Here is a 69,738-nt window from a genome sequence, read left to right on the forward strand (position 1 = left end):
TGAGATCAAACCATGCCTTGCCTTTTCTTATAATTTTCGTGGTTTAATATGTCTTGTGTTTATCTCATAATTTCGAACTTAGGACATGCGATATTTGAGATCGAACCATGCCTTAGGCCATGCGATATTTAAGATCGAACCATGCCTTCAATCAATAGGACATGCGATATTTGAGATCGAACCATGCCTTAGGCAATAGGACATGCGATATTTGAGATCGAACCATGCCTTGCCTTTTCTTATAATTTTCGTGGTTTAATATGTCTTGTGTTTATCTCATAATTTCGAACTTAGGACATGCGATATTTGAGATCGAACCATGCCCTATCTTTGCTTATATTTTCGTAGTTTAATCTATGCACACAAGACAACAAAACTAAATAGCATGCAATAGTTTCCTTTTCTTAGATAATCTAGAAATTTTCCTTTTTCTTAACCTTTCCTTTTCCAATTAGGAATTTAAACAAATTTTATGGAACTAGACTTTTTCTAGATCCCGATTTTAATTTAGGATTTTAGGGATCTTATGCAACCTAAATTTACAGGAAAATTCTATGCCAAAATCGATTAATAATACCCTATACCAAATTCGATTTCTAGTATGCATGCAATTTCAAGTTTTAAACATCCTAGAACAATCAGATTAATATCTCTCTTATGATATTCGAATTTAACAGTTTAGTCCTAGGTTCTTATGCAACAATCAATCAAGCAATAATAAGCAATCAATCAACCGGATTTAAGCTTGATATATCTTTGGTGCAATTCACAAACAATCTAACAATCCTATGTGACCGGTTTTAGAGTTTTATAGGATTAGATCTCTTAAGATTTGTTTGTTGTGTACTTGGATGTTTTAGGGTTCAATAGTTTTAGATCCAAGTTCGATTATGGTTCTAAGAGAGTTTTAATCTTGTTTACCTTTCACCAATTAGGGTCTGACTGGTTTTGATCTGGGAGCTAAAGACCTCAGATTTACCTTGATCACGAACCACGAACCTCGGACCTCGATCTACTATCGACCTGATTCTCGTCCCGCTCGCGTACTGCTCTCGTCCGGAATCTCGTACCGCTATCGTCCGGATTTTCGTACCGCTCTCGTCCGGATACGTCTAGGAACCGCAAACCTCGACCGAAACTCGAACAAAACTTGATCATCGAACAGAAACCGGATCGCGAACGAGGAATAATCGCCGAGAGTTTTGGATTATCGTCGAGGAATATGGACTATCGTCGAGAGTTCTTCGAGGCAAGGGGATAAATCTCGAAGAAGAAGAAGAAAGGCGGTTTAGGGTTTTGGAATCGGCGGCGGCTCTAGGGTTTTTAGGGCTAGAGACTATCGTGCTGATAACGTGTTATGAATAGAGAGTTTAGGGATAAAGCTCTTGTGATTCTTATTGATTATTCCCAAAGTTACATACATATATATAGTAGGGTTACAAGTCTTAACTTAAACCGACCTAAGTACTAATGGGCCGAGTAAGGTTTCGGCTAATGGGCCGAAACTGTATGGACTGAGTAAAGCCTATGGACCGAGACTCCATAGCTGATAGATGGGCCGGTCTAGTGAGTCCACTAAGTGTTTCATAACATCAACAACATTTTTGATAATCATTGAATTGGGTTGACTTGTGAGATGTTAAGATTATTCCAAAAAAATAAATAAAAATATGAAAATAATATATTAGGGGTTTGAAGTTCACAGGCTGGATTGGATGGACGTTGAATCGATTCCACCTCTTTTGCTCATCTTTAAAAAAAAAAAAAAAAAAAAATCTTTCAATCAAAACTATAATTAAAAAAGAAATCAGAAATCATTCCTTTTTTTCTGCATTTTGCTTCTTCTGTTTTCGACTTGTGCTCTGCTGTGAAACCCAAATCCCATAATAAAGTTTTCTCCTTTCTCCATAGGAAAGAAGAAAGCTTTATCAAAACCCTCATCCACAAAATCCTCTTCTTTGAGAGAGAGGGTTCTGTTTTTTTGTTGCTTCGTTACTACGGTTACATTGTTCTCTTCGCCCCCCCCCCCTTTCAGTTTCAAAAAGGTACGATCTTTCCTTAATTGCGTTTGGATTGTGTCCCCAAATCCTGGGTTTTGATCAATCCTCGACTCCCTTTACTCGCCGATCTCGTAACGAAAGTTTTAAACTTTAGTGAATCTCCAAGTTGGGTTTTCGTGTTTTAGGGTTCTTGGTTCGATTTTGCACAGATCCGTCTTGGCTCTTTGTAGAGGTTTGTGATTGTACCCAAAGATCCCTTCTTTTTTTTTTTGTATTTGCTTTGCTCATAGTTTTGAAGGAGTTTGCTGTTTTGCAGAAATGGCGGATTTGATACCGTTTTATCTGAACATTGTGGCGTTTCTATGTACTGTTGGAGCCATTGCTTTGGCAATATTTCATATCTACAGGCATCTTTTGAATTACACGGAACCAACTTATCAGAGATATATCGTACGAATCATCTTTATGGTCCCGGTTAGTATAGTATCCTCATCTATAAGCTGAACTGTGTCTACTACTCCTTGACATGCTGAATTCTGTTTTCCCTTATACGTTTTGCTTCTCATTGCCAGGTTTATGCCTTGATGTCATTCTTGTCTCTTGTGCTACCTAAAAGCTCGATATATTTTGATTCCATACGAGAAGTGTGAGTATTCCTAAATTTCCTATTGGAATTGTACATGTGTTTTCTCTAACAATTAAAACAATTTCTCTCTGACCCTTGGAAACTTGAGTGTTGAGTGGAGATAATGTAAGAGTAGTTTCTTCTTTTTCTTAGAGTTGGCCCTGAAAGTTTTCTGTTACTGTTCAAAGTCAATGGCCTAATGGCATTCATGTCTCTAATGATCTTTTTTTTTTTTGTGTGTGTGTTCCAGATATGAAGCATGGGTTATTTACAATTTCCTGTCGCTGTGTTTGGCATGGGTTGGGGGACCAGGATCAGTAGTGCTTAGTTTGAGCGGCCGCTCTCTAAAGCCATCGTGGTCTCTCATGACATGTTGCTTTCCACCTTTAACATTGGACGGGTAAGTTTGAACCAAACTCTTTGTACTTATCAACAAAGGCTGTGTTTACATAGTCTTTCCCTGTATTTTTTAACATTTCTCCTGCAGTACTGTTTTCTGTGCAAGTCATACAACATGTGCAAATTTATAGATTCTGTGTCTTCACGTTAATATTCTTTACGTGTGCTTTGTCATCAGAGATGATCATATGGTTGCACACAGTGTACGTATCATCAGAGACATTGAATGTTCTGTTTGCGTGTCTTGGTTTTTTGATGATTTTTCTATTTATCTTGCGTATGTTGACGTCCTCTTAAATGACATCTATTGAACACATGCATGATCTTTTCAATGCAGGCGTTTTATTCGACGATGCAAGCAAGGTTGTCTGCAATTTGTTATCCTGAAGCCTGTCCTAGTTGCTGTCACACTTGTGCTTTATGCGAAAGGGAAGTACAAGGATGGGAATTTCAACCCTGATCAAGCATATCTCTATCTTACCATCATCTATACCATATCCTACACAGTGGCTTTGTACGCACTTGTGCTGTTTTATATGGCATGCAGAGATCTACTTCAGCCATTCAATCCAGTCCCAAAATTTGTGATCATAAAGTCTGTGGTCTTTCTAACTTATTGGCAGGTAAAATGAGCTTACTAACTCAGAGTTTTGAAATCCACTCTTACCTTTTGCTATCCTTCACACATTGTTGCTTTTTTTCTGATTGTGTTCTATAACCCTCTTCTTTGCACAGGGTGTTCTAGTTTTTCTTGCTGCAAAATCTGGATTCATAAAGACTGCAGAGGAAGCGGCTCATTTTCAAAATTTTATAATATGTGTCGAGATGCTTATTGCTGCAGCATGCCATTTCTATGCTTTTCCATACAAGGAGTATGCCGGTGCCAATGTTGGTGGATCTGGCAGTTTTTCAGGGAGCCTATCACATGCTGTAAAACTAAATGACTTTTACCATGACACTGTTCACCAGGTAACTGGTTTCTTTTAAAAATCATCGATATTTCAAATCATAATTGTTTCATATTGGTGTCCTGATGATTGTTTATTACAGTTTGCTCCTACATATCATGATTATGTGCTCTATAACCATCAAGATGGTGGTGACGAGGGGACAAAGAAGTACCGGTCGAGAACTTTTGTTCCAACTGGCCAAGAGATGGATGCAATGAGAAAGAACAAACCTGTGTATGCAAACAAGATTGATGGTGTTTCGGTGTCAAGTAGTCTATCTTCAGAGGCAAGCTCACCAAAAAGCTCTAGCGTAACTTCTGATCCTGCACGTTCTGATGCTGCAAAATCTTCCTTGCTTGTGGATGCCTCTGATTCTCTTGATACAATGTATAATATGTCCCTCATTGACATCGATCTATCTAGTTTCCCGAGCAATGTCCCCTCTGCAAGTGAAAGTGGGCCTAGATAGGGGCAGACAAGAAAGATGTAGAAAGAAACCATTAACAAGGTACAAAACATGCTCCTAATAGTTGGATTCAGATGAATATGTCTCAGGTGTGTTCTTAGTTGAAATATGTTGTTAGTAGGAGACTTGGAAGATAAATGAAAAAGCTTCTAAAACCCGTTTGCCTTTATAGCTTTACAAGTCTTCTACTAGCATTTTCTATTGCACCCTGTTTCTCGTTCCTGCCTACTTTGTAGATACAATAGGGTTTGATATGGATATGGAACTTTTCAGTTGATTACTTCTCAAGCTTGTGAATCTCTCGTAGTGAATTAGGAACATTCTTTTCTTTATACATGTAACATGATGAGTTTCGGAAACAAAGCCCTTCAAACTCATAAAAGGCTAAGGCTAAGGGTCAAATGGTGATCCTGTTTGCCCAACATTATATTTGTTTTATTTTTCTAATGGAAGTAATAGAGTTGCATGTAATAAGATTGTGATATGAAAAGTAAACTTTGTTCAAATACTTCTGTGGTGACATTTGCATAGCAGTTCTTGTTCTAATGGGTAATCGTGTTAGGTTTTGACCAAAGCAAGCAAAGTTAAAAATGCATAGGACTATAGGACTTGGTTTATCCTTCTCTTTAATGCTAATGTCACATCTTCATTCTTCACACACCTACCACACTTTACTAGTTTATGTCCACCAAGCAAAAACTATTTATTTAGGTGTCTCTCATATTCTTCTGTGACCACAAATGGGACCAAATAAATAAAGGCCGGCACTACAAGATTTGTATAGAAGTAGTGATTGCAACAATACTCTTTTAAGTTTTATAATAAGATTAGAACTTTTAAAAATAAAAATATACTAACAATTCACTTTAAATTCTTTGAACTAATTTGTCTTGGATGATACGTAAATTTCACGATTATTTCTGCATCGAAAATGGCTTATATGATTCAATGTATATGCCACTTTTAATTAAAACAAAACAAGTTCTCTTCATTTTCAAAACAAAATTGACCTCATAATAACGAGTTAACTAGGTAACAACCCACACATAGTACGGTATAAAATAATTAGTTAATGTTTTTACTGTAATTTTTATTTACAAAAACTATTATATTTATGGGTAATTGAAATATTTAAAATTTGATTGTATAGTATATATCTATAAAAAATTGTAATTAAAATTTAACCCGTAAGAGTTATTATAATATCAATTTTATATTATTATATCATATTAACAAAGAGTTCTTAAAATTCATTTTAAAAATTTTATGAAAATATAATTAAGTTAGAAAGATAATATAAAAAATTAATTTTTGGTGTTAATTGTATTTTGGAAAAATACAATGGTAAATAAATGTAAATATTTTTAAAAGCTGATGACAAATAAAGGAAATAGTGTCATGAGCTCTATAATGCTGATATCTCAGCTTTTTTGCCAAAATGTTCCTCTATTAATATATAGGGGATATATTATTTTCATTTGAAAAAAAAAACACACACATTCACTTAATTAATTACATTAACTCTAATTAGTAGAATGTTGTTGCTTATTGGGAATAGGTTAAAAATATTAAAGTATTGACTTGAGAGAGATGAGAGAGAAAGAGCCAATAAGATTATAAAGAAGAAACACAACACAAGTACACACAACAGTGCCTAAAACATAAACTAAAAAGATCTACTGTACTATATAATAAAAGTGCTTAGCAAGAGAGAACAGAGAAAGAGAGAGAGAGTTCAACGCACGCCTCTAACTAAGCTCTTCCCTATTACGTAACTACAACGGCGTCGGCGGCGGTGGTGGCTTTTTCTGGCGGCGACTTTTTACTTTAGCCCTTTTAATTTCTCAGCCTTTTTACTATTTTTTTCAGATTACGAAGATGAGTGAGAAGCTTGTGTTGAGAAGCAGTAGTAGTGGTACTTGTGACTACTACCACAACTACGGTACTTATGGAGCACCACCGTACGGAGAGTATTTGGAGAAGAGACAGTTGTTTCTAAGAAGCTACCAGTTTTCAAGAAAACAGAGTTTCACTGAGAAAGTATCAAGATCTGTTAAGAGAGTGAAGCGAGTTGTACTGAGGAGACTGAGATCAGCTCGAAGGTTGAAGTTGAAACGCGTCGTTTGGTGGTCTCGTTTCAGATCGGCGTTTTACTACCGCCGGAGACGTTTTTTTAGGCTTCTTCACTTACATGAACCTTGTTATTGTTTCTAAAAATGTTTTATATTTTTGTCTTTAATTGTGTTATGCTCAAAATGAATCAGATTAATAACGTTTAATTGAATGAAGATTGGATTATCATTAAACTTGGTACTTATTGAAAAGTCAAAGAGAGTGTTTTATTTTGTGTGTGGACGGTAGAAGAAAACGTGAACTTTGCTTCTCGAGTTACACACAGTTGAAAGACGTGAAAGTGGTGAATGAGGGAGAGAGTAAAGTTTCCTCTTTTTGCGTGTACCTTCGTCACCAAGTCAAAGATGCGTTTTCGTCTTCTTTTTCTACTTGTAATGGGTCTTAAATGGGCCTTAGTCCATAGAAAACAAAGGACCCAAATAATTGTAACTTTTGGAATCGTCGTCGCTTGACTTGGCTTAATTTGGTTTAGTACAGTTTGCTGCTTAATTATGCCAATATATATATATATATATATTTTTTTTTTGTATCGCTAATTTTTGTTATACATGAAATGCGTCTGCCGTTTTCTTTATAACCATCAATTTAAAACTACAAGTGAGAATGTAAGATAGAATAAGCTGGCTAATGATAAACAATTGTAGGTGTCAACACCTCTCTCATGCCTCATGGCTAGTAATTAAGCACATGTTTACTTTCCACAAACATTGATAGTTCACGTTAGTTTATACTACTGACTTAGTACTGAATATTGTCGAGGGCAACAGTTTCCTAGATTCTTCAGTTCCGAGTATTTTCGTAAGCATAGAATTGTAGCAAATATTATTTTCAGTGTGATTTAATTCTCTTAAAATCTTTGATTTTGCAGTTCTTGTTGTTTATCAAAATTAATTCAATTAAAATCGTAAAACCGTTCTTTGATTCATAATGTATTCATGTTAAGTTATTTTGATTTTACAATTCTCTTAATATTTTATCGTTGTTCTATATCTACCAAATTTTAAATCTGCTAATACATAGTAAAGCAAACATTAAAGTAAAACATAAGTAAATTTTCAATATTTCTGTTTTTTTAGTCACTCAACATTTCTAAGTTGCAGTTATTTAATTATATAATTTGCATTTTTTTGTGGGTATTGTCACAATTATGAGATATATAACTTTAAAAATAAAATAAACTACTAATTGTTGTAGAACATAGTTTGTTCTACATTGACATTGTTTTTACAACGGTGAAGCCTTGGCAGTCAGACTTCTGAAATTCATGTCATATATGGAATATGTGACTTCTAATTTGCATACTCTCATGCTCATTAATGAATACTATAATTTGATATGTGCATATTTACATGCTCATTGATGCATATTATACAATAATTTAAGAACAAAAGACTTGTTAGAGATTAGTATGAAATATGTTTTGATATTGAATATCACATTGTGCTTAAAATGTTCATGATCTCGAGTTGCAAATTCTTGAATTATCTAAATTTCTTCTTTAAAAAATTATATAATCCATAAAGTATGAACGATGAATTAACTTATTCTTATATGAAATACATTTGATCTTTGTGAACATTCTGAAAGGCTTCGTATTTGCTTGATTATTAACAAAGGAGATTACAGAGTATATAAAGACTTTACAAGGTAAGTATGATCTCCCAACTATATCGCAGAGTATCTCTAACAAATATTGAAACTACTATTGACCGAGTTTTGAGGAAGACTCATGTTCGTTCACCCTCCCGCAGTTAAATCGTTGGGACACCAAACGGTTAAGCTGGACCTGAACTCGTTAAAGAGTTTTGTCGGTAGTCCTTTTGTAAAAATGTCAGCAAACTGCAGAGAAGATGGAACATGAAGAACCTTCACCTGACCAAGTGCGACCTTCTCACGGACAAAATGGAGGTGGATCTCTATATGTTTAGTTCTCTGATGTTGAACCGGATTGTTGGATAGATATACAGCACTTACATTGTCACAGTAAACAAGAGTTGCTGTCCGTATTGGTATATGCATTTCCAGAAGGAGATTTCTTATCCAACATGTCTCAGCCACTACATTTGCTACACCTTTGTACTCTGATTCTGCACTTGAGCGAGACACTGTTTGTTGGTGTTTGGAGGACCAAGAGATTAAGTTCTCGCCAAGGTAGACTCAGTATCCCGATGTTGAGCGTCTTGTATCAGAGCACCCTGCCCAATCCGAGTCTGTATATGCAGTAAGTGATCCCAGATTTCCCTTAAACAACTGCAGGCCGTGACTTTTTGTTCCCTGAAGATAACGTAGTATGCGTTTGCTCCAGCAAACACGAATGATCAAACTTGGCTAAAACGAGATGGACTCGTTAAGCTGTGGATCTATGGAACACTGGCTCAACCTCTCTTCAAATCCTCATTCAAAACCGGAGGTACAGCAAGAGACATTTGGCTCCGTATAGAAAATCAATTTCGAAACAACAAGGATGCGAGGGTCATGAAGATTGACAATGATCTGCGAACCATGGAGATAGGTGATATGTCCATTCAAACTTATTGTCAATCCCTGAAGTCACTGGCAGATCTTCTCTCCAATCTTGATGCTCCAGTCAATGAACGCAATCTTGTGATGTACATGCTGAATGGACTCAACGAAAAGTTTGATAACATCATCAATGTTATCAAACACCAGAAGCCATTTCCATCCTTTGATGATGCCAAATCCATGCTCGAAGATGAAGAGAGTCGCTTGAAGAAAGCTCACAAGACCATTGCTTCACATACAGCTCATGCCTCATCTCCTACGGCGTTGGTCACGACAAGCAACAATTCCCAGAATCAGCAGCATCAGACTCAGCAGAGGAACAACCGACCATGGCGTCGAAACAATCGCTTCAACAAGGGTCGCAACAATTCTCTGCAACAAAACAATCTCCCGCTGCAACAACAGAGACAACAGTTCCCCACTTGGGGGTCCTACTGGCCAAACCCTTACAACCTGTGGCAACAACCTTCGTTGGCACCTTGGGCACAATACCCTCCAACTGTTCAGAACCGTGGTTTGCTAGGACCAGCTCCGAAACCACCTAACGCTCACAATGCAGAGGCACACACTGCTGATCTTCAGCCAACTCGAGACTTTGCAGTAGCGTTCAACACCATGACACTTGCAGAACCAAACAGAGGGGATTGGTATATGGACACAGGTGCCACAGCACATTTAGCTTCTTCACCAGGTACTCTCCACTCTGTTTTTAATTTGAGCAACAGAAACTCAGTCATTATTGGCAACGGTTCTTCCATTCCTGTTTCTCTTTCTGGTCACACCTCCCTTGCTTCAAACATTCGTCCTTTTCACCTTAATAACATTCTCATTACCCCCAATATCATCAAAAATTTGATATCTGTTCGAAAGTTCACAAAAGACAATGCTTGCTTAGTAGAATTTGACCCATTTGGTTTTCTTGTGAAGGATCTTCTCACTCGGACTCCCCTGCTCCGCAGTGACAGTACTGGTGATCTATATCCCTTCCAATCACCACACAACAACACCATTTCGCACACTGCTTGTCTTGCTGTTTCTCCGTCTTTATGGCATATGCGTCTCGGACATACCAATAAGGAGACGTTTAAATCTCTTCTTTCTTCCAATAAATTTCAATGTAATAAGACTAGCTTACCAACATCATGTAATGCTTGTCAACTTGGGAAACATGGTCGACTTCCTTTTCTTAAATCAAATTCTACTACTACAAGCCCTTGAACGCTTATGCAAAGTCTCGAGTTGGCTGAAGATCAGCAGTGTGTGCCTCTGCATTGTGAGCGTTAGGTGGTTTCGGAGCTGGTCCTAGCAAACCACGGTTCTGAACAGTTGGAGGGTATTGTGCCCAAGGTGCAAACGAAGGTTGTTGCCACAGGTTGTAAGGGTTTGGCCAGTAGGACCCCCAAGTCGGGAACTGTTGTCTCCAATCTTGATGCTCCAGTCAATGAACGCAATCTTGTGATGTACATGCTGAATGGACTCAACGAAAAGTTTGATAACATCATCAATGTTATCAAACACCAGAAGCCATTTCCATCCTTTGATGATGCCAAATCCATGCTCGAAGATGAAGAGAGTCGCTTGAAGAAAGCTCACAAGACCATTGCTTCACATACAGCTCATGCCTCATCTCCTACGGCGTTGGTCACGACAAGCAACAATTCCCAGAATCAGCAGCATCAGACTCAGCAGAGGAACAACCGACCATGGCGTCGAAACAATCGCTTCAACAAGGGTCGCAACAATTCTCTGCAACAAAAAAATCTCCCGCTGCAACAACAGAGACAAGGTAGGTTTTGTGGAGTTGTTCAAGTTTGGGTAACATAAACAACCAAATATACGCAGATGGTCATATGTAGGTTCCCGCTTGAACAAGGTAGAGAAAGGGGTTTTAAAGTTGATCGAAGAGCTGGGCAAGATGTTTAGTAAGTGACAAGCCGTATGCAGAGCCTCAGTCCAGAAAGATGGTGAGAGCTGAGCTTGAAAGAGAAAGGTGCGGATAGTGTTGTTTATATTTCTTATCATCCTTTCGGACTTGCCATTTTGCTGGGAAGTGTAAGGACATGAGAAACGAACCACAATCCCATTAGTATCAAAGTGACGAGTGAACAAGTCATTGGAGTATTCACCACCATTGTCACATTGAAAAGATTTGATGGATGTGTTGAATTGAGTTTTGACATAGGTAGTGAAGTGAAGGAATTTTGAGAATACTTCACTTTTTCTTCGAAGAGGATACACCCACAGAAAATGAGTAAAATCATCAAGAAAGATCACATAATATCGAAGATCACTAATGCTTGGAACAGGTGAGGTCCAAACATCAGAGTGAATAAGTTCAAATGGGCTAGTAGTAGTAGAATTTGATTTAAGAAAAGGAAGTCGAACATGTTTCCCAAGTTGACAAGCATTACATGATGTTGGTAAGCTAGTCTTATTACATTGAAATTTATTGGAAGAAAGAAGAGATTTAAACGTCTCCTTATTGGTATGTCCGAGACGCATATGCCATAAAGACGGAGAAACAGCAAGACAAGCAGTGTGCGAAATGGTGTTGTTGTGTGGTGATTGGAAGGGATATAGATCACCAGTACTGTCACTGCGGAGCAGGGGAGTCCGAGTGAGAAGATCCTTCACAAGAAAACCAAATGGGTCAAATTCTACTGAGCAAGCATTGTCTTTTGTGAACTTTCGAACAGATATCAAATTTTTGATGATATTGGGGGTAATGAGAATGTTATTAAGGTGAAAAGGACGAGTGTTTGAAGCAAGGGAGGTGTGACCAGAAAGAGAAACAGGAATGGAAGAACCGTTGCCAACAATGATTGAGTTTCTGTTGCTCAAATTAAAAACAGAGTGGAGAGTACCTGGTGAAGAAGCTAAATGTGTTGTGGCACCTGTGTCCATATACCAATCCCCTCCATTTGGTTCTGCAAGTGTCATGGTGTTGAACGCTTCTGCAAAGTCTCGAGTTGGCTGAAGATCAGCAGTGTGTGCCTCTGCATTGTGAGCGTTAGGTGGTTTCGGAGCTGGTCCTAGTAAACCACGGTTCTGAACAGTTGGAGGGTATTGTGCCCAAGGTGCAAACGAAGGTTGTTGCCACAGGTTGTAAGGGTTTGGCCAGTAGGACCCCCAAGTGGGAAACTGTTGTCTCTGTTGTTGCAGCGGGAGATTGTTTTGTTGCAGAGAATTGTTGCGACCCTTGTTGAAGCGATTGTTTCGACGCCATGGTCGGTTGTTCCTCTGCTGCTGATTCTGGGAATTGTTGCTTGTCGTGACCAACGCCGTAGGAGATGAGGCATGAGCTATATGTGAAGCAATGGTCTTGTGAGCTTTCTTCAAGCGACTCTATTCATCTTCGAGCATGGATTTGGCATCATCAAAAGATGGAAATGGCTTCTGGTGTTTGATAACATTGATGATGTTATCAAACTTTTCGTTGAGTCCATTCAGCATGTACATCACAAGATTGCGTTCATTGACTGGAGCATCAAGATTGGAGAGAAGATCTGCCAGTGACTTCAGGGATTGACAATAAGTTTGAATGGACATATCACCTATCTCCATGGTTCGCAGATCATTGTCAATCTTCATGACCCTCGCATCCTTGTTGTTACGAAATTGATTTTCTATACGGAGCCAAATGTCTCTTGATGTACCTCCGGTTTTGAATGAGGATTTGAAGAGAGGTTGAGCCAGTGTTCCATAGATCCACAGCTTAACGAGTCCATCTCGTTTCAGCAGAGTTTGATCATTCGCGTTTGCTGGAGCAGACGAGCCATCAACATGTCCTAAGACATCGAACGTGAGGCAATGAGTGAGAAAGAGTTCTCTCCAGGCATCGTAGTTGTGATCATCTAAATCAAGGATCAGAGGGATGTGAGATTTGATGTTGGTGACACCAAATGCTCGTTCAGCTTGAGCAGCCATTGAGAGAGGAACAAGGGAGAAGATACGAAAGAAAGAGAAGAGATTGATAAAGAGAAGAGAAGAGAAGAGATTAAGCCAAGAGAAGAAGATCAGAGAGATCGATAACCATCAAAAAATATTTCAAAGTATATGATACATTTTTAGTATCCTTCCTTGGTATGATTTTATATCTAACAATTGCGTGTTATTTGGTAAATATATTTTGCGCTAACAGGAAAAATGACCAAAATTCCATTGACTTAGCTTTTTCATTCTAATGGTTAATATCCCTTATATATTAATAGAGAAGCATTCTTTTGAAAAATCTAATGCGTCGCCGCCAGAGAGCTCGAGACATATTTAGCTATTTAGCCTAATTTAGATTTATTATTTATAACAAAAAATTCCATCTAATAATATTGAGTTGATTCTGCTTCAAGGTGAACGACTCGCTCATAAACAATATGGGCCTATAGATATGATACAAATTCCTTTGGAGAAGAGAAGAATAACAGAAACTTTATTTGGATTATGTGAGTGACTAATAATTCAATGATTATGTTGGATTAAGACCTCCATTGAACCTAAGGTTAAACGTTACATTTGTCCCAAAGTCTCATAAGCTATGGGACAATCTTTGCACTCATTTTTTATCTGCAACAGGTTTCAAATACCTCAATTTAATTAGTCAAATATTATGGATTGCAAACATAGTGGACAATCTGTTCTTAATTACATTGGTATAACGACTATGTGGAATGAGCTCGAGAATTACAAAATATAGGAATAGGATGATTGTACATGTGAAAGTGAATACCAAACTTTTGCCAAAAGATATTGGTCCACAATTTATCATGGTCATGGATGAAGCTTGTTTCGGATCGATTCAGACCAAATCATTTGTCCCGAGAAACTTCCCTATATAATTTAAACCAGGTGTATGCTTCAACAAAGTAGTTAGAGAAGTGCAACATCCTTGAGAAAAAGACTTGCTGGTTTGAGAAGTCTCTTTTAGAATATGTAATCCGGTTTTACTATAATCTAATTTATCTGGTTTACTTCAGTTATTAGCTGTATTGTAGCACATTGCAATAAAGGTTAAGGAGATTTGTCTGTCTCATTAATCCTCTCATCTATTCATGTTGCCAAATTATTAAGCCGCTGCCTCGTTAGTCGCTTGTCATCTCCTTAACCTTAATCTCTTATTTAGATTATAAATCTTTTATTTCAATCATTGCTCAATTTTTCTATTCACTATTAGACCAATTCCTTTTTTTTTTCCTCTCTCTTGTTTTTTCTATATGTGATAGTTATATCCACATAAGTACAATACATGCAGTCTCTCTCTCTGGCTTGTGTTGTGTGGTTAAACAAAAACTGCAAAAATTCAGAGGATTTGGGGATTTGTGGTTTTTAATAAATTCAGAGAAGAATATATCCATGTGCCTTCAGAATCTTTCCTTTCACTCTCTTATCATTTATGGAGCCCCTTCTCTCATCAATCATCATCAAAGTGTTCTTTGTTTGTTACTCAAATTGTTTCTCTTTTTGATCCTTTTGCTCATTTAAATAAGTATTTTCTTTCTCTTATAAACTACTCTCCAACACTTGAACAACAATATCTTTGAAACCGTCTATTTTGCTTTGTTTTGTGTTTTCAACGAAAAGCTCAAGATGTTGCAGATAATTGGTAAGTACGGCCGGTCAAGATCAACATCCCAGTACCAGAAGCTAAGCCATTCATACGATAAAATGACGACAAGAACTAAAAGACATAACTTGGGAAAGAAGGTTGAGAGCAAGTCAAAAGGGTTCAGACTAAACCGACCAAGGAGGCTGGTTCTTAAGGCGCTGGTCTTACCAAGAAGGATTTTGAGCATTTACGCGCGGATCACTAATAAAATGAACAAGGAAGGTTTATATCCCAGTTACATTCTCTCTTCTCATTGGGGCTTCCCTATTGTGTCAGAGAAAAGGCTAAACTTTTGACGTTTGTGACTTCGTATTTAGACAAAACGAGATCAGAAACAGAGGAATGATGTAATTGTAAGACCATCAAATGTTATTTATGAATTATGATGTTGTTATAGACTTGTATTTTTGAGGTTTTGAAATAGGGGAAAAATTAAGAACACGGTTCAATTTATCTTTATCCTTTTTGTTTTCATAGATGAGAGCAAGTGGACGAGTGAATCCTCACTACATTTTAAAATTCTTAGTAACATTTATGTATGAGAAAAAAAAAAAAAAAAAAAAAACTATATGTTTGTGTCCGTCAAAACCAAATAACGAAGCGGCTTTAAAATTACTCAGTTAAGCTATACATCCTCTAAGTGCGCTAAGTGTGTAGTCAGCTCAATGCTCATATTGGGACTGATCAGTTTGTGTCTATCCTCTTCTTTTCTAATATATTTTTTTTTTGCATAGTGATTCATATTATACGATTTTTTGAAAAGTTTATATATATGCAAACTTAAATTTGTATCTGATGTTATGTAATTATTTGTATTATTCTATTGGTCGAGTTGTTTCTAGTCTCCATGCTTTTAACTATTATATATAGATCAAAGTGAGAAGCGTATATAATTAGAAGTTCCAAGTGAATGGACGACCTTCTTACTTAACCTCTCTAAGACTTTGCCATGCGCCATGTTAATTGTGGCTAGTGAAACTCGGACTCGCGTTTGTTGATGCTTTTCGAGTTCCAAGTACATTTTATATAGCATTATTCAGTTTGATATTAGTCGTTGACAATATACGAAATAGCATGATTAAGGAGCTGTTATTTAATGTAAAATGTTATTTGATCTAATTGCTGGAGATTAAGCGTGACTAATAAAGCATCAAGTAAGGGAGAGAAAGGAAAAAAAAAAACAAAAGTTAAGAAGAGATATAGCATGATAAAGGATATGGTCACTTTACAGAACATAAAAGACTTTACAAAACAATGTGATGATTTGTGACAACCACCTCGTTTTTTTAATATGTGCTATAATGAGAAGCAACACATTTAAAGATTGAAGCTTGTCTGTAAAGTAACAAACTTTTTTGGTCACTTTGAGAGAATCAAGAGGTATCATTATAAAGCTGTACAAAAGGGTTGGTGAAAGCCATCACATTTTCTGAAACCTTTAAAGAAACTGATGTGACAAGAAGAAAGAATTTTGAAGAAGCAAGTAGGCTATATGAGGAGCTTGGTGTATAGGAAGATGTGGTGGGTTGTACATCGACGGATGAACAAGAGGAACTTAAATCGTGATTGTGAGGTATAAGTAGCAAACAAATTCGAGATTTTGAATTCATATTTTTTCAGTATTAGATATGTAACTTTCAAAAGGATGTTATGATTTGACAGAATAAGAGAATATGTGAGTTGGGGAAAGACTTGGAGGAGATACTCAAGGGAAGGCTCGAGACGATAGAGGAGGAACCCGAAGCAGAAGAGCGAGAGTGGTTAGGAGACTCACAGACACAGAAGCCAATATTGGTTAAGGCTAAGATGAGAGTGGAGAAAGGAAAGGCAATAGTAAAAGCAAAAGTGAAGAGTGGAAAGGTGTTTTACATGTTGTGTGTCATTGGCTTAGCCTCTAAACGGGGGTTTAATGATCTTGTTTTTCACTAAACAGTCACTCAACTCCTAATTCTTCTTCTTCTTCTTCATCATCTTCTTGATTTTTATTTTATTTCTTGACTGTGTGGATGTACATATATGTGTGTGTATTTATTTCGGTTATATATACTTAAGGTGTATAACACAGTTTTGTGTTTGTTTTTATTTTTCATCTCTAGTAGAGGTTCTTTATGTAATTTAAGTTTTAACACATAATTTGGTGTAATTCAAGACTAGGTTTTAGCTCATGACCGTTTGTATAAGCGTTTGTGAGAGATTAATTGAGGTTCTAACCTCTATAACATATCTTCAAGAGCTTCCCAAAACTAAAAGTTACTTTATCCGTTTCAACATAATAAGTGTAGCTTTAACATTTTTAAAGTAACGGATGAAAATCATATAATATATAACTTAAAATTTACAATTCAAAAAATATTTTTTTTTTAGAAATGGATATAAGTATGACTAGGAGAGAGAGAAAATTCACACGAGTATTCTTGTCACACACTTAAGAGATGACAAAACAACATTCACGAATCAACCATGCATCAACTAATCACTACTAGACTCACACCGGTTTAGTATTAACTCGTAAAGATCATGAACTTTTTCTCTTCCCACATCGTATATATATGCTTGTTTTCAAAGTTTTATAATTAATTATATGAGTGGTGGTGATTCTAATATCAACTAGTATGAAATATCTTTTTCTAGTTATAGCTCCTTTGTTTTTCTTTTTTCTTACGATTCTTGCATCCACCGAGCCACCACATCTCATATTGAGACATGACAACTACAACCAAACCGACCTCATCTCTGCCATGTCCGATATGAGAAGGCAATCTTACAACGGTTTTGTCATCCTTCTCCGTTTCCTCAACGATACAGATTACTTCAGGAACACAGATATCACTTTCTTGATGCCTAGCGACAACGATCTTTCTCATGCAGACATACATCAAGAGAATCTTGAGTCATTTATCCTAAGACATACGATCCCTGCGTGGCTTATGATCAACCACATGCTTCATTTCCCTAACAGAACTCTTGTTCCTTGTAGCGTGTCGTCTGATAAAATGTTCACCATCACAAAATCTGGAGGGTCCGGTATATATGTGAACAATGCGAGGATCGTTACTCCTAATGTTTGTCAGAATTCTCGTATATCTTGCCATGGAATCAGCGACGTTATTACATTCAACCAAGACTCTTTTCCGACGAAAATGTTGTCATCAGATCTTAGAAACATAAGTTCGCGGAGGCATTGAAGCTTTCTCTTTGTCTCATAAGATTCCGAGGGTGTAATTAAAGACTATCTTCTAATGTTTCCAAAATAATAACAGTTTTAGATTTCTGATAGTCATATGTACGAGTTGAAGTGTGCCAATTTTTAGTTTGCATGTTGTTGCAAAGTTTTATTTATCAAATATAATGGAAAAACAATAATTCACCCTCTAAGTCTAAGGGTCCGAATGGTAACAGCGGATTTGGTTGTGCGGGACAAACGATTTGATAGTGCGGTGCGGGTTAACTGCGGTACGTGCGGATCAAATGTATTTTTAATTGAAGTTTAAAACACATGTTATAAAATTATTTGTTAATATAGAAACTGAATTTATAATCATTTATATTTATCATAATAATTTAAAATCTATTGTTTAGCATATGTATTCTTTGTGTTAATATAAATCAAATGTTTGTATAATAGTGTTTAAAAATGTTACATGTTAGTGAGAGAGTGAGAAGCACAGAGACGAGAGAGGAAAGATAAAAAAATGTGTTTTTCTTTTATTTTTGATTTTTTGATTTTTGTATAAGATATATATTATTTATATTGAAAAGGAAATAAAAAACTGTACTATTTGATGTGGTTTCAAAAACCGCTGGGTAATAGCTATGGACTTTTGAAAAGGCGGTTCACCTTATGCTGGACAAAAACCGCAAATTTTTTTTTTTTTTTTTTTTTTTTTTTGAAAAACGCTAATTTATCTGAAAACCCTTGATTGGTGACTACAGTGCGTTTTTGACAAAAAAAAAATTGAATTCCGCTTTTTCACTGTCTCCATTCACTACCTAAAAGTGCTATTCCTAAATCACTTAATCGAAAATATATAGAAATAGTCTTCTTTAGAAAAAGGCATAATGCGGGTGGAGTGGAAAAATAAAATAATGCAAATATTCCACAGTTCTTAAAACATTTTACTAAAATAAATATTTCAAACATTTTTAGGTCATATCACATATGATCAGTGCGTTTCACATAAGAAATACGACAATCTTTTATATGATTGATAATTCATCATATGCATAATCGTATATTGTGAAACGTCGACATTTCCACAAATTATACATATATACGAAAGTTTCCCCAATTTCAACTATTTTCAGATTCATTCCTAGCTAGTACTCCAAATTGTGTTGAAATTACAAGATTTTCATAAATTGTATCTAAAAATCTAACAAAACTTTTTAAAAAAAAAGAAGTAAAACGTAAAATTAGTATTAATCGTGATTACAAAAGGACATTTAACATTTTAATAAAATAAAGCTTAAACCAATTACGAACTGTATGATATCCATTTCCCTTTTAATTTCATATACTATAGAATTATGTCTCTTCAGGAGATCCGAGGAAACAAAAGTAAAGACAAAAATACTTAGAATCAAACTTATTTATCAAGATACCGGTTCAAATTTGGTAACTTTGCTTGGGACAAGTAACAAACTAACACCAATGGCAAGTGCGTATACACGTGTTCATTATCAAATTGGTTCATAAATGCTAGACCTAATAAGATCTCTTTCTTTTTTTGGTCAACAAAACAGTAAATAGAATAAGTTAAACTTAACATTTGATGGATAAATAAAAAAAAAACAACAATAAAACATTAGCTATTAATATGCCCCCAAAAAAATATTTTCTATAAAATCTTCAGAATTATTTAAATATTGTATTCAATAAAGGATTACACTATATTAATGAAAGATAAATATAAAATTTTTAATTACTTTCTAAACAGTTACATTATAATTTTTTTAATTAGTTAATAAGTTGGAATAATAGGAATAAAACAGAGATTTAGTTTTTCACAATATATTAAAAGAATGTTTTTTGTGAAACAAAAATAAATCCGACATTTTTAATGAAAGGGATAGCGGAATAATATATTTAAATCTGAAACCAAGAAAATAATACATTAATGATAGAAAAGAAAAAGAAAAAAAACAGCGATATACCCGAATCTAATTAAAATAATAATTAAATCAATAAAGTCGTTAAACACACAATTTTAATTGCAAGCCAGCGAAGATTTTTTTTTTTTCTTTTTCTTTTTGATTAGGGAGAAAGAAACCTAAGTGAAAGCCCCTCCTGAAGAAGAAGAAGAAGAAGAAGAAGAAGAAGAAGAGAGACAACAAACACAAAAACAAGTCCTTTCCTTTTTGTAATCTCTCAATTTCACAATTTTCAGAATCTTGATTTGGGTATTGTTTTGAAAGAAGAAAAAATTCAGAATCTTTAGCGTCTGGTTAATGCCTGGGAATCACAGTGAGATTTCGTTGAATGAACAAAACAGAGTCGATAACGATACCAACACGACAACGACAAGGAAGAAGAAGAAGAAGAAAGATGTAACAATCGTTGATGATGATGATGATGATGATGGAATGAATCATCAATTGGTAATGATGTCTTCGAAGAGTAGGAATCGATTTTTATCCAAGTTTCGTAAGAAACCCAATTCGCCGAAACCATCTTCTTCTTCTTCTTCTTCTGGGTCGCGTAAAGGTGGATGCTTTCGTGTGTTGAGACCTCGTAGGAGAGGAGAAGATGATGATGATGATGATGATGAGGTTTCGTCTATAGTTTCTGATCCTAATGATGAAAGGTTTAGTCATGAGATGTTGAGAGTTATGTTAGAGACTAATGATTTCTGCTCTGATGACTGCAATCCTCATCGGCGATTCATTTTGTAAGTTTGATTTATTGGGATTTGGGGTTGAGGTTGGGGTTTGGGCTGTGATTCTTATTTTAATTATATATTTTTTTTGGTTTCTTTTTTTTTTTGGATCAATCTGTATAGAATCTTTCTTTTGGAGATAATTCATCAATGGTTATCAGTGGTTTTTCTTATAGCTCCCTGCAGTGTATTGAATGTGATTCATATAGCAGAGTTATTATGGGTTTGCATCTTTAGCTTTGTAGGAGATGATCAAACTTTTTTAATAAGCTCGCTCTATTTATAGATTTAGATTGTCTTTTGTGCATAGTGAATTTGGATGGTTTTTGTCTCTATCTCTAATGTGGCAAATGGTAAGATGGTAATTCAAGAGAGACAGTGGGTGGTCTATTGGTACAAGTTTAAGTGCTCAAGGTTTTATAGTCTACTCTATATGTCTACTATAAGCAGTCTAGAACTGAATGCAGCAGATTATATATGATTGGATGGCCTGTTGTGACTTGCTAAGGAGCTAGGTTTTTATAAGTATTGTCTCGGATTATTTAGGATGTGTGGATTGTTACAGGGTTTTGGTTTGAGCATTTGGTTAAGAGAGAGGGTTGAGAGTCTCTCGTTATTTAAGTCTTTCTGGTCTCGTGAACCGAATAAGAACGCTTAATTTCCTATCATGTCAGCAGTTAAGCAATATAATCTGTCCAAAGAAGAGGAATCATTCTTAAGATGTAAAGATTGAGCTTTGGATTTTAAGTGGTATAGCAGAGTGATTGTCGGTAGTTTCCATTGAATTGCATTAGCATCTTGAGCTTTGTAGGAGACCTAACTCAGTCAGATTTTAGATTGTTTCCAGCTCTTAGTAAATGTGGATGATTTGTGTCTGTGTCTACTGTGTCAAATGGTAAGATGATAAATTGATAATACAGTGATTTTATGTGAGGTGCTCGAGCCTTTTAGTCTATAGGTCTACTATAAGATTATAACTAGTGTAAGACTGAATATAGCAGAGTATATAGCCTGTTGTGATGATTGTATGCAGGGAATTTGAGTTCAAGAAGAGTAATGGGAGTGACTTGGTTAGAAAGCAGTTAGTGATGGGTAGGTTTATAAGGATGCCTTTTCAGATTGTTTACGAAGTGTGGACTGTCTAGGGTTTGATTTGGGCATTTGGTGAGACTTGAGAGCCTTAATGAAGTCTTTATGGTTATGTGAAACTGAAGAACAAAGCTTAACTTCTTAGCATACCAGTTCAAAGCGGAGTTGAGGAACCATTTGCAAGAAGAAACAATTGGATTTCAGTGATATTGCTGAGTGAGTATCGTTACTGCCCATTTCTTAGGTCTACTCGAGCAGAGTTATCTGTTTTGATTGTTTCCTATGAGTCTATGGGACACTGACTTCAACTCTATGTAATGGCTCTTATTTTTCTTTTCTGAAATTGCCTATGCATTTGAGTTCTATGAAGTGCTCCTCAATGCTCATCTTCCATTAAGTAAAAATCGTTAATTGGTCTTATAGATCCCTGCAGTGTATTGAATGTGATTCGTATCAATATCTTGAAACCATAAATTCGTGATAAGACAAATTACAAAATATCACAAAATCATCTATTAATTAAATAGATGTTGTAATTAGAAGGAGATCCAGAGAACAAAATAAGAAAAGTATCTAAAAAATAAAAATGAAAACAAAAATATCCAAACGTGAAGTTATTATTTGTAATATCCAAAAATACTTTAAATAATTATAAAAAAAATTAGTATCTATAATTTAAATATTTTAGATATTTTTAACTTGCTAAAAAAATTAAATTCTTGCGGATCTTTGTTATAGAGCGGATTAGAGTTTGCATAAAATATGATTATATTGTTTTTTACTGGTTTGTCTACTAAAATCACAAATATTTTAGGTTTATATCAAACTAGATGAGGACCCGCCCGATGTGCAGGTTTTAAGTTTTATAAATTAAATTAAAATAAAAAAATATATATTAAAATTTGTTGTTAGTTATTTATAAATTTTATTTTTGTTATAATACACTGATTTATTATATTTATTTACAAATCTTTTATGTACGTCACTATTAAAATTGTATTTTTTTTACACCTAAATATACTCTGTGTTACAAATATATTCTTTATCACCATCTATAAAATGTCTATATGAATACATTAAGCCAACTATTTTACTTTTATTTCTGCATAGTTTTTTAATTACTAAAATTGTTGGCTCAAAAAACATTTTGAATAAAAAGTATATTACATAATATACTAATCAATGATATATCATCAAAATAATGTATTACCACCATGGAGAAAACCTCAGCTCCGCTCTCATCTCTCATCCCTTGCGTGCAACCTCCTCCACCATGGAAAGAACCTTGGCTCTGCCTTCCTCTCTTGGGGAGATAACCTTGTGCCCAACCTTCTCCACCATAGAGAGAACCTGGCTGTGTCATCCTTCTATGTGGAGAGAACATGTTCACGTCTTTTTGCTATCTTAAAATGGCTTGCTCCGACAACCAATGAAAGTAAAAGCATTTTTCTAATGTATTCGTGATAGTAACTATACAGAAGTGAAAGTAAAATAGTTGGATTAATGTGTTTATATATTACATAATATAGTAATCAATGATGTATCATCACAATAATGTATGACCGCCATGGAGAAAATCTCGGCTCCGCCCTCATCCCTTATGGAGAGAACATTGCATCCAACCTGCTCCACCATGGAGAGAACCTTGGCTCCGCCTTCCTCCTTTGGGAGATAACCTTGCATCCAACCTCCTCCACCTCCCTCTCTTAGGGAGATAACCTTGTGTCCAATCTTCTCCACCATAGAGACAACCTCGGCTCTGCCCTCCTCCTGTGTGGAGAGAAAATGTTCACGTCTTTTTGCTATCTCAAAATGGCTTGGTCCGACAACCATTGAAAGTAAAAACCTTTTTCTAACGTCACAATATGTTTTGATAGTAACTACTGTTAAATTTCCAAATGTATTCGTGGAAATGCCTTTGACACACTATGATGTAGTCTCTGTCTCTGTAACGCCTAAACCGCCACCTTGCTTAGTGAGCCCATGTCCACTCTCAGTCCATGGTCCACCTTCCTAAGTGGGCCCTACATCTATTCTCGGCATTTGGACCCACCCATATTTGATGGCAAGTTTGTTATGTTTGAGAGGTTTTAAAAACTTGTTTACCGACCCTACAAATCAACAAATGATATTTTCTTGTGTTTTGTCCTCACTCGCATAGTTCCGACAATCACTTCCAGGAAGGTCACCCATCATGAAGTTCTCTGAAGACCCTTGACCAGAAAAATAAGTGCATTTTGGTGACATATGTGGTCATATAAATTCTTATAAACTTTTACGCAAACCAGGGTATCAGAGTCATTGAGATCCTATGGATCTATCAACAACGATTTATGTTTTTTCAATCTATCTATCTATGTTTGTTGTAAGCTTGTGTTTGATTAACTTATTTTATCCATCCATTAGATTGAAGAACTTCTACTCGTTATCTCCATTTGGGATTGAGTGAAAATAATGGTAACAATTATGTTTGAAGAAAAAAAGAAGGGTTTATGACCAACCAATCAAGGTTGAGAAATTAGAAGAAAATTAATTTGGCATAATTAAAGAAACAATAAAAAATTATAAGTATGGTAATATATCTCAAATAATTCAATTATGAAAATATAAATTAAAATTTTTTTTTCCTCAAAAAATATAAATTAAATAAAATAATCTAAAAATACTAAAATAATTTTTAAAAATACAGTATTAGGAAAAGAATATGCATATATTAATCTTTTTTTAGGTCACCATATTATTCTTACCTATTCCCAACTGGAAAAGGAGAAAGTAGGAGAAAATTTGGTTTAAAAACATAAGAAAAATTTACCTTTCCATTTTAAAAAAAAATTCCCAATTAAACAAAATTGAAAGCAATGTTTTTGAACAAATTATTTAAATATAAGATGATCTATGTTTTATAGAAGTGAGTATTTACAAAATTTAGAATTAATAATTAACTGTATATTTTCTTTAATCCCTTTTTCTATATTTTTTTCTAGAATTAATAACTTAAATATTAAAAATAAGTAAATAATATCATAATTTCGAATTTTATAATTATTTTAAAAAATTTTATTTTTTTATAAATTCTGTAAGTTTTGATAATTATCTTTTTATATTATTAATATTTTTTAAAACAAAATATTTTATTTTTGTTGTAATCAAATTTCTTTTATTAAATATTAATTTTTACACATGTCAAAATCTGAGATTGATAACTTGACACATGTCAAAATCTTGTTAATGGCTAACTTTCAAACCCAACTTTATATAATAAGATAAGTTAACGAGAGTTGTTATGCCAATCATAACACGTACCAAACACAAAAAAAAAATATAACTATCTAAAATTATAGAATCTAAATATTAATTAAAATATATTAAAACAAACGCCAAAAAATAAGTTAATTAAAAAAAATTCCGGTTAAAATCTAGTATAGTAAGTTAATTCACACGGTTGTGAAATGTGAACAATGTGAAGTAACGATAATCCGGTTCATTTCATGTAATAATTTGGTTCAACCTAGTTCTCTTGTTTATATCCCCAAAACTTAAACGACAACGTTCCTTATTAAAATGAAAGACACTAAAGACTCCCTCTGATGCAGAGTCTGTACGACTTCAGCCACTTTTCTTGCCTTCTCTGAAGCAGTCTCACATAGCTTTTCTCCCCTTACTAGGTTTTGAACCCACACTATGCGTAGATTTATTTTATATATTTTGATGAAAATTATCTATGATTGATGACGGTAATAAAATATTATCTTATAAAAAAATTAAATTAGTATTAAAGAAAGAAATTAAATTTCAGATATACAATTTTTTAAAATATAAAAAATCAGTTATGTTATAAAATCAAATATGATAAAAAAAAATCATGAATTTAACTCGACATCTAGGCGAGGCAAATCAAACTGATGACCTCACATATCCTAAACCATTTCTTTGACCACCAGAAAAAACAAAACAATTTTATAATCATGAATTTAACTCGTTTGCATATTTAATTGATCGCTACCACATATGTTTTCATGTTTTATTCAATGTTTTCTTATTCTTCATATTCTTTCTTGTCATTTTCATTGTCAAAATTTATGGTAATTGTCATTGTTATTTTTACCGTCTGGTTCTTTGTTATACTCTTTTTCTTCTTCTTCCTCGTCAACTTCTTCACATTTTTCCACTAAAAAATCTTTTTTTAGACTACCACACAACTTGTTAACCCATCAAAATCCAAGAACAAAATTATTTATTTTCTCAAAAAATTTATAAAATTTATGAAGACCAGCATAGTCAACACATGCATCCAATTATTGATAATTTCATCCATATACTTATTTGGTTTTAGATCCACACGTTTAGAAACTTCTCCAACCAAAATCCTTACTTGATTTATAATATTTTAAAAACATAATAAAATATACTAATAATTATTTATTTAATATGAATCATATGATATATGGAAATATGAGTACACTATAAGAACATATTAATTATAAATAAATAATATCAATTATGTTATATCATCAAATAATATCAACTGTATCATATTATCAAATAACAGTAACCGTATATAACCGTAACCACTTGAACCGGAACCATATTTAAACGTAACCGTTTAATTAAGGTTAAACAAAATTTCTAACCATAACCGATGGTTAATAAACCGTAACCGTGACAACCGTAACACTGGTCATGCCTATGTATAGCTAATAAAACATGTGTGTTTGTCGTCCATCTTTCTTCTTTAAACCCCAAAACTTGACTCAAACATCAAATTAAGGTCTTGCGATGTCAATTTTTCTTCCTTAGATCCAAAATTAAAAAATTAATGAAAGAATATCAACTCATCTATAAAATCATACACAAAAATATGTTTTATAGCTTATAAGAAATAAAAAGCACAAATGTAGATAAATAAGATAATTTATGTTTTACATCAATATTTATAGTATTTTAAACTTTTAAAAGGTTTTGAATTATAAAATTTGAACCTTTTAAAAAGTTTCAATATTTATAATATTTTAAACTTTTAAAATTTTAAAATTATAATATTTAAAAGTTAAGAACTTTTAAAAGTTTCAATATTTATAATATTTTAAACTTTTAAAAATTTTAAAAATTATAATATTTTTTGAAACTTTTTAAAGTTTTAATTTGATCAAATAAAAAACCGGATCAAACCGAATAATTTTTAAACTTGAACGCTTGATAAATCAAGCTTTCCTTCTCATTCGTTGTTGGAAGCATATTAATCTTATTTATACTGATTCTGAAACATTGTCTAAAACTTTTCTAGCCGATGTGGGATATTGTGCATAGTTTTTTTATTTCCATAAATTTAAAATTTTCCTTTTTCTAAAATTTTTTGAAAATTTTAAAAAATGTTAATGAATGATATGTCAAATCTTAATAGATCGTTTAAAAATAATTCTTAATATAGAAAAATTCTAGAAAGTTAAAAATGTTAATTAGTGACATGTCTAACCCGTATTTTAAATCCTAGGTGGACACCATTAAGAGCTTTTTTATTTAGTATAATTAGTCCTCATCTTCGTCTTGACAAAGGCAATAGGAGGAACCCGTCTCTCAACCCTAACCTTTTTTCTCATAATCATATATATCTGATCTTGACTTCGTGGATTTGGATTCAGATCTCACAGATGGATGGGGTGAAGCTTTCGTTCCCACCGGAAAGTCCGCCACTTTCGGTTATTGTTGCTCTCTCTCTCTCAGCCTCTCCGGTAACTGTTGATTCCTCCGCCGCCGCAGCCACCGTCGCTTCTTTCGTCTTCTCCGACGGGTACGTTCCTTTTTCTGTCTGTCTGATTACTTCTTCTTCTTTCTCGGAAAGTTTGAGCCTTTTTCTTGGAATTTTAGGAGGAAACTGAGTGGAACCACTGTTCTTCTTCGATATGTTGGTCGATCAGCTAACAAGCTTCCTGGTTTCTACGGCAACGATGCTTTTGATTCTTCCCAGGTCTCGATTCATTGGAGTTATTTATTTATCATGAATCTTCTAGTGTAAATTGCTTTAAATCCTTTCTTGTGTGTGATTAATCAGATTGATGAGTGGGTAGATTACGCTTCTGTCTTCTCCTCTGGTTCTGAGTTTGAGAATGCTTGTGGTCGTGTTGATAAGTATCTTGAGACTCGCACGTTTCTTGTTGCCCATTCTCTTTCCATTGCGGATGTTGCTATTTGGTCAGCTCTTGCAGGTAAAACAAAAAAATTTCATTATCTTTGTTATGAGTTTCCCTGTATTTGAAGCTGATTTAGTTGAACTTTTTGGTAGGAACTGGCCAAAGATGGGAAAGTTTGAGGAAATCGAAAAAGTATCAGAGTTTGGTTAGATGGTTCAATTCGATTTTAGATGAGTACAGCGAGCTGCTTAACAAGGTTTTAGCAACATATGTGAAGAAGGGCTCAGGGAAGCCTGTGGCTGCACCAAAGTCTAAAGACAGCCAACAAGCTACGAAAGCAGATGCACAGGACAAAGGCAAACCTGAAGTGGACTTGCCGGAAGCAGAGATTGGAAAGGTTCGACTTCGTTTTGCTCCTGAGCCAAGTGGTTACCTTCACATTGGACATGCCAAGGCTGCGTTGCTCAACAAGTATTTCGCTGAGCGTTACCAAGGGGAAGTGATTGTGCGTTTTGATGATACTAACCCTGCTAAGGAAAGCAATGAGTTTGTGGATAATCTCGTGAAAGATATTGGGACATTGGGGATCAAGTACGAGAAAGTGACATACACTTCTGACTACTTTCCTGAACTGATGGAAATGGCGGAAAAACTTATGCGTGAGGGCAAGGCATATGTTGACGACACGCCGAGGGAGGATATGCAGAAAGAGAGGATGGATGGAATTGATTCGAAATGCAGGAATCATAGCGTCGATGAGAATTTGAAGCTATGGAAGGAAATGATTAAGGGAAGTGAGAGAGGCGTAAAGTGCTGCGTTCGCGGGAAATTCAACATGCAAGATCCCAACAAAGCCATGCGCGACCCGGTTTATTACCGATGCAATCCTACGTCTCACCACCGTATCGGGGATAAGTATAAGATATATCCAACATATGACTTTGCTTGCCCGTTTGTGGATTCCCTTGAAGGTATAACGCATGCCCTTCGGTCTAGTGAGTATCATGACCGGAATGCTCAGTACTTTAAAGTTCTGGAGGACATGGGAATGCGACAGGTTCAGCTTTATGAGTTCAGCCGGTTAAATCTCGTTTTTACACTTCTCAGTAAGCGCAAGCTTCTCTGGTTTGTCCAGGAGAAGTTGGTTGATGGGTGGGATGATCCACGCTTCCCGACAGTCCAAGGAATTGTTCGTAGAGGTTTGAAAATTGAGGCTCTGATTCAGTTCATTCTAGAGCAGGTAAGGCTTTCTTTCTTTTGCGTTGTTGCTTGTCTCTTTCGAGTGATCTGTAATAATATATCTGTTGATTTTTTTAACATTTCCAGGGGGCTTCAAAGAATCTAAATTTGATGGAATGGGACAAACTTTGGTCTATTAATAAGAGAATAATTGATCCTGTGTGCCCTAGACACACGGCTGTGATTGCAGAGCGTCGTGTACTATTTACCTTAACGGATGGACCTGATGAGCCGTTTGTTCGCATGATACCAAAGCACAAGAAATTCGAAGGTGCTGGAGAAAAGGCAACCACTTTCACCAAGAGCATTTGGATGGAGGAAGCTGATGCGAGTGCGATATCTGTTGGTGAGGAAGTAACTTTGATGGATTGGGGAAATGCCATAGTAAAGGAAATCACAAAGGACGAGGAGGGTCGTGTCACTGCGTTATCTGGCGTTCTGAATCTCCAAGGATCTGTAAAGACTACAAAGCTGAAGCTCACATGGCTTCCTGACACCAATGAATTGGTGAATCTCACATTAACAGAGTTTGATTATCTAATCACCAAGAAGAAGGTAAGACTCGGTCAATACATCTCTACATTATTGTTATCTCGCGCTCAATATCACTGATATCTTTTTTTTTTTTTTTTTTTTTTTTTAATTTGCTGCAACCCAGCTGGAAGATGATGATAAAGTTGAAGATTTTGTGAATCCTAACACAAAGAAGGAAACATTGGCACTTGGTGATTCGAATATGAGGAATCTGAAATGTGGAGATGTGATTCAGCTTGAGAGGAAAGGCTATTTCAGATGTGATGTGCCTTTTGTCAAATCGTCTAAGCCCATTGTCCTATTCTCTATTCCAGATGGTAGAGCGGCTAAGTGATGAATGAAACGTGGCACAGAAGAAAAAAAAATACTCTATTTATGATTTTCCCATTTTATGAACGTGTTGAGAAATTTGCTCGTTAGAGTTTAAGACAATGAAAAACAGAGCTTTTTATCAGTTCTTTGCTTAATTTTTCATCTCATTATAGTTTAAAGTTGCAAACTTTATCTCCATTCATTCGTCTTTGCTTAGTGTTTACATTTTGAGACCAAAAACAAACTCATTTCTTGGCTTGGTATCTGGATTTGATCCTCTGAACCTGTTTGGGTTTGAGCTGGAATGACTTAACGAGGATGTCATCGGGAAGAGCTCCAAAGAGAGAGGCGACAAGTGATTGTGTTCCGGGCAATTGGCTATCGAAGGCTGCGATTACAGATGCTGGAGTGTTGGCAACGTTCTTTTGGAAATGGAGGAGTCCCTTGGGGAAGACGAAAATATCTCCTTTGTTAATGTGTTTGGCCATAAGTTTTCCGGCGGTTGTTACGAAGCCGACGTAGAGCTGACCTTCAAGGACGAAAATGATCTCGGAGGCTCGTGGGTGGACATGAGGTGGGTTTAGGCCGTTTGGGGCGTAATCGATGCGAGACATGGAGAGGCCGAGGGTGTTGAGTCCTGGTAGCTTTTCTACGTTGGCTCCGGTCACGACTGAGCCGGTAGAGGTGTTAGTGGCAGCAGCGGAGGCTAAGCCTTGAAAGTAGAAGTCTTCCGGTGTCATTTGTGTTGAGTCCTTGCAAGTGTATCCATTGACCTTGACCGCTTCATTTTGTCAAAAGAAAATAAACAAAGAAAATTAGATAAATTTTGACAAGAACAAAAAAAAAAAAAAGAAAACAGAAAGTGTAATCGACTTTCAAATTTATGTTGGTATGGTACTATTGAAAAAGAATGTTTGAAGATTTCAATCATGTGTCGTCCACCTAACTTTTATTTTTAACATTTTGACAAATACTATATCATTTATCAAAAGTCATGATAAATTTCCAAGAAAGTCTTGAATAATATAATAGTAAATCAAAAAAATATAGATAAAGTATAATACAAATGAGAAGATTTCGTTACAAATTATCACAATTGGTGTCACATTTCTTAAAGATATAATGTTTCTAAGCAGCTAGGGAGAAGAAACATAATATCCTGTGGAAATTGTTTATATAAAAGAAAATCTTGAGTCGTTTTTTTTTCTTTTTTTTTTTTTGTGCAACATCGTGAGTCGTTTTATGAATAAAACAAAAGAGGTCAAAGCAAATGTGGTTATTGGGGTAAGTAAAAATACCATTGGACAAATCAGCAACACAAACATCTTGAAGCATCTCACATTCCGCAATGGCCACGGCTGCGACCAACATGGTGACAACAACAACAACAAAATTGGTCGTCATAGAGGCCATTATTGTTGTTGTTGTTATATAGTTAAAAAGAGATTGTTTTTGATGAATTTATAAACAAGAAAATAAATTCACGAATAGAGAAACTTTAATTTTGGTGTTCTTATAGACATGGAGAAGCTTTTGAAACGTTTATTATTAGGCAAATTGTTAAAGGTTGGTTTTAGCCCCTTAATTTAGCCAAAATTAGGTTTTCAGTGTGATTAATATTTGAGGTGGGGAAGTTGTGATTACAGGGTTGTTTATTGGAGAAATAGAGACATCTAATCTTAATTATGGTGTAGACTTTAGCACCGTCCGAGGAAACTCACCTAAAATAACTTATCTTCCTGGAAATTAGTAATCTCCAAGCCACCAAAACACAAGAAACTAGAAGTTGGCTGGTTATTTCGTTATGTAAGTTTTGGTTTAAAAAATAACTTGCATCAATAAGTTTTGTTTTGGTCAAACTGAATCCAAAAACTTACACTTTAACCGAACCGGAAAGATCTGTATAAAACACAGTCTGGTTTGTCGAAGGTAAAGGTTTCATCTTATGTTGGATCCAAACTAAAACCGGATTATGACCGATAAAGGCCGACAGGGATTGTCCGCTAAAATGTCACTCTCATTGTCTAAGTACAATAATATTAATGTGTTCGTACTAAAACATTATATAAAGGGACAAGTGAACAAAATAGCTAAGACTTAGGACTAAACAAATTCCCTCATGGATAAAATCTCCAATTCAAGTTGAGTCTTATATTAGATGTGTATATCAATATGTAGAAATTTATTAATATATATTGTATAGATTACCAACATATACAACTAGAGTGAGTTCGTTGACGCAACAGTTTGGGAGAAAGACTTAAAAATATAAGTCAAGTCGCTTATAATAAAGGAAGATGTTGAGAAATGAGAACAATAAGAGACAACTCTTAAGTGAATGCTTCTATTTATATGCTTCTAGTTTCTTCTCATCTATTCATATCTAAATTCCATAATCCATATTCTTCCTAGTTAATCTCTCCATCATGACGACTAAGGTAAAATCATATTTGGAAACGAATCCGAGTTTCTTTTTCTTTATTTTCTTGAATCATTCGGTTTTGTGCAGAAAATTGAGATCAAAGTGGATATCGACTGTGAGAAATGCAAACATGCAATCATGGAGGCCGTTACAGAGCTAGAAGGTATGATATTTTTAATTTTATAAAAAAAACTTAATACTAAACCTGTTGATATATGAGAGATGAAATTATAAGATGAGAGATTTGAATGCAGGTGTGAATCAGGTTTCGCTGGATCAAGAGAAGAGCATACTAACCGTGGTGGGTACAATGGATCCGGTCTGCGTAGCAGAACAGCTTAAGAAGATTAAACAGAAACCAGTAGTAATCAGTGTTGGACCACCGAAAAAACCAGACCCCAAACCAGACCCTAAGAAGGATCCTTGTTTCCCTTACTACTACTACACCCCTTGTGACATGGTAACAGTTAATACCTATGAGAACGGAAGCGGCTGCACCATTGTTTGAATCCTGTCTCCATCTCTTTTAGTCCTTATGTAAAATCTTGTAATCTTTAGTCAGTAAAATAATTTCTTATGTAATCATGTTGATTTATTTTGCTATGTGATGAATCCTTGTTATTGTCCCCCCTTCCTGTTATCTGAAACTAGTGATAATATCATCATAATTTGACATGGAGTCTTGCTTTTAAATCACATCTAAATTCTGAAATCAGTCCAATTTCGAATACACACGCACAAGCATTTTCCTTGTCAAAAGCAAATTCATGATCATGCCATCACCGAAACCACAATGAAAAGAAGTCCAGACCTTACTAATTTTCTACCATTGAGGAAGCATAGACTAACCAAGGTTACGGAAACATTGTAAAACAAAAGGCACAAAGACTACTTAGCCCTAGGAAAACCATCAAAGTTTTAATAATCTTCTCTCGAGATCTTTGCAGCAGAACTAACTTATACAGCCTTAGAACAACTGGAACTGTGATTTACTTCTTCTTCCTTCCACCACCTCCCTTGGTTTTCTTATTTGCTGCTCCTTTAGTGGTACTCTCTGGGATCTCCTATTAGTAAGTAAAAAAAAAGATTATTAACACCACATGATACTGTATATCTAAAACATGTGGAACACAAAGTAGAATGTTCTATTTAGCACAGGATTCTTAAGAATGGAGGTGCTTAGTCTATGTAAGGTAGTTTCCAGCTCAGCGATGTACACTAAACATATAGCTAAATAGAACTACAGAAATTATGGCAGACTGATTTTAAATATCCACCGTGATATTTAAATTCTTGTGCCTAAGCCACCTCCAGCCACTTGAACAGAAAGGTCGGAACCCCGAGATAGAGAGAACAGCTTAAGGCTAGCAATATTATTGGAGGTGTTCCATCCAAAAGCATGTAGAGAAAATACTTTATTGCTGATAGCTGGTTTATACTGCTGGAGCAAACATTTGGTACCCTGTGATCCAGTATATCGAGGAATCACCTCAGAGGCAAACTAGGCATATAAGTTTTCCCTAAAGTGTGTGCATATATTTCCATCCATTTCTGGACGTGTACTACGAGTTTACGGCAGGCTATGGACAGTGAATTCATAATCACAAGATGTAGGCGGAAAGCATGAAGAAGATCAACGTCTCACAAACCACGAATCGGGGAATTGTTTTAACATTCATAGACTTACCAACTAATTTACCGTGTTTCTTTTGGCACATAAAAGATTATAGGACGTACACATTCATGTGCAAGTCAAAAGAAACGATATTAAGAACTATTGGGTTCAACCATATATAGAATTAAAGAGACAAACCTTTCTCTTAGCAGGCACGGATGAGTTAGCAACTGGCTTGAAAAATGACTCCAGCCTTTGAAATGTTTAAGAAAGAAATGAGTGGAAAGAGAAGTAAAAGCTAGAACCACCACTATATTGTCGAAAGGTGCATACCTGCCCTGGGACGATTTGTTCTTCGCAGTTTTAATTTTCTCTATGGCCTATACAAAAAAAATTTCAGATCATCCATGTCCAAATAAAGCATCGCACATATATGGCAATAAGGAACAAAGTATGATAACACTACATGAAACATACCTTGGTTACCCTATCTATGTTGAATCCATTTTCATTCACCAAAAACTGAACTATACCCTGGCAAGGGAGAAAACAAAGAGGTAACTAAAAAAATCTCCCAAAGGATTCAAAAAGGGGGAGAACTCAATTTCTACCTCTTCATCTGGAGAGGTCCACTTAATATCAAGCTGCTCTTCATCTGTTAAGACATCAGGTTCTTTGAAAAGTCTCCGAGCTTCATTATATGGCCATTCCTCGGGTATTTGATACCTACATATAATACAAAGTGGTAAAGGTCTTTAACACACTATGGCTATTGTTTCTTGGGACAGCAGATGTTCAAAGTAAGAACTCAATAAAAGTAACAGTAAATATTAATTTATATCAGACTACAAATTGACACAAAAAGCTTCTTGGAAGTGTGGTTGTGGTAATGCAACTTGGAGAGACATTTTTTTCATTTTTCAACAGAAGACACAGGGTAATAGTATATTGTCCCCAAATCAAATAACTCTGAGATAGTTTAATAGAGGTATACCTTTCTTTGTTTATATTTTCAAGTATGGTCTCAATAGATCCATGCTGGCGAATGAGCTTTAGGGCAGTCTGCCCTCCGATACCTGTGGCACAAAATGAGTATTAGTTTATATTTAACAGAGAAAAAACCACAGCAGTCTATTTCACCCACAGTTGAAAGATATAAAAAGGCAAAATAAATCTCTAGATACCTCGGATGCTGTCACAATAGTCACACCCTGACAATATGCACAAGTCGATGAACTGATCCATGGTAAGTTGAAGCTCTTCTAAAATCTGAAATGTGACCACAAGAGAAGAGATGATCTCAATTACTTGAAACGTAGAAGAAGAGGATAGTGTGTGTGTGAGAGAGAAACCTTAGCAACTTCAAATTCCATGACAGGGATCTTTCTGGAGCTAGGATCCATCAGGTGGCGAAGAAACTTAGGAGCTCCAAAAGTCAAGGAATCCATATCTTCAGAAGCCACACCATAAACCTAAATAGACAGGAACTATTCATAAGGAAGCATTGCAAACCTTGTAAAACTTACACTTATACAAGATTGGAGATGTTGGTCACTCAAAACTGTCAGTAAAACACAAAAAGGAGAAGAGACAAAAGAAACTAGACCTTTCCTGACTTGCAAAGTGCAGCACATTGCGCTTCAGCTTCGGAAGTGGCCTGTATGTAAGAAGCCACATCAGTCTTCTTTTCAAACTTTTAGCCATTTCATATCAAAACCAAAAAGATGAGTTAATAGAAAAAATATAGATCCTCGGGCCTCTGCACATAACATTAAGTACCTCAACAACGGGCACCCCCATGAGTCTCAAGAGTCTTTTGCAGTCGTCATTGTGCTGTTTTGTCACCTGGAGAGTGGGAGATTATGCATATATCAATTGCTTTCAAGTGGATGCTATAAAAATAAGAAGTCAAACGATTCATAAAAGGAAAAGAATAGACTACCTTCACAGTCCGTTTGCTGTACTTCTCAATGTCCTCCTTGTTTCTTGCCTGCCAGCATGAAATAACTTGTAAAATCACCCTCTTTTAGTAGTAAACTAAAGCTAGGAAAGCAAACTCGTAAGGCAAGAAAGAGTGACAAACCTCAATCGCACCAGTCAAATCTGCAGTTGCATCAGCTCTCTTGGAATAACTGAATCAAGATTAGATTTGAACAAAACCATAGTTCACAACGGTTCAATAACTCATCTTACCACTCTCAAACTTAAAAAATCAATTCATGATAACAGAAAGATACCGTTTTGCCAGTTCTTGTCTCTTTAACTCCGGGGGCTTTCCATCGAAAACATATCTGAAGCCAAAAAAGATTCAGAACTAAATTAGCAAGACTAATAGTAAAAGACAAACCTTTTCTACCAACAGAGGAAAAAAAAAAAAAAAGAGCATTACACAGGCTTAATCCCAGCTTCTAGAAGACGAATCGTTCGATTAAACATCCCTTGTAAATGGCTACATGTACAAAACACATCAGATAGAAAGATCCAAACTTTACAAATGTGGAAACAGAGAGAGAGAGTAGTAAGTAGTAACCTAGTGACTTCACCAGCTTCATTAGTGAGCATTTCAGTCCCAGTTCTCCCTACCACAATCTGCGTCACATCGATTTCAAAAGTTATACTCTCTTGCTGAGTGCGAATAAGATTAATTAATATAAAGGGGGGGAGGAGAAGGGAACGAACGAGGAATTGGTAAATGCTCATGCTAGCATCGACGGCGATTTTCCGACCGAAATAGCTCTCAAATTTTTGTTCTTTCATACAACTTGGCGCATTGTCGGCTAAAAGCTTCGTTAAACCCTAAAAAAAAAAAAAAAAAAAAATCAGACATTTACAACAACACAAACATTAGATCGAATTCAGGAATCGTAATCTAAAATTGAAACAAGAAGTAATCGTTCCGCTTGCACCAGACCTTGATACCCATGGCGATTTACAGATAAAACAGAGCGAATCAGCGAGGCGAAGGCTTTGTTCTTTTCTCTCTCAGGGAAGGGAACTATGCCACTTTGGGTCTCTCTGACTGACTAACGCCGGTGATGTTGTTTTCCCGCCTCCTCAACACGTGTGGGCGCGCTAGAGCCTGGTCAACTTAATGAGGCCTTTAAACCTAATAAGCCCATCAGCTCGTTATGGCCCATGGCCTATTATTCTTCCATTCTTTTCTTTTCTTCTTTTTTTCCGACACATAATAAAAACAACTTCTCCCTAAACCATTTAGGGATGGACAAAATTTTCATTATATATATATATATATATATATATATATATTAATATATATATATATATATATACAATTCCAAAGAGAAAGTGTAGTTATTACTTGATAAGAAACCATAGCTTTTTTTTTTGTTAAAGGGTTTATAAGAAACCATAGCTAGTAAACGAAACTGTACAATTGGGGTGTCAAATTAACAAAATACAATTATACAAATAAGGATCGTTTCATTATTCGTGCATGGGAATCGTATGGGGCACTTCTAGTAGTATGATTAAACTAAACAAAAAAACGAGTTCGCCCTAATATTCTCTCCCAGACACTATTACCGAGGCGCCGCGACCACTATCTCTTCCCGACGCCGGTAGAGCTCCGGCTCACCGGCGTCGGGTGCTCTCATTCCCGTTGCTTCTCTGCTGCTTCCTGTTCTCCCTATTCTCCTTTTGTGACTCTTTTTTCCCCTTTTATTTTCTTTTTATGTCTCTTTTGAACTCTCCGACCAACATCCCAGATCCAGACGATGAAGACCTGACTCTGCTCTTATATCGAAGGATGTGGTGTCCGGCGAAACCCATCCTCAACTACCCTCGCCCAGACCTACCGTCAAAGGTTTCAAAGTCCCTAGATCTCCCAATTTCTCGATCCGGTGTGTGCTCCGCCTCTGAAGATCTTCCCTCAGCTACACCATCTGATCCTTCGTTTGAGTGGCTGCTTGACGAAGTATCTCCCAGAACTGCGTTTTGCCCCCGATTTTGGACTCCCACCTCACAGACGTGTCACCTCGAGAGCTTTGCAGACCCAATGGTTTTGCCAATTCCCCAATGGACCAGGTTCTCTCTATCAAACTCCCTGTTATCCTATAGACTGCTCTTAGCTTGCTTGGTAATACTCGATGTTCGAAGACTGCATCAGAGAAACCAGTTAGCTAGTGTGTCTTGGAAGTACATTGAGTATGTTAGAACTTTGGCGACTGCTCAACCCACGACATTGTTTGTTGGCCCCCAAATCTGGAATTACAATGTTCGCTTTAATTCCCAACATCCACACCCTTTCCTGAAGCGCAGGCTATTTGGTTTTGTTCCCGTGTTCTGTCGAATGCATACCTTGTGTGGCTTTCTTGATCACCATTTTCATGGCAGAAAGGATCCACCTGGTTTGCTACGACACTACACTTACTCTATGCACCTGCTTTTAGCTTCTTCTCCGATAAACTCTACTGATTCCATTGCCTTGCAACAATCATCTCCTTCGAAGCTCAGGTCTGACTTCTCTTCACCAATGTTGATCCGACTACAGACCTTGTGTGGATGGCTTGATCACCATTTCCATGGCAGAGAGGCTCCACCTGTTATGTTACGGTTCTGCATTTATACTCTGCGATTCCTGGTTTTAGCTTCAACTCTGAAATCCCATGCTCCTAAGTTCCTGAAGTTTCATGGCATACTAGTCCTAAACTCAATTTGTCGAGGCTGTGGTTATGGTCTGAGAAGCTTCTCTACTAACAATCACCCCACGATGATTCTAGCTGCTTATTTCAGGTTCATCTTTAGTGAGCAAACATGTACCCGCACCTCCATCACCTCCCGGGTCTTTGACCCCCAAATCCATACCTTGGTTCTACGTCTGCTGGTGCGCCTCACTTCAGCTAGTTCCTTGGATCTGATTCTTCTATCAACGGCATTGTGTCTTTTGACCGTGACCTACTTGTCATCTCTCGAGATCCTCGATGATGTCCAATCCTACAACCATGATCCCACATGCCTACAATTGCTTCTTAGCCTTTGTGTCATAGCTCTCATGGAACCTTGCTTGATGTTCTCTTTATGTTTGTATTTGCTTATGGCTTTGGGGAAAGCTTCTTCTTGTAATCTTTCAATCTCTTTAAACTATGGGATTCTTTATCCCTCTCTCTGTATGTTTTCTATTTGAATGAATAGAATCATATTTTGATCAAAAAAAGGGAATCGTATGGGGCAAAGAGTAAAAACCAAAGAACGTAACGGTGGTGAATGGGTGATACGTCGTGGGTTTTTTTTTTCATGTAACGTCTTACATTATTGATATCTACAACAAATATAATCTATATACTTATTTAAGCAACCCTTTAAACAAATAACCCTACTCCATGTAAAATATTACACAAAATGCCACTGTATTTTAATACAAAATATAATAACAGAATCTTAATATTAATTTGTTGTAACCTGAAAATGATTATCCAAAAAATAGTAATTATTAATTTATTAGATTACAAGAAATTATTAATAAAATATTATTTCAAAATTGTTTAATAAAATAATAATAAAATTATTTCGAAATTATGTAATAAAATAATTAAAAAGATTCTATTTATTGTTTCAGAAATCTTAGGAAACAATAACAAACTATTTAGAAAATTATAAAACTTAAATTTATTTATAAAACTAAGATTAAATATTTACATATCTAAATCATTTAATAATAACAAATATATATTAAAATTAGGATACAACATTGTTTATATTTTTAAAATATATTTATATACTTATTTAAGCTATGTTGTTAAAAATTTAACCAGTTCTGATGTGACATATTACGAAAATGCTATTATATTTTAATTATTCTAATAATTAACAAAAGAAAAGTTTAGATTTGTTTACAAAATAATAAAACTTTATTTATTGTTTCATAAATCTTAGGAAATAATAACAAACTATTTAATTGGCTAAAAATTAATTGTTTATACACAATATTCACTATATAAACAATACTAAGTGTATAATATTGATAATATACATAACCTAATTGTAATTTTCACCTATAAAATTAATATACAACATGTTATACCAATAACTTCAATTTGTAAATTTGATATACTAAGATCTCTAAACACGATCACATCAATTTGTAATACCATATCACGGGTCAATACATGTTTTGTTGGATTTTTTTGGCTTTACCGAATGTGTAATTAACGACTACGGGTCGAAATCAGAGTATGACCTTAAGTAAATTAAATATATGATTTTATAAAATGTATAGAATTAATAAATTTTCTACTATTATTTTGTAACAAACAAATCCAAATTTACGTAAATATTTCCTCACGCTGGTAACATTATTCTACAAAATATTAACGTGTATTTATAGTCGGGTAATAGAACAGGTAATGAGACGGGTAACGAGACGCTCAAAAATTAAATTAATATTCAATACTCGATCATTATTCATGGATAATATAATTATTATACCCTTCACTCGACCCTAAAGCTGCGGGTACCTTTTTTCGGGATGGATACAAACCGAAAAACGGGTCCAATATAGGTATTGGTAGTAGTTTCCATGCCTACGTATTAGTAGTTTAATATGAATCAAAATTCACCATATAGTACTATGTTATATAACATGTACATGAATGATACAACATAAATATAATATTAACAAATAACAAAATAAAAAAAATTCTCCGCGCTACCAGCGCGAGTTATTATCTAATCATTGTGTATAAGAAGACGCAAGACGGTGGTGGTACGTGACCATTTTAAATACGATTACTCTATGAAAACTCACACCGACAGGATTTTATGGAGAACCGTACAATATTAATTACGTCCCACGGAAACATACAAAGGGACTTAACGGTTCTAGTCCTTTCATAACCCCTTCATGTTTTCTCAAGTTCACAATTAATTCCCCGAACTTTTATTTTTATGTAACATCCTAATTAATGTTCAACAAATTAAGCTGCAACACCGTATTCTCTTTACACCACAAAATTTGTACTATGACTACTTTACTAGTAAACAAATATTGCAAGGCTTTTATAGTAGTTTTATAGAAAAGAGGATTTTATATATCAAGAACTTATGATTTTGGACAGCAATATCATGCAAATTTTTTTAAATGGAAATGTCATGTTTCAACTCTGCAATTATAGATGATGACAAAATATGTATTCAATTGAAGAAGGCAAAAACTAGTATTGAAAAATAATTAAAAGTTAACAAATCCCGTGACTGAGGCTCATACACAAATAAAATCGAAACAAAAGGACCTCTTTACAAAACTAAAAAAGAACACAGTTGAGTTGAGTGGATGATAGCACCGTACCGTCTGGGTTTATTTGTATTGTAGGAGCGTAACATGTGCATCGGATTTACAAATTGCACCACCACTTCTATACCAGCCATTACTTTCAAACACACAATCAAAATAGTATTAGACATTTTTGTTTGGTTAGTCAAATAGTTTTTGGACTTAATTATTATAGCCTATAACTGTTTTGGAGGAGGTGGTGATAAAAATATGGATGTTAATCCATTTTTCTGTTGATATAAGTTTCATATTTGAGCATCTTTAGAATTTATTTTGTTCACTCTTTGACAAAAATAGTGCTTGTGTGTATATTAATTTTGACATCCTTGGTTACTTCAGACTCAATCAAAAACAATGATGGTATGAGTTTAATTAATCTTAAAAGAATGTTTTAAATCCAAATGGATGAGTCGGCAATTACATGATTACCACTTCCGTAATTATCGCTCATGATTTTATTGTGCTTCTTCAACATCATTAGATAGATTGGTTGGTGTGGGAAGTGCGGGGAATTTTAAAGAAAAAAAAAACATAGAGAGATATCATAATTAAATAAAATTATGGGTTAATTAAATAAATACCACAATTCTAAAAGTTATTTAAGAGAATAGCACAACAATTTTTTTTAATAGGAGAATACCATGGGACCCACGTTTTTTGGAGTAAAAAGACAAAATCACCCTTTTCTTATTTTATTGTAATGTAGAAATGAAAGATTACGTGAAATTTTTTAAAATAGCATGTAATATTTATATTTTACATCTCATTTATGAACCCAAACTGACATATAATTTCGTTCTAATTGTAAAATCTAAACCCTAACCATCTCATTTGTGAACCCAAACCGATATATAATTTCGTTTTAATTGTAAAATTTAAACTCTAACCATCTTATTTGTGAACCCAAACCGACATATAATTTCGTTCTAATTGTAAAATCTAAACCCTAACCATCTTATTTGTGAACCCAAACCGACATATAATTTCGTTCTAATTGTAAAATCTAAACCTTAACAATCTCATTTGTGAACCCAAACCGACATATAATTTCGTTTTAATTGTAAACTTTAAACCCTAACTATTTCATTTGTGAACCCAAACTGATATATAATTTCGTTCAAAAAACAAAAATAACATGATATTTAAACAAATAACATGTAATATATGTAATGGGTATAAAAATAATTGTATATGAAGAGAGAATAGATTGTGGGTCCCATGGTAGTTTGTTAAATACTTTTCATTTTTATGGTATGTAGTGCATATACTCCTAAAATTATTAGTTGAATAAATAATACTTTCCAATGCGTAATTTAGAAAATACCATGAAAAAACATCTAAATAATGAAAAAGATAGATATCATAAATTCGTATTGGTTACCTCTTTTGTAAGTTGATGTGTGTGGGTTTCAAGTATGAACCAAACGTCTAGACTGTCTAGTAAACTAAAAGATGGTCTCTTCCCCCTTTTTGTCTTAAAAAATAAAATAAATTAACTATAATTATTAAAATAAAAATAAATAGTTTAAGTATAGTTTAATTAAGATTAATAGTATTAAGAAGATCGAGGTAATGAGATTCCAAACGTGAATCCAGCCATGAAACCTCTTTTTTAAAACAGTCTTTTCTTCACTGCACTTCTCTGCTCTGTCTCCTTCTTCTTCTTTCTTATCCTTCTTATTATTAAAAGCTGAACACAAAGATCGATTCTTTCACTAACACATTACGAGTTTCTGCATTTGTTTTATATCCTTCTTTCTGATTTTTCTACTTTTAACCATTCTTTCTTCACTCACAGCTCTAAGAAAGAGTTCAAGAGAGAGCAATGTGGAAGCTATTCTTGTTAGGTTTTGTAGTTGCAGGACTGGTTCTTGGGAATGAGGCAAATGGGTATTTTGAGTTCAATGTCACTGAGTTAGATCGCATTGAGGAATTAGAGTTTGGTTTCTCCAAATTTACTTCCAATTTTAATCCTTTAATGGTTGGTCTCACACTTATCAGAGGAGCTGGTTCCAAAGGAGCTGGTACTTTCTCTCTCTATCTCTCTGTTTTTTTACCACAAACAAATGGGTTTTTTGTTTGTTTGTTTATCATATATTAGTATCACTCATGTGTCTTGGATAGTTCATTTTATAGTAAGCCACTTTTTGATTTTTGAATGTGAGGTACATTATGTAATGTACTAATGTGGCTATATAGCATCAATGATTCAATGGAAAAATTTGTAAAAACAGAACAGTGTTTTTGAATATAAGATCTGTGTGGTCTTAATTACAGTTTGTTTGGATGGTACATTGCCTGGATATCACTTACATCGTGGACATGGATCCGGAGCCAATAGCTGGCTCATTCAATTAGAGGTACTTAGCCAAACAAGTTTTTTTTTTTTTTTTTTTTTTTTTGGTTCTATATATATATATATATATATATATTTTAAGTCTTGTTTTGTTACTAAAAATTGGAATTGGAATTTGGAAATGCTGAAAGGGAGGAGGATGGTGTGACAATATTAGGAACTGTGTATACCGAAAGAAGTCTCGTCGTGGTTCTTCTAACTATATGGAGAAACAGATACAGTTTACAGGAATACTTAGCAACAAAGCTCAAGAAAATCCAGGTCTTTTGTCTTTTAGACTTTTATTAGTAAAAAGTTTTGAAGAAACCATAGCTCATTTCGTCTATATTTGCAGACTTTTTCAACTGGAATAGAGTAAAGCTTCGTTACTGCGATGGTGGTTCCTTCAGCGGAGATAGTCAGAACAAGGTTCTCATTGATACCGATGAATCTTGTTTCTCTAGAGACCATACATTTCAGTTTCTTGATTTTTATGCTTCTACTGAGGTTTGAGTTGTTTTGTTCTTTTTTTAGGCTGCACGGCTTCAGTTTCGAGGAGAGAAGATATGGAGAGCTGCAATGGAAGATTTAAAGTCCAAGGGAATGCGTAATGCCAAACAGGTGTTTTCACTTTTGTCCTTTCTCTTGCTTATATCTTTTCTTTACATTGATGAAACAGTTTTTTTTTTTTCTAAATTTGTTTACTACTACTGTTTCAGGCACTTCTATCTGGATGCTCTGCAGGTGGTCTAGCAGTGATCTTACGTTGTGACGAATTCAGAAATTTGTTTTCAAGATATACCAAAGTCAAATGCTTAAGTGATGCTGGCTTGTTCTTGGACACGTAAGTTACTTCATATGAATTTTCTTTACTTCTGTTTCTTCTTAAAAAAATCAACTTAGTATATATGTTGACAGTTGACTGAATCGCTCCTTTTCTGTGGTCATAGGCCTGATGTTTCCGGTGGTCACACGATAAGAAACCTATACAATGGTGTTGTGCAGTTGCAGGTGTGTTGTTATTTAAAAATCATCTTCATATTATAAACTTTATAATTCAAAAGATTATACATTAACACTTTGTTTCTATGGTAATGAATCAGGGAGTGAAGAACAATTTGCCACATTTATGCACTAACCATCTCAATCCAACCTCTGTAATAAGCTCTTCTTCCTTTAGTCTAAATCGATTCTCTTTTGTACACAACCGCAAAAGCTGATCCGTAAACTCTTTTATCATTTGCTTCGAGACAGTGTTTCTTCCCTCAAAACTTGATCAGTCAGATGAAAACTCCTCTTTTTATTGTCAATGCAGCTTATGATATTTGGCAGGTAATTAAGTTTTCTTCTGCTAACTCCATGCATTTTTTTTAATGCTAATCAAGATTATTAAAAGTAACCATTTTTGGTTTGCTTTAACAGATTCAAAGCAGTATAGCTCCACCAAGTGCAGATCCTAGTGGTTATTGGCATGAATGCAGATTGAACCATGGCAGATGTACTCCAGCGCAAATACGGTTCTTGCAAGGTCGAAAGAATCTGAATATTCCAAATTTTCTTAATATCCAACCCACTCTTATCTTATAATGCTGTCATTTTAATAACAGGGTTTAGAAATCAGATGTTGAGAGCTGTAACCGGATTCTCGAAAATGAAAAAGAACGGTTTGTTTATCAATTCTTGCTTTTCTCATTGCCAAACCGAAAGGCAAGACACTTGGTTCGCCGATAATTCTCCTGTTATCCACAAAAAGGTATGCACATATTCATCTTTACTTGCCTTTAAACAACAATTAGCGTTTTGAAATAATCAATTCTCTAACGTTTTTTTTTTTGAAACTACGATATAGGCGGTGGCGATAGCGGTTGGAGATTGGTATTTTGATAGAGCTGAAGTGAAGCTGATAGACTGTCCGTACCCATGTGATAGGAGCTGCCACAATCTGGTTTTCAGATGAATGATCTTCTCATTCTTTCTTTTTTCCTTTATATACAAAGTAGAAAAAAAAAAAAGAAAAAAAAAGCTCCACTTCTTTCATGTATCAGTTATCTTGTTGTATTGTATTTTTTTCATACGTACCAATTCTTCATTGGAAAAAAAGTTTTCCTAAAGGGATTGAAATATGAAGTAAGGCTTTTCAATAGTTTCTTTGCAACTAGTTTCATACTTACAAAGTTACAATAATACATGTCAATCTGACCAGTCCGACACGGTTTTAAAAGCTAGTCTGACTATTTTGGGGTCAATATAAAAGTGAATATGGAAGGAAAAAAAAACACATTGGAGATTTTGTGACCATATTGACATCGGCAGATCGGCTTGAACGTTCAAAGGCAAGTTTGTGGTACCAAAGTTTTACTAATCAAAAGGTTTTACTTCTTGTTTCTTAGACAATACAGTATTATAAAGTTTTTGACCATCAGTTTTAATTTCACTTACATTTTGTTTAAAGTAAGTACTAACGCAACTATTATGTCCAGCTCACGTCGGTGGGCAAGGCTTGGAAAGCCCAAGACCCCATAAGCATTATTTGATTTTATAGATATGGTTTTTGTTTCAAGGGTATCCACAAAATTATACCCTAGGGCTTTTGTAAATATTGGACCAACATAATATATTTTAAAATGTTGATAACCAGGCAAAGGATACATATTGTTCGATTGTTTTATATTGTTATCATCTTTATGATTGATATTTTAAATGAACAAAATAAAATTTCTGTTAAACTAAGTATTATGGAAGCCCTCTTCGCGAAGTGGTTGACAGAGTCACAGAGAGTTCACTGATGTTTCTACATCAAGAAGTATGGATGTAAAATTTATAGATGATCTCTAATAATACACAACTATCACCATTTTCCGTGATTCTACATATAATTGAAGGTGTCCAGCATGGAGCAGGAGTTATCTATCAAGAGTATGAAACCGAAAGTATTTGTAGTGAATTTAATAGGATCAGAAGACATTATCTATAGTAAAATATTATGTAACATGTCTCATAATTTGTAATCAATTATAAATCTAGACTATTAAAAAAATTAAACATTTTTCGTAAATTATAAACACACAAGATATTTTTTTGTTTGGCGATATAATTACATTTATATTTTGTATATGATGCTTAAGAAAAAGCACAGACTTTCTAAGAACATGTCCAATAGTAGTTACTCTTAGAGTTACTCTCAAATAAAAATTAAAAAAATAATAATAAAGTAAATCAAAAAGTGGAAAACATTTTTTTAGTGAGCATGGGAAGAATCGTTCATCTAAAATATAACAATTTATAATTAATCAATTTTCTTTTTACTAATTTATTATTTAAATATATAATAATAATTAAAATATATTATTTTGTAATGGTCTAAGAAATCTTTTAACAAGTTCCAATTTGTCGATAAATTTGCTTGTTTTACTGTAAGTATAACCAAAACATTTTCAAGAAAATTATACGTTATCAAGTTTTATTAAAAGAACATTTAACGACTGCTGGGTCATTGTTTTCCAAAAGAAACTATTAATTAAAAACTTTTAAGAAATATTAATAAAAACTCATGTCTTGAAATTTGAATATTAAGTCCCCATGACTGGTTGATAATGCAACTTTATAATATTGTCTTCACACCGCCATCATCGTTGTCTTTATCACTAAGCTCATTTTTCTTGTTTACGTTATCGCTATCTCTATATTAAACGACAACGATTCTATTGAAAAATCTCATAAAATGAACTCCATTTATACTTATTTTATATGTACATGCTTTTTAAATCTATAGACAAGTTGAGAAATATTAAAACAACAATGATCGAATAAATACAATGGAGCTATATTGATATATTCTGTGATTGTGATATAGAAATGAATGTTATGATTAATGTAGGGCCTCAATTATTTTGGCTCACATGCAAATTATGAGGTGTAAGGATAAAAAATACCTTTTTTATATAAGTCTTCAAAATATAAATGATCAACTCATAAACGTTTGCTTTTGAAATTTCTAGAGAATCCTTTGTAATATCGGTTTGTCTCTATTCATAATATATGTACAAGTATATAAAATACTATAAGTTGACAAAAGAACAGATATATTATAGAAGACAGTAATTGTTTAATTTACACAATTGTGTACATAAATAAATTTGAATAGAATCCTTTTTTTTTAATTTATCAATTCTAATACTTCTATTGTAAAAGCATATATGATGTTGATCATAAATTAAGTTATCTGTTAGATGTGATTATCCATTTTTCATGATAGTAACTGCGATATTTTCTCTGCTCTTATTTTTTTTTTAAATTATATATCTCCCTTGAAATATATATAGGATTCGTTCGTAGGAGAATGAATGTTAAAATGTTGATCACATGTTCACATATGTTGATTTGGTCACTTTAAAACATTGAGATGGTTCTATACAGGGGATTACATTGTTTTTTCACCATCCATTCTAATCATTTTCAAACTTTAATTGATTTGGAAAAAGAGCATCAATGAATTGATTATAATTAAAAGATAGCATCATAAATTTAAAGAATAGCTAGAGTCGGACCGAAAATATAGGTATTCCCTTATCATAAAGAGATCAAGAGATGCCATATAAGTTGTCTGTCCATCTAATGATAGCCGACACAATAAGTTACTTTCTCATCTCGTAATTGTTTTGTTTTTGTTTGTAAAATGTTAAAATATTCGGAAAAACTAACGTTTTTAAATATGACATTGACAGTGTCACTTGACATAGTGATTTACATAGTACTAACGAATGATGAAGAAAATAGAACAAAAAAATTCGAAGAAGATTTATACAAAGAACCAAAATCACTAATTCAATGTATCTATCAGTTTTTGTAACTGATCACGTAATATGGTTTTGGCTAACGAAAAAAAAAAAACTACATAGTTCACATCATTTTCATCAGTCTTGGTAACTCACGCATATCCCAATACGTTCATGATCATGAGTCTGAGTCATGACCACAATCGGATCTTATATAGGCTAAATCTCGTACCACCAACGCATACACATTGCACTTTTAAACCAGACTATTAAGATCCATTCCTAAATGAGATCATAGATGTCTGTCCTAGTTAAAAATAAATTCTTAAATTCCAAACATTTTGAGTTATTTATTTATAAAACAAAGAAAATTTTGCTTGCTCTTCTTATCTCTTGCATGGCTTTTCCAAGTTATATCAACACTATAGATGTCCGCAACAAGGGCCCTTTCTTCTGCAAGCATAGAACTTTATTTTTGGTCCACCTCAAAGGAAAATAAAACAACTCAAAAGCTGCCCTCGTGTGAATTATATTGGGATATTGTCAGAAGACTACACCACCTTCGAATTTTGTAGTTCACCATCTTACAAGATCAAGGGTCCCTTCTTCTACACGCATGACTTATTTCTTGTTTTGGCAACCGATGTTCATAAATCGTAATGCAAGATTAATCTTTTGAAATGTAGTAGTTACTTATGTTAATTAATGTAATTTTGTAATTACTACACGCATGACTTGTTTCTTTTGTTTTAGCAACCATTGAACACTAGCTATAATCACTAAGTGATCTTTTTTACAACTCTTTAATCAATTTTATACAGTTTAACGTGACGTAAAATATCTCTCGTATCAACATGCATCAACAAAAGTGAAATAATAAAAACTTAACAAGAATTTAACTACTTACTCTGTAAGAAAGCAATAATCAAGTCTACTATTTCATTACTAGTGGTCGGAGATAGTGTTCTTTCTTTGTTTTAGATTTGCTCTCTCTTACTTTCAATGTTCTATAATATTGTCACACACTTAAATATTTGCTTACATGATGATCAAGATAAATATATATACCTTCACATTAAAAGAAATTCAGTTTTTTTTTTTTTTGCATGTATATTAATCAGACTCCTTTATATACTGTAAGCAGGTTGATCATACTTGTAACATATCATTAATATCTGATAAACTTAGGAATGAAAACTACATTAAAAAAAAAAAAAAAAACAACTTTAAGCTCAGTTATAACTATTTTTTCGTCACAAAATTCAGTCTTCTTTCGTGCACAAAAATTCGAATTCACAAATCTATATATGTTGGTCTTTTAACATGCTCACTCCTTGTTTTGAATATTACCATTTCCATTTTTCACCTGTCATTTTCAAAACTGTGGGAGATCGATGTCTGAGAAGTAAAAACAATGAGTATAAAAAGAGACAGCGATGGACTTCGATTCTAACATGAATGGTCCCTTTTGTATATTCATCTATTTGTGCACTCAAAAGAAAAGAGGAATTCATCTATTTAGTTGATAGATGATATCCCAAAACAAGTACGTATGAGCAATATTTTAAAACTTATTTCTTATATAATGTACTCTATTTATTTATAAAGTACTTTGTTTATAATTTGGATATTATTTTATAAAGTAGTAAATCGAGATTAATTATAAAGAAACTTTAACTTATTTTATATGTTTTGCCAATAACTAAATAAATGAGTTGGAAAAAACTGCATCTAAAAAGATATACAATTAAAATATGACTTAAAAACATATATGATACATAAACTCAAAATTTGCAACATTTTCAACCATGATTTGGTGTCGGTAGCTCAACCGGTTGAGTTTAGAGAATTTTGTGGAAAAAAATACTATAATATTTGTTAACTTTAATTTTGGAAGTCAGACAACTCTTAGATTTATTGGTGTATTTCTGTTAGAATACATACTCTAATTAGAGAATAATTTGTTTTTATCACTGAAAAAAAATTTGTTTTTATCAATTTCTAAATTTTGTACGATTCATATTTTTTTTCTATAGTAACACGATCGGTAAACTATACTTGTGATAAAAGAAAAAAATAAAACAAATAGAATCAATGAATATTATAACATATGAGACCCACTACATATGTTTTAATACAAAAAAATATGGGTCTTTCGGTTCAATGTTCACGCATGCATCTCTTTGTCCGGAATCACTTTTCCGAACAAGTCTATACTCCAACTTAGGATCTATTAACCTCTCCTTAAAAAAAAAAAAAAAAAAAAAGACCATCCACCACGACCGAGACATGTTTACTTTATTTTTTTTTTAATTTTATGATTTGATAGAACTTTTTCTAAGTAAAAGATATAGATGTAAAAATAATTAATAATAATATGAAACTATATTGAGGTCAAAGTCATAAGCATGGAGAGATCGTAAGAAAAAGAATTACATCTTAGCAACAAGTAAAAAACTTACACGAGCAGAAAAAAATATACACAAACCAAAACCATATATATACTTACATACCAGCAGAACATATTATATATATGTATGGATCAATCAATAAACTCAGGTCGGTGAATGTGAATAGAAAAATGAAACTCTCTAATACACACATGTTAATCTAAAGGCTCTGATCAAACACCATGCTATTAAGTTTTTGTATATTCTTACCGTACACCTCAACGTCAGCATCATGCAGCAATGTTGCAGCTTCTTGGTTTGGTGACGACGATGATGATGCTGATCTCCAGTAGTACTTGGCTATGTCTGGCTTCACTTCTGCTTCTAAACCAGTTTCCGAGCTTTGGTTTTGTTCTGTGTAATGAAAAATCTCTGATGCCCATGACTTCATATCTTGATGATGATGATCCACCACTGGATTATTATTATTGTTAGTGTTCATGACTTGGCTAGCTTCTGTGTAATGATTACCAAAGAAGGCACTGTAGATACTGTTGCTCTGAGATGGAATTGTGTTGCAGTAGTTGAGTTGTTGTTCCCAGTTGTTTGGAGCAGGATTGAAGTTTGAAGTCATTGGTGTCGGAGATGATGACGTGGACATCGAAGAGATTAAAGATACGATCTGGTCTGAAACTGTTGGAGTAGTATTACTTGAACTGAAACAAAACGCAGCGTTTTGATTAGTTGTGGTTGTAGTAGCCGGGAACCACCATGGACCTGATTGGGATGAGACGACCATCGACTGATCATGTGGGTTGTTTATGGAACCCGTTGACTTTACTACTTCTGATGACGTCAACTTGTGGTCTATGACGTTAAGAGTTTGAAGCTCGCTTGTTACTAGGGGTTTATGTGTTGTTGGATCAATGCCTTTTCTTCTCAGCTTCTTCTTAAGACATGAGTTCCAGAAGTTTTTGATCTCGTTATCTGTTCTTCCCGGTAACCGAGTTGCGATTTGAGACCATCTACATATTCAAAAGATGGACCAAAGATTAAAAAAAAATCAACAACTACATTATATATTCAAGAACTATATAATATGTCACTAGTAGCAAATTAACTAACCTGTTGCCTAATGCAGCATGGAGCTCAATGATCAAGCTTTCTTCGTCTTGTGAGAAAGCTCCTCTCTTTAAATCTGGTCTCAAATAATTTATCCACCTAAGTCTACAACTCTTCCCACATCTTTGCAAACCTATATGATCATATATATCCATGCTGATCATATACATCTTTGAAAAGTACATATATTCTTTTTCAACTATTTTTATAGTATAAGAGCACATGGAGAGCAAACCTGCGAGTTTAGGGACAGAACTCCAACAGCCATGACCATGTCTAGTGATGTAATTGAGAAGTTTCTCGTCTTCTTCAGGAGACCAAAGGCCTTTTCTTAGCTTCTGCTTAAAACAACAAGAATGTCTTCCCATTTTTTCTATAAAGAGAGTAGTGAAGAAACAAAGAAGCTATAGATTGTTGCAGAGAGAGTTTTGTGATATGTGAAGGTTTCTATAATTAAGGTTGAAGAAAGAAAGAAAGAAAGAAGATGGAGAAATTATTATAAAATGAGAGAAAATGTGATTGGCGATTTTCTGGTGTAAACACTTTTGTTATATAATCGTTGGGTGAATTAATTGATACCTTTTATGGGACCACACCCTATATTGAAAAATCAAGAGATGAACAAAAAAACCTAGCAAAAAAAAAAAAAAAACTATTTGATTTCTTTACATAATAGAAAGAAATGGTGGCTAATACTTTAGAGATTAACACTGATCATTAACTATTTTTACCTTTTTCCCCGAAAGATAGATAAAAAACGTGACATATCTTAAAAGAAGAAAGACAATCAACTTTTTAGAAATTTATCTACAATTAAAAAAGAAGAAGAACATTATTGTAGTCTGAAAAAAAAAAGAAATTCAGACTACAATATTAAAGAAAAATAGTATAAAACATGATAGTTATATATAAGAAAAAGAAAGAAACATGATAATTAAAATAGAAGAGGAAAAGAGGAAACGTAATTCAGAGACAATATATATTCTACTTCGAATTGTTTCCTACGTTTTGGAGATGATGATTTAAGTTTTTATACATCCACGAACAATAAGTATTATATTATATATATATATAAAGTTACATTTCCTCACAATCACCAACTCATTTTTTTTATTTGGGCCTAATCCTAAACACTAATACACTATGTAGCTAAATGTTTAAAAATCCATATTAAACCTAAATGTTTTAAATAAATGAATATTTTAAAATAGTAAAAATAATACTATTGATTTATTTTAGTAATAATATTATTATTCAAATTTTAACCAAAAATGATCATATTCCAAAATTTAGAATGGGTTAATAAGTTTTAGAATATAAGTAAGATTTTAATGCATGGTGGAGTAAAAAAAACAAATTATGTAATTGTATTTATAAAATTCTAAACATAAAAATAAAATTGAAGTGAAACATTAGTTTCTAAGGAACAATTTCACTTGTAGAAAAATAAAAAAATTAATTACTCAACATAACTTAAAAGTTTTAATCTAAAACGAAGATATTGTAAGGGTCACAATTTTTTTTTTGGAAAAAAACTATGAAAAAGAATGTTGAAAAATTAATCCATCTAAAAAAACACAAAATCAATGGTCACAAACTATAAAAAAAATTATATGTAAGTCATTACAAAAAAGTGACATGTATAGCATTTCTCAGAATGCATATTATCAACCGGAGCTACAATTCTATAACATGAAAAAAAAAAAAAAAATATAAAATAGGCTTGAGATTTTATCAATTTATAATCAAATGCTTTTAACCAAAAAAATTGCCAGAAATAACATATTATTAAAGTACACCATATTTTTTTTAGAAGACGAACCTAAGGTTACATCACAAAATTAACATCTGAAAATAGGGTTTTAGACATATATGTAACTTGGATTAGTTAACGGATGTCGGGTTTAATCAGTTCACCATTTAAGCATTCTTGACTTGGTCGAAAATTCTATTATGACAGGTGATGCATTTGGATAACTCCGTAGTAGCGACATAACATTAAAAATGTTCATGAAACTTTATATATTTGCATTTAATGTGGAATATCGATATGTTTAAATGATCTCTATAATTAGGTCAATGATCGACCTTTGGCGTTATAAATTTTAAAATGATGTTTTCATTGGATATAAATATGGAATGTACTCTTCGAGGGAGATTTTTAAGTCATTTTTTGTTACTACATGATATATTATTGATTTACGAGAAAAACATTATTGCGACACTAGACAATATATATATTATATATAGATTAGTAAAATAAGTATGATTTTTATTTGGATTTATCTTTTAAACTTCAAAAGATTAATTATATTTATATTTAATGATTCTTATTCCTAAAAATATTTAAATTAAAATCTCTCGCAAATAAATATAACAAATAAACATTATCTTCAATAATATATATGTTATATGTTACTTAGTAAAGTAAGTATAGTGTTTATATAGATTTATACTCAAAAGTTTCAATAAATATATTTGAGCTAAAAAAATTATATTGATAAAAAAATATTTTAAATTAAAATCACGTGCGTGCATGAGTTCAAATTCTAGTTAATAGTAAAGATGGGTTTCAAACCTACGAAAGTTATAACCCAAAAAAATTGGGAGTTTCCTATTTAGTAATAAAAAAACTAAAAAGAAAAACAAAGGGAAAGCCCATCGGTCAACAACAAACTCATTTCCATGAAAGCATTGTACGAGTCTAAAATTATTGTCCCCTCCAAAGTTGTCTACGGAATTTTAATATTTTTTTTTGTTTGTAAAAAGAAAATTAATAATTTTTAGTACTTTTTTTTAATACTATTATTATTTTTCCTACTTTGATCTCAAAAGAGACACCTTGATGTGCTGAGAATGCAAATAGTTCTTCAATTCAAGTACGCAAACTGATGGTGTGGAAAAAAATAGCCTTAATAAATGTTTCCACTATGCAATAATTTGGTCGCGTAACAACTAATATTCTTGTTTATATAGACATTAATTTTAATACTACTAGTTACCAATTTTGTTACTGGTAAGCTTTCTTTGATCTTATATTGAAGGCTGATCTAATTAACGTGTAAAAGAAACAAATAAAGTTAAGTTTGATTTATTTCGAGCATGTTTCTACACGAGAAGAACAATAAGTGTTTAGAAATAAACCTTTTAACAAAAAAAATAAGTGTTTAGAAACGTATATTATGAGAAGATGCGTTCTCATCATTATCGTATTATAGGAAAGAGAGTTTTTCTTACATAAATAATATCATGATTAGTTTACAACAAAGGTATTTTTTAATATATATAAAGCTACTAGCTTAGGTCGAGTCTTAAGAAATTATACAAACATCAGCATAATTGAAGAATATATCATTACAACGGAAGAAACACTCAATCCTTTGTATATACAACTGGCTTGTCTCCTTTGACATATTGTTGTAATTAGGGGAAGAAATCTCATAGATTACCTCAATTTTAATAATTGCGTGAGCTGCGTCACGAATGATATACTATTCTTTCAATTGAAATGTGATTTTGTCTTATGTATATCGTTTACATTTTTAATTACGTATATATAAGTGCACACAATATAAATGAACAATTTGACGTATATATACTTCAGTTAAAGTTATGAACTTATAAGAAACTAATTGCACTTAATAATATCAATATACTTGTATATATATAAGCAATGTAGTCGTCAATGAAAAAAAAAAAACAGTAACGAGAGAGTCAAGGCAGTTATATATATACCTTTCTTTTATGATATGCAGTTAAATTAGCCGATCGATGCCAACCTCGTCTGTCGTTTTCCAGTTTTATTAAATCATCTTTGCGTTGTCGAAATTGGACTCCAATATTGGTTGTAAAAAATATAAACTGGTAGTATAAGCTAAATGTTTTTATGTGCATAGAAAATTAGAAAAGTCACGGTGAAGTTTTTTGTATAGTTTGTAATGGAAATACAAATAAAGAATCGCCGCCTTTCAAATGATTGAGCATTTAAAAAATTTCAAGTTGGAGAGAGATTGACATTGACTTTGGTTTCATCTTCGAGAAGCCATGTTCATGAGAGTTAATTAGGATTTTGCCTCTTTCAAGGTTCTCTAGGTCCTGTACTAGAGAGGTCTATTATTTAAACGGAAACGAAGCGGTGAAAGATCAAGAGCTATATAAAAACAAGAAGAAGATAAATTAAATGGAGGATATAGATTGAAGGAGCTATTTTAGATCAAATGTTTGGTCCAATAGGTTGGCTATATCGCTCAAATTAGTGCCATTACTAGAAAATGAGATGTAAATTAATCATGCATTTTGTTAGGAGGAAAAAGTAGTTAGGTTTAAGAGAATGCATTGATCTGTAGCTTATCATTGACAATAATATATCATATAAACAAGGATTTGCATCTGTAAACTCTTTAAGGATACAGTTGATCATAAAACTTGAATAAAAAACAAAATTATACTACTACTAGTATATAATGTTGATTTGTGAAATTCAATCTCTATGGTTTTCCGAATAATTCAATATTTGGATGATACGCCGATCAACTTCATCGGTCAACTCGATATGAAGGTTGAATTAGTGATATTTTAAACCGACGATTGGATGTCCTATGTTTTATGTTCTTCATATAATTTTCTGTTTTACTCTTTACGTGTGACAGAGAAAAAATAATTATATTTGCAATTTTTTTAAAATTTAGTTATTATATCCATAGCGGCCGAGCCACTATTAAAGCACTCACATTAAGGTGAGCTCTAATAAAATTTGTAGTTTTATTTACTTTTCATTTTTTTTAGAAAACGAATTTGGAATTTCAAATCCTAACTTTTAGCATTCTACATAATGTAAATCTTAATGTAGTACTAACATATTAACGGTTTCTATAGTTGCAAAATGAAGAGTTTAATTATTGCTAGAGAGTAGCAAGAAAATAAAAGAAGATATAGATGCAAAGTCAAAATAATAATTGCTAACAATGTACTACTATAATAATTTGTGTAAATATTCAAAACCAACATGTCAATGAATTTCTATAGCTACCTGTTTTTCAAAAACTCCTAAATAGTTAGAAAAAACAAACAAACAATGAAAGAAAAAAATGAGGACGAATGGAAGAGGCCGAAGTTAAAGTAAGAGAGAGCATCATTTTGTAGTAGAATGATGATTGCGAAAGTGGGACAAACACAGAATTTTCATGATTTGGTCACAAGAATATATAAATTTCCTTGTTCAAAGTACAAAAAAAAACAGCTTGCTTAGAGAGGCAATACTATACGAAAGCAGTGAAGGAGAATGTTGAAACATCACTCTCATGTTCAATTCCGCAATGTGTGTAGCACCAGGCTTTTGTTTCCTCGTATTTTTTTTCTTTTCTTTTCATGAATACTATTATTGTTTCGTTTTCTATATATGATTGTTTCATTCTCTCAACATAATTATTAATCTGCATCATTCATCTGTTGTTTTTGTACTGCCCCCCCTTTTTTTTAATATATAACGTAAGAACATATATTTTAAAATAATATTTGATGCGAAGTACTATTGTGTTTACCACTTAAAAAGCTAGGTGTCAAAATTATTACTTATTTAAAGTCTATACACAGAAATAGAACTGACCTCTTCAAGGTTAAGTTGTTATTTTGAAAATTATAGATAAATGTTTTTGAATAAAGAGACAATATATTCTTGACAATGAGTTATATGATTTTGTTAAATTATATTATTTTATCATCCAATATTTTATATCTATATTAGCAACCCGAAAATAGTCAATTTTAAACTATTTTGTTCATTTTTCCAAGTTTTCCTGGTCTTATTCTTGAATTAAACGTAGAATAATATCATTCACATAAGCAACAACGCCATTTCAATTCCACGAGTTGGTCCAAAACTAAAAACTATATGGTTATGAGTTAGGAGCCTTTAATCCAAAATAATAATTTAAGAACCAGCAGATAAGGAGTATGAATCATGATATGTTTATGTAAAGACATAAATTTTACATGATTTTTCTTATCCCGGATGTAAGTTTTGGTCGGATAACTTACAAAGCGACTATTAGACGAAGTTAATATGGTTTCTTGTCTTTTATGTTACAATGGTAAGAATATAAACTCAAACAATCGGACCTATATAAAGGATCAAAGTCAATATATACGTTGTTTTAAATTGTTACTGAGAGTATAGTACATTTTTCAGTTTTTACTGGTTGGCAGCACGTGTTATAGCGACAAATAATTTTTTTTACCAAAGTAGACACAATATATTAAAATTATAGAAAAACAACAAAAACTCATAATAAGAGGAAAATGAGAATGACTATTTTGTATGACTAGCAAATTATAACACACATTATTCAATACATAAAATATTGAAAACATGTTATTGTAAGTTTAATTGAATATAATTAGTATATATATGTTTAGTTAATTTCACAACTATCCGTTTACCTCTATGATCACCTCTATCGTAAACGTCTGAACTGACATCAAACGCATGCAATTAAAAATGTTTTCAAGGGTTATAAAACAGTATGAAACAGTTATCATAATTGACATCAAACGCATGCAATTACGGTCGCCCACAATAATGACGATAGAAGTTGGTTGCGACAGGATCAATTTCACATGTAGTGTAGCAAAATGGTCCATGGAACTGAGTTATATAAGAAGCACCATCTTTGGTTAATTCATTGCTTAATTAGGACAAAACAACAAGCACGTGCTTTTTTCTAAGCATCCAAATCTTTGATGTTTCTATTGTATCACAACAACTATTTAGTGATTATATAGCTGACGTTATGCCACGTTGCCAAGACAAAGATGGAGGCATTAGCCGACGGAGAGAGATTAACAAAGGTCAGTGTCATCATTACACTTGCTGATTACAATAGTGAGTAGTAGTAACACGATTAGTGATAATCACTTTCCTCGCCGAAATGAAAATTACAATTAAACACGATTAGTGATAATCACTTTTTAAGCACGGAGGTTAAATAATAATTAGTAATTTAATATCCATGTAAGAAAACCAATCCATAGATTTTAGTTTATTATTCTTCATTTTTTATTTTGTATAAGAAAAGGTATTCGCCTTTATAAGAATGAGGAAATATTTCGGAACTTTTGGACAATTGGGTCCATGTTAACAGAATCCTTAAAATGATCTGTGATTAGTATTTGTTTAGTTAAAAACATTTTACGTCACTAAAATAAGTTTATTTTTTTCCTGACAACCATTAATAAAATAAAATAATACTTTTTCTGTCATATTTAACTTTTGTTTTAATTAAAAACACAATTAAAAAATAACCAAATATTTTATCATTTATAAAAATTCAATTAATTAAAAAATACTGCACCATTTTAAAAAATCATAAACTATGAAATTAATATAAATTGCGTATAGATACTTGAATAAATATATTAATAATAAAAAACAAAAAAAATCTTAAAACATTATATATTGAGACATAGTGAGTAGTAGTAACAAAAGGAAAGTAAAGTCTATGACGAAGATATATTTTAAGCTAGATGATTTCGTTTTAGAAAACAACCACAAATGCAATAAATAATTGAATTCAATAAATAATTGAATTCAAATTTACAATAAGTGAAATTCTCAAACTTCATTGATACATTTGATTCAAGTTTGAATTGCAAATAATTTAGGTACAGAATTTTTCTCTACCATATTTCATAGGAAGTAACTGTGAAAATAGAACATGAGATTGTTTGAAATTGAATGACAAAGCAAAAAAAAAGAAGAAGAAAGAATATGAGGTTATTTTGGAGTCAATCAGAACAAATTACAAATTTTGAGGGAAAATAATAGATTTAAATAGCTATTTTCTTGATTGTTCTGATAAATTTGTTCTTAGATTTAAATAATCATTATTATTTTAACTGTATAATTCATTGGAGGTATGAAAATGCAAAATATTTCCGATGGTCTATATATCATTCTTTAGTTCTAAGCAAAGCAAAAGGAATGATTAGAAAGTTTAAATAGCAGTTTTGAGTTTAACGACAACAATTAAAATGAAGTAAAGTTTGGAAAGATATTTAAGGAGGTGACATGGATTTTCAAAAGATAAAAAGAAGTAATAATAAAAAGGGATTTTGTCTAGTTGAAAAGTATGACCATGATCCTACTCATGCATAATTACATTAAGTAGGACCTTAACTCATTTTCCACATCTTTTTCTTTAAATGTTTATTTTCTAATGGACTTCATATTTTACATATTTGTATCCATATATCATGATTCATGGAACTTATGTGACTGATTTTTAGCATAAACAAGCAGTCAAAATATAATTTAATTATAAGTCTTCCTAATAGTATTTTGGATATGTTAGGTTAGGTCCCTATGCTTATTCCAAAAAAAAAGAAGATATGTTAGTATGCATTCATCTACCATCAGATTTTTTACTGTTTCAGTTAGAAGTAATTTTACTATTTTGTTATTCCTTGTTGTAAGCGAGAAACATACGTTTTTTTTTGTAGTTTATTTTTGTTTTCTTGATCCTGAAATCCACATACTAACAAATAATATATAAACAAATCATTTTTTCAAGTCACTTTTAATCTTCAATATCTAAATGTACATCAGTGCAAATTGGGTATCGAATTTTCATCATACTCTTACCTCGGTTTATTACTTGATTGACTAATTTTCGCAGTCGGTAATACTGGACAACTAATTTGCCTTTCAGAAAGAAGAACTATAAAGGAGTTAAAGATGTTTGTTCAAAAAAAAAAAAAAAAAAAAAAAGGAGTTAAAGATTTGATTTAGAGCAATTATGAAAAAGTTATTTTGTCTGGTTGAAAACATGAGCCATTAGAAGAACATTTACATGATGTGTTTGGTAACTAATTAAGTGGGGAAGTAATAGTCAATCTCTGATTAACCACACTCTTCATTAAATAATAATTTTCTTGCATCTTCACTTTCTTAAACATTCCCATCAGTCACTCTTTTTTTTTTTTCCTTTTCTTTTCCGCAAGTCTATGTCTCAATTATAGGGATCACACTCTCCTTTCTCCAATCTAATCTCTCTTTCTCTTCCCTTTAATCATCTTCCAATTTAATTATGCATATGAGATACGTGTCAGCTGCTTATTTGTTGATTTGTTTCTAATTTCAATTTGTTAACTTAAATGAATTCACACAAATAATATGATGTCTTGTGTTTCTTTGTTAACCACATATATACAACTTGTATTTAAGAGTGAAAATGCAGTAATCCAATAAAGGTCCAGACGAAATTTGGAAATTCTTTTATTTTTATAAGGGAAATTTAGTTTGTGATTATTTTGTTTTTACATATATTAATTGTCGTAACAAGAGAAAATTTGAAAATTTGGTTTTGGCTAATATTTCCTATATATTAATAGAGAAATATTTTTGAAAAATACTGATGTGTCGTCGCCAGAGAACTCGAATAATATTTTAGCAAATAATCCTCATTAATTATACTAATTACATCTATGCCATTATAAATTTAAATCAAAATTCATTACATAAATTAAAACTATGTGTAGCCATTTAATTTGAATCTATTATTTTTTAAGAAACAACAAATTCTTTTTTAAGATGAAAATTATTCATATTTGATTAAATAAAGTGCATTCAAATTTCTCCACCACGTTAAAATTCATAGATTTCACGGGGTGAAATATATTTTTACACAAAATAATCGTAAATTTGAACAAAATAAAATAAAAGTTAGTTACATATTTTGTTTTACACAAACAACTCTTAGATCTTACTCATAATAATTTTATTTGATCGATTTATCCACATTTTGTGCGGGTTGTTACCTAGTAGTTCTATAAGAGTTAGTTATGTGTAGTTATTTTATCAAGTAAAATGAACCAGCCGAGTATGGCTCTGAAGGAAAAGTAATTTTTTTTTTTTTTTTTGGTTGTTGTTGTAATTACATATGTGTATGAATTGGGATTTCTAAGTTTTGACATTAACCTATTAACGCATCAATAATTGTTTAACAATTTTTTTTACGTAATGCATTCAACCCTCTGTAAGTTTAGATTCATCTTTTTTTTGTTGTTTTGTCTCATGTTGAGATGACAGATTTTCATGTATTCACATATTTGAACCTTCTTTCCGGCTTTTCATTTGCTTCACATATGAACACGCATAGAAGCTTTAAAAGGTTAGATATTTTCAGTTTTAACAAGTAAATTAGAGCCTTACTAATTAGATCTTTTATAGTAGGCCTTTTATACCATCTAATGGAGTCAAGTGGTCTTGAGAGCCCAACGAATAGTCACTGTCCCAACTATTCCAGCATGATCTCTTAGGAAGAACTCCTTGGTAGATAATAGTTGTTTTGTCGTCAATTAAGAAAGATTTCTGTAACATATCTTTAATCACTCCTTGCTAAAAAATGGAAACATTTTTATAACTTCATAAATTTATGTTAAACTTTTGATATCCAATGCTTTATACTTTAAGATAAGCTTAACCGGAGAATCACTCTATATTATTGAGATGATATTAAGAAAGTAACCGATTACAAGGATTAAAGTTGAAAATAAATGAAAAACTAGATCAAAATCAGCAGCATCATCTTCTGACCCCCTCTCCTCACACAATCTCATAACGACCGAGTCCCTCACAATAATCAACATGCTTTCCTTGTTACATTAATTTTGTATATTATTTATAGACTAAGCACAATAATCCAATTGTCACCCTGTCATGTGTGACACTGATCCCAAAAAAATCTCAGACTGCACATGTGTGTTTTGGTTGAGGGCTTGCTTTTCATTTTATTTTTATAAATCATGGTTTTTGTGGTTTTTAACTGTTATATAAATTATGTTTTTAGAGTTTCTTTTTTTGTTTTTAGGGGTTTGTAATCTTTGTAGAATCATAAGTCTTTTAGGATAAACCGGAGTATAATGAAGCATTTAAGAGCGTTTTGGAGTTTATCGAGAATTAAGGCTGAAGAAGACGAAGCTTGGAGCCGATCATGGATGTTTGTGTCACTGGTCGTGATAAAAGATTTCACACGAGTTTTCAAGTATTGAAAATTTACAAAATTGTCCAAAGTTTTTTTATTTGCATCATTAGTCTCTAGTGTGTTTTAGACATATTTGTAGATTGTTTAGGTTTTTAGAAAGACTTATACTTTATTTTGTTATAAACTATTGAGAGATTTTTCTGAGAGCTTTTGGAGAGACAAATCAGAACTCATCTTTAGAGATAAGATTTTGGACTCCCTTATTTTTCTTATTGATTTCTTAATGTAATTTATTCAATCTATGATGTATTTTACATTGATTATGTCTAAATAATCTGCTTGTTAGGTTTATGATTTCTCATTAAAGATCTTATGGACTGCTAGATTGATTGGTTAGATTAGGATTCATAACTTTATTAGTTCTTCACCATAGGTTGTTCTATGGTTATTTGATTTGACATGAAAGTTTGGGTTAGATTATCGGGTTCAGATATTTTGCCCAGCCCTTTTGGAGGAGGATTAGGACTTGATTTGGTGCAAAAGAAGCAAAGAAAGTGGAGAAGTGCAAAGTTCCAGAGCGGATAGGCGACCAGACCCTTCGGCCAGACCATGTATGTAGCTCACCTTTGGCGTCTCCCTTCGGCCAACAAGCGACCGAAGCCACTTCTCACGTCAAGACCAGAACATATAAGTGGCCTAGCCTTTCGGCCAAACATCAACCGCGGCAGTCCTTCGGTTAGCTCCTACGACCGGGTCACATCTGAAGCTGAGTTCGAAGAAAGAGTCCAGATGCAATACGCGGCTACTCCCTTCGGTCAAGTGGTGGTCTTGTCGCTCCTTCGCCCTTGTCCTTCAACCAAGCCTCACCCGTTTTACTTTCCCGGAAGGAACTCTAAATAGAATACGCGGTCTCCCCCCTTCGTTCAAGCCCACCCGTAGCCCTCCTTCGGTGTCTTCTTTCGGCCAGACCAAGACCGAGACGCCTCTTGAGCCTCCAAGACCAGAACAAATAAATGGCTAGGCGAATCGGTCCAACAGCCCCCTTTTTGAGGCTTCGGTCTGGAACTTTGGTCAAGCTTTCCCCGTAGCTGCCTAGTCTGCACTTGGTTTAGCTTTGATCCGGGTTTGATCCTGTTTGTCTCGGGTTGATGGTTCTTTTTTATTTTCCTATAAATACATTAAACATATTAAGAGGAGGGCTTATCTTTTGTTTAGCAGCTGTTCGGAAAATAAAAGAAAACATATTAAGAAGAGAACTTTGGTTAAGAAGAGGGCTTATCAAACAACTGCTAAACAAAAGATAAGCCCTCTTCTTAATATGTTTAATGTATTTATAGAAAAATAAAAAGGAACCATCAACCCGAAACACCGGATCAAACCCGGATCAAAGCTAAACCAAGTGCAGACTAGGCAGCTACGGGGAAAGCTTGACCAAAGTTCCAGACCGAAGCCTCAAAAAGGGGGCTGTTGGACCGATTCGCCTAGCCATTTATTTGTTCTGGTCTTGGAGGCTCAAGAGGTGTCTCGGTCTTGGTCTGGCCGAAGGAAGACACCGAAGGAGAGCTATGGGGTGGGCTTGAACGAAGGGGGGAGACCGGGTATTCTATTTAGAGTTCTATCCGGGAAAGTAAAATAGGCGAGGCTTGGTCGAAGGAGCGACAAGACCACCACTTAACTGAAGGGAGTAGCCGCGTATTGCATCTGGACTCTTTCTTCAAACTCAGCTTCAGATGTGACCCGGCCGTAGGAGCTAACCGAAGGACTGCCGCGGTTGATGTTTGGCCGAAGGGCTAGGCCACTTATATGTTCTGGTCTTGACGTGAGAAGTGGCTTCGGTCGCTTGTTTGTGTTAGTTTAAGCGGAAGTAAAGATAGAAATATGAGAGTGAAGAGAGTGAGGTGAGTGAAGAACAAAGAGAATGAGAAAGAGATATTCTATTAGTGTAAACATTACAATGTCGGCTTAAGCCTTTAAATATCAAAAGAAACTAGGGTTTCCCCTTCTACACTCGACAACTTGCTGATAGTGACATAAAGAGAGAGAACAAGCGGATCCCAATGGTGAAAGCGACCCGTCTTGGTCTCCCAAGGTGAGACCAACCCGTGACCTTATCCTCTAACGGCTACTAGACGACTTCTAGATCTTTCTCTTGGGCTTTCTAGTGGACTGGCCTCGTCTCTTCTCCATATGTTATTGATCACTTGTACGGACGGCCGTACAGACATGGCCTAGACCAGATATAACATGGTCAATACTCCCCCTCAAGCTTAGCCGAATGAAATGGCTAAGCTTGGAACCCATAGCATCACCTCATTAAAAACCTTAACATAGAAAACCTCTTGGGACAAAAATATGTTAAGGGAAAAAGAGTGTGATGTCCATGTGTTAGAGAAGTTGATCATGGGCGAGTAAGGTCTAGAAGCCCAAGTTTGCTATGAATGTGTTGGCAAACCTTTGGACATGCAACCTTGGTGAAAATATCCGCCAATTGGTCTTCACTTCTGGTGTGACATGGGAGAGTTACTCCTTCCTCAATCTTCTCTTGAACTTTATGGCAGTCTACTTCAATATGCTTAGTTCTTTCATGGAAGACCGGGTTAGTGGCGATATGAATGGCAGCTTCATTGTCACAATGCATGATGATTGGCTTCTTTGACTCGATGCCAAGATCCTTGAGAAGTGCCTTAAGCCATGTCAGCTCGTTAGTTAACTTCTTTATGGCTCTATACTCGGCTTCGGCACTTGAACATGATACCACCTTTTGTTTCTTGGACTTCCATGTGACCAAATTGCCCCCAATGAACGTACAGTCCCCAGTAGTAGATGGTCTATCTAATGTATCACCAGCATAGTCCGCATTAGAATAGCCTACAATCTCGGTGTTGGAGTTCTTTCCCATCCAAATGCCTTGGCCTGGACTCCCCTTAAGATAGCTTAAGATCCGTTCCACCAAAATCCAATGATACTTTGTTGGTGCTTTCATGAATTGGCTCAACTGACTCACAACATTGCACAAGTCAGGCCGTGTAATAGTGAGATAAATCAACTTACCTACAAGGCACCGATAGCGGGTCACATCTTCATATGGCGCGTCTAGTGGATCAAGCGGAGCATCTTTTCCATTGTTATGCCGCCTCTTATGCTCCCCCTTCGCTTGGCCTGATAACCTTCCTCAAGGGGTGTAGGTGCCGGTTTTATACCAAGTTTGCCAGTCTCACTCAAGAGATCAAGAGCATACTTTCGTTGGGACAAAAATAAACCCTCCGGAGAGCGTTATATTTCTATACCAAGAAAGTATTTGAGCTCGCCAAGATCTTTAATATCAAAGGTAGAATGAAGGAAGGCTTTAGTGGTTTGAATACCGTCCTTGTCATCATCGGAGATGATAGTGTCATCGACATAAATGAGGACAACCACAAGGCCACCATTAGTACGACGAGTGATAGCGTATGGTCAGTTTCAGAGCGTTTGAAACCATGAGTTTTAAGCGTCGAGCTCAGCTTGTGGTACCAGGCCCGTGGGACCTGCTTGAAACCATATATGGCTTTGCGGAGCCGAAGAACCTTGCCCAGAGCAACGATATCTTCTAAGCCCGACGGTGGATACATGTAGACTTCTTCCTTCTGCTCCCCCTGAAGGAAAGCGTTCTTGACGTCCATTTGCCAAAGATCCCAAGAGAGGTTGGTGGCCAGTGAGAGAACAACCCGAACGGTGTGAAGCTTGGCGACCGGTGCAAAGGTGTCCGTGTAGTCGGCCCCATAAGTTTGGGTGAAACCACGGGCCACAAGGTGGGCCTTGTGGCGTTCAATGTCGCCATTACTCAAGAACTTGATGGTACGGGAGCTGACGACCCTTTTTCCTTGAGGTAGGTCCGCTTCGTCCCACGTATGGTTACGAATCATAGCGCCAGTCTCATCGGCTACGGCATCAACCCAAACTTGGTGGTCTTTGGCTTCATCATAGGACTGAGGAATGAACTGGCTGTCGACTTTTCCAAGAAAGGCCACATGATCTGGCGGGAGCAGAGCAAGTGAACATATGGCTTGAATGGGGTGTGCGACCGCTTGATTGTTGTAGTACACCCTCGGGTAAGACTTGAGACGTTCACTTCTCCGAGGTTGTGGTGGTTGTGCAGTGATTGTGGTATCATTGTGATGATTGGCCTCACCATCATCTTTGTTGGCCGGTGGCCCGGATTGATCGTCTTTGGACAGTACTGGTGTGTTCTCAACAACCGGCGTAGATTGTGGTGTGGCCTCATCACTTCTCCCTAGGTGCGGTTGATTCGAGTCCAATGGTGTACTGGGACCATGGTCTATAACTTCCTCTTGATGTGTTGGTGTAGTAACCCCGAGGTGATCAAGGAGGAATCGCAAGTTGGCTGCTCGGTCTGATGTAGAGTGAGATAGGTCTTTTAAGCTTTCCCAATCCTTTTTCTCATAATATCCCTGAGCTTCCATGAATTTCACGTTCCGAGAGATGAGAGTGCGGCCAGTGGTTGGGTCATAGCACTTGTACCCCTTTTGGCTTGTTGAGTAGCCGATGAACATACATTTAGTGCTTTTGGCGTCCAACTTACTTCTTTGTTCACCTGGTATTAAAAAAAACAAACACAACCGAACACGCGTAGGTGATCAAGAGAAGGTTTAACTTTGTTTAGTACCTCATATGGTGACATGTCTTGTAAAACTTTAGTTGGTGTTCTATTTATCAAGTAACATGCCATCATGACCGCATCTCCCCAAAATCTCTTGGTAACATTAGTGTGGAACATCATCGATCTATCCACTTCCATGAGGTGTCGATTCTTCCTCTCTGCCACCCCGTTTTGTTGTGGTGTGTATGGACAACTTGTTTGTTGTAGTATGCCATGCTTAGCTAAATGATCGTTGAGTTTGTGACTTGTATATTCTCCTCCATTATCCGATCTTAGTACCTTTATTTTAGCATTGAAATGATTAGTAACATAATTTTGAAAATTAACAAAGGCATCAAACACCCTATCTTTAGATAGTAACAAGGTAAGCCATGTATACTTAGATTTTTCATCAATAAAAGTCACAAAATACTTGTTATTATCTCTAGATAGGCAAGGAGATGTCAACACATCAGAATGTACTAAATCAAAACAATGTTCATAAATGGTAGTAGATTTAGGGAAAATAGTCTTGCAATGTTTACCAAGAATACAAGATTCACAACTAGAGTTATCAAACATAACATTAGGCAACATTAATTCAAAAGCACAAGAGTGAGGATGGCCTAGTCTAGCGTGCCACACATCACTTGAACAACTACTAAGACTTGACATAAAAAGAAAAATAATTAGATTGACTTGATGAAGTTTTCTCTAGGACATAGAGATCTCCTCTAGCATCTCCTTCTCCAAGGATCTTTCCAGTCTTAATAACCTGAAAATGTACACTATTAGGTCCAAAAATAGTATAACAATATAAATCAGTAGTAGCTTTCTTAACTGATAGAAGATTCGAAGTAAATGTAGGCATAAAGAAAGCTTTTGAGTTTTTATCAAATAGTTTCAAGTCTCCTACTCCTTTAACTGGTATACGGTCTCATTAGCAATAATAACATTACTTACAGCCGGTTTTATGTTGTGTATAAGACTAGGGTTACTTATCATGTGGTGAGAAGCACCCGAGTCAACAACCAGAGATTTACTAGGCTGTGAAGCAAAGAAAGTGGTACCGCAATCCTTTAGTGCGGCAATGGACTTGATGAGGACATCCAGGTCTGATTTCCTCACAAGGTCTCCAAACGAAGCAGCCATGGCCGTGGCCGCCGCCCCTCCTTGGTTCGCTGCACTTGTACCTTGACCGCTTGGTCCTTCTTGCGAAAGGTTGGCCTTGAACTTGGCCGGCTTGAGATGAGGGTGAAGGATACAACACTTGTCCTTCACATGACCTCTTTTCTTGCAATGGTCGCATACTACCACTTTCCGGTACTCATGCTTGTAGACTCCCTTGTTGGCGGTGGCCAAGTCTTCTTTACCACAAAAGAGACCCAATGAACCTTGTTCTTTTTGTACTTGAGAGCACAGGTCGTCAAGGGTAGGAAGCTTGTCTCCACGAAGGATATGCTTGATGATGTCATTGAACGCCGGATTAAGAGTAAGCAGAAGGCCAAAGACCTTGTCTTGTTCTTTTCTCTCATTGAGGATGGTAGGATCAATAGTACTTGGTCGAAGCATCTCAAGTTCGACCCATAGTGACCTAAACTTCCCAAAATGCTTTGTGAACTCTAGATCTTCTTGGTGGAGGCAGTTGATGGCCTTCTTGACCTCGAACACTCGGGTCAGGTTGGTCACATTCCCATAAACATTCGCGAGCGTCTCCCACAACTCCTTGGCCGTTTCGCAATACTAGTATGCTTCAAGGATTGGTGCGTCAAGCTAATTTTGGAGAATGGCAAGCACGGTCTGATCCTCTTGGAACCACTTGATTTCCTTCTCGAGTTCAGCCTCCTTGTCTTCTTCCTTTTCTTATTTACGGTCGTCTTTGATGACTTTCTTGGGGAGTTGGTCCGTTTCGACATGGATCCATAGTCCCCGGCCACTAAGCGCAGTCTTTGTGGTTCTTTTCCACAACAAGTAATTGGCGCCTTTGAGTACCACTGGAGTAACAATAGGCTTGGAGATATCCATGGACAAGCTTTGGAGGTAAGAATGGTGCAGCGAGTATAAAGAATAGAGAATAGTAGCGAGTATAGTAAGTAGAATAGCGAGTATAGAGAATCACAAGTAGGGTTAGAGAATCAAGGATTGAAAAACAAGCTCTGATACCATGTTAGTTTAAGCGGAAGTAAAGATAGAAATATGAGAGTGAAGAGAGTGAGGCGAGTGAAGAACAAAGAGAATGAGAAAGAGATATTCTATTAGTGTAAACATTACAATGTCGGCTTAAGCCTTTAAATATCAAAAGA

At 34.3% G+C, this 69,738-nt stretch overlaps 10 protein-coding genes across 12 annotated transcripts; 7 read left to right on the forward strand and 3 right to left on the reverse strand.

Moving 5' to 3' along the window:
• The first annotated feature begins 1,670 nt into the window (after positions 1-1,670).
• On the forward strand, positions 1,671-4,946 carry LOC104771133 (uncharacterized). Of its 2 annotated transcripts, XM_010495608.3 has the most exons (8): positions 1,671-2,045; positions 2,186-2,232; positions 2,317-2,474; positions 2,573-2,646; positions 2,876-3,025; positions 3,362-3,647; positions 3,760-3,993; positions 4,075-4,946. In XM_010495608.3, the coding sequence occupies exons 3-8, from the start codon at positions 2,319-2,321 to the stop codon at positions 4,441-4,443; spliced, it is 1,269 nt and encodes a 422-aa protein (XP_010493910.1). In that variant the 5' UTR covers positions 1,671-2,045; positions 2,186-2,232; positions 2,317-2,318; the 3' UTR covers positions 4,444-4,946. The 2 variants fall into 2 exon arrangements, with proteins under 2 accessions (XP_010493910.1, XP_019097167.1); XM_019241622.2 differs by lacking the exon at positions 1,671-2,045 and having other exon boundaries at positions 2,094-2,232.
• Positions 4,947-6,064: 1,118 nt separating this feature from the next.
• On the forward strand, positions 6,065-6,746 carry LOC104771134 (uncharacterized). Its single transcript, XM_010495609.3, has one exon. The coding sequence runs from the start codon at positions 6,319-6,321 to the stop codon at positions 6,652-6,654; it is 336 nt and encodes a 111-aa protein (XP_010493911.1). The 5' UTR covers positions 6,065-6,318; the 3' UTR covers positions 6,655-6,746.
• Positions 6,747-16,082: 9,336 nt separating this feature from the next.
• Positions 16,083-17,975, forward strand: LOC104771135 (uncharacterized). Its single transcript, XM_010495610.3, has 3 exons — positions 16,083-16,268; positions 16,358-16,612; positions 17,377-17,975. Exons 1-3 carry the CDS (start codon positions 16,188-16,190, stop codon positions 17,878-17,880), a joined length of 840 nt encoding a protein of 279 aa, XP_010493912.1. The 5' UTR covers positions 16,083-16,187; the 3' UTR covers positions 17,881-17,975.
• A 1,921-nt stretch (positions 17,976-19,896) lies between these two features.
• On the forward strand, positions 19,897-20,746 carry LOC104771136 (uncharacterized). The gene has a single exon (XM_010495611.3). It carries the CDS (start codon positions 20,144-20,146, stop codon positions 20,585-20,587), a length of 444 nt encoding a protein of 147 aa, XP_010493913.1. The 5' UTR covers positions 19,897-20,143; the 3' UTR covers positions 20,588-20,746.
• A 6,434-nt stretch (positions 20,747-27,180) lies between these two features.
• Positions 27,181-30,015, forward strand: LOC104771137 (glutamate--tRNA ligase, cytoplasmic). The gene is made up of 6 exons (XM_087505468.1): positions 27,181-27,448; positions 27,526-27,625; positions 27,710-27,863; positions 27,941-29,028; positions 29,115-29,582; positions 29,686-30,015. The coding sequence occupies exons 1-6, from the start codon at positions 27,309-27,311 to the stop codon at positions 29,893-29,895; spliced, it is 2,160 nt and encodes a 719-aa protein (XP_087361594.1). The 5' UTR covers positions 27,181-27,308; the 3' UTR covers positions 29,896-30,015.
• A 4-nt stretch (positions 30,016-30,019) lies between these two features.
• Positions 30,020-31,427, reverse strand: LOC104771139 (putative germin-like protein subfamily 2 member 5). The gene is made up of 2 exons (XM_010495613.3): positions 31,172-31,427; positions 30,020-30,654 (listed from the first exon to the last, which is right to left on the reverse strand). The coding sequence occupies exons 1-2, from the start codon at positions 31,284-31,286 to the stop codon at positions 30,119-30,121; spliced, it is 651 nt and encodes a 216-aa protein (XP_010493915.2). The 5' UTR covers positions 31,287-31,427; the 3' UTR covers positions 30,020-30,118.
• A 690-nt stretch (positions 31,428-32,117) lies between these two features.
• LOC104771141 (heavy metal-associated isoprenylated plant protein 2) lies at positions 32,118-32,970 on the forward strand. Its single transcript, XM_010495615.3, has 3 exons — positions 32,118-32,311; positions 32,383-32,458; positions 32,550-32,970. Exons 1-3 carry the CDS (start codon positions 32,300-32,302, stop codon positions 32,801-32,803), a joined length of 342 nt encoding a protein of 113 aa, XP_010493917.1. The 5' UTR covers positions 32,118-32,299; the 3' UTR covers positions 32,804-32,970.
• Positions 32,971-32,977: 7 nt separating this feature from the next.
• LOC104771140 (flap endonuclease 1) lies at positions 32,978-36,989 on the reverse strand. 2 transcript variants are annotated; one of them, XM_087505469.1, is made up of 17 exons: positions 36,822-36,989; positions 36,590-36,706; positions 36,441-36,499; positions 36,300-36,359; positions 36,148-36,201; positions 35,994-36,042; positions 35,853-35,900; positions 35,690-35,755; positions 35,517-35,567; positions 35,263-35,382; positions 35,095-35,179; positions 34,905-34,986; positions 34,522-34,636; positions 34,388-34,444; positions 34,244-34,290; positions 34,109-34,163; positions 32,978-33,359 (listed from the first exon to the last, which is right to left on the reverse strand). In XM_087505469.1, the coding sequence occupies exons 1-17, from the start codon at positions 36,831-36,833 to the stop codon at positions 33,285-33,287; spliced, it is 1,152 nt and encodes a 383-aa protein (XP_087361595.1). In that variant the 5' UTR covers positions 36,834-36,989; the 3' UTR covers positions 32,978-33,284. The 2 variants fall into 2 exon arrangements, with proteins under 2 accessions (XP_087361595.1, XP_087361596.1); XM_087505470.1 differs by lacking the exon at positions 32,978-33,359 and adding an exon at positions 33,472-33,757 and having other exon boundaries at positions 36,822-36,971.
• A 5,646-nt stretch (positions 36,990-42,635) lies between these two features.
• On the forward strand, positions 42,636-45,676 carry LOC104771142 (pectin acetylesterase 10). Its single transcript, XM_010495617.3, has 12 exons — positions 42,636-43,222; positions 43,476-43,558; positions 43,686-43,815; positions 43,889-43,962; positions 44,068-44,154; positions 44,253-44,377; positions 44,484-44,544; positions 44,637-44,690; positions 44,788-44,865; positions 44,956-45,061; positions 45,141-45,286; positions 45,383-45,676. Exons 1-12 carry the CDS (start codon positions 43,024-43,026, stop codon positions 45,488-45,490), a joined length of 1,251 nt encoding a protein of 416 aa, XP_010493919.2. The 5' UTR covers positions 42,636-43,023; the 3' UTR covers positions 45,491-45,676.
• A 4,995-nt stretch (positions 45,677-50,671) lies between these two features.
• Positions 50,672-52,539, reverse strand: LOC104771143 (transcription factor MYB86). Its single transcript, XM_010495618.3, has 3 exons — positions 52,056-52,539; positions 51,824-51,953; positions 50,672-51,723 (listed from the first exon to the last, which is right to left on the reverse strand). Exons 1-3 carry the CDS (start codon positions 52,186-52,188, stop codon positions 50,919-50,921), a joined length of 1,068 nt encoding a protein of 355 aa, XP_010493920.1. The 5' UTR covers positions 52,189-52,539; the 3' UTR covers positions 50,672-50,918.
• Positions 52,540-69,738: the final 17,199 nt, after the last annotated feature.

This window comes from Camelina sativa, chromosome 20 (assembly GCF_030686135.1).
Source record: "Camelina sativa cultivar CO46 ecotype springtype chromosome 20, ASM3068613v1".
Lineage (NCBI taxonomy): Eukaryota > Viridiplantae > Streptophyta > Magnoliopsida > Brassicales > Brassicaceae > Camelina > Camelina sativa.

Bases quoted from the DNA above. Each gene is read 5' to 3' on its own strand.
- LOC104771140 (XM_087505470.1), bottom strand. The intron at 36,500-36,589 runs GTTCGTTCCCTT...GATGTGACGCAG, and splicing joins TGAGCATTTACCAATTCCTC to ATTGTGGTAGGGAGAACTGG. The intron at 34,637-34,904 runs GTATACCTCTAT...TATTATATGTAG, and splicing joins GAAAATATAAACAAAGAAAG to GTATCAAATACCCGAGGAAT.
- LOC104771143 (XM_010495618.3), bottom strand. From the start codon at position 52,188: ATGGGAAGACATTCTTGTTGTTTTAAGCAGAAGCTAAGAAAAGGCCTT. The intron at 51,954-52,055 runs GTTTGCTCTCCA...ATGATCATATAG, and splicing joins TTCTGTCCCTAAACTCGCAG to GTTTGCAAAGATGTGGGAAG. The intron at 51,724-51,823 runs GTTAGTTAATTT...TTGAATATGTAG, and splicing joins CATGCTGCATTAGGCAACAG to ATGGTCTCAAATCGCAACTC.
- LOC104771136 (XM_010495611.3), top strand. From the start codon at position 20,144: ATGCCTGGGAATCACAGTGAGATTTCGTTGAATGAACAAAACAGAGTC.
- LOC104771142 (XM_010495617.3), top strand. From the start codon at position 43,024: ATGTGGAAGCTATTCTTGTTAGGTTTTGTAGTTGCAGGACTGGTTCTT. The intron at 43,223-43,475 runs GTACTTTCTCTC...TCTTAATTACAG, and splicing joins AGCTGGTTCCAAAGGAGCTG to TTTGTTTGGATGGTACATTG. The intron at 45,287-45,382 runs GTATGCACATAT...ACTACGATATAG, and splicing joins CTCCTGTTATCCACAAAAAG to GCGGTGGCGATAGCGGTTGG.
- LOC104771139 (XM_010495613.3), bottom strand. From the start codon at position 31,286: ATGGCCTCTATGACGACCAATTTTGTTGTTGTTGTTGTCACCATGTTG. The intron at 30,655-31,171 runs GTATTTTTACTT...GACAAAATGAAG, and splicing joins TGTTGCTGATTTGTCCAATG to CGGTCAAGGTCAATGGATAC.
- LOC104771134 (XM_010495609.3), top strand. From the start codon at position 6,319: ATGAGTGAGAAGCTTGTGTTGAGAAGCAGTAGTAGTGGTACTTGTGAC.
- LOC104771141 (XM_010495615.3), top strand. The intron at 32,459-32,549 runs GTATGATATTTT...ATTTGAATGCAG, and splicing joins GGCCGTTACAGAGCTAGAAG to GTGTGAATCAGGTTTCGCTG.
- LOC104771133 (XM_010495608.3), top strand. From the start codon at position 2,319: ATGGCGGATTTGATACCGTTTTATCTGAACATTGTGGCGTTTCTATGT. The intron at 2,647-2,875 runs GTGAGTATTCCT...TGTGTGTTCCAG, and splicing joins TTTGATTCCATACGAGAAGT to ATATGAAGCATGGGTTATTT. The intron at 3,648-3,759 runs GTAAAATGAGCT...TTCTTTGCACAG, and splicing joins TCTTTCTAACTTATTGGCAG to GGTGTTCTAGTTTTTCTTGC.
- LOC104771137 (XM_087505468.1), top strand. From the start codon at position 27,309: ATGGATGGGGTGAAGCTTTCGTTCCCACCGGAAAGTCCGCCACTTTCG. The intron at 27,449-27,525 runs GTACGTTCCTTT...TTGGAATTTTAG, and splicing joins TCTTTCGTCTTCTCCGACGG to GAGGAAACTGAGTGGAACCA. The intron at 27,864-27,940 runs GTAAAACAAAAA...ACTTTTTGGTAG, and splicing joins TATTTGGTCAGCTCTTGCAG to GAACTGGCCAAAGATGGGAA.
- LOC104771135 (XM_010495610.3), top strand. From the start codon at position 16,188: ATGAGGAGCTTGGTGTATAGGAAGATGTGGTGGGTTGTACATCGACGG. The intron at 16,269-16,357 runs GTATAAGTAGCA...ATGATTTGACAG, and splicing joins ACTTAAATCGTGATTGTGAG to AATAAGAGAATATGTGAGTT. The intron at 16,613-17,376 runs GTTTTTCACTAA...GCATCCACCGAG, and splicing joins AACGGGGGTTTAATGATCTT to CCACCACATCTCATATTGAG.